General features: G+C 42.8%; 1 protein-coding gene across 2 annotated transcripts; it reads left to right on the forward strand.

The window, feature by feature from the left end:
- The first annotated feature begins 275 nt into the window (after positions 1-275).
- On the forward strand, positions 276-56,743 carry LOC126458212 (probable cytochrome P450 6a13). Of its 2 annotated transcripts, XM_050095106.1 has the most exons (6): positions 276-1,006; positions 10,638-10,962; positions 34,014-34,254; positions 44,527-44,748; positions 50,679-50,918; positions 53,212-56,743. In XM_050095106.1, exons 1-6 carry the CDS (start codon positions 696-698, stop codon positions 53,394-53,396), a joined length of 1,524 nt encoding a protein of 507 aa, XP_049951063.1. In that variant the 5' UTR covers positions 276-695; the 3' UTR covers positions 53,397-56,743. The 2 variants fall into 2 exon arrangements, with proteins under 2 accessions (XP_049951063.1, XP_049951065.1); XM_050095108.1 differs by lacking the exon at positions 50,679-50,918.
- Positions 56,744-72,089: the final 15,346 nt, after the last annotated feature.

Genomic DNA, 72,089 nt, shown 5'->3' on the forward strand with positions numbered 1-72,089 from the left:
CTGTCTCTATGCCACGAACGCCACGTGCCATTAATCCAAACGGCACAGTTTGTTCGGTTTTAGCGCTTACAGAAAAGCTGTTACGAAACGAGAGCTTGTAGGACCTGGGTCTGTTCGCCAGCAACTGCGGGAGTCTTCAGTGTTTGCACAGCAGATTGCCTCGCGATTATATTACGTCATTGCGTAGGTCAAGTTCAAAATACTTAGTCGCCGTGACTTGCGCGGTCCCTTATCTGCCCTCCGACACCGCTGCGCATCCGAGGCCGTCCTGGCGTCTTCAGAGGCAGACAGCAGCCATCGCAAGCTTCGCTCCTCAAAGACCGAGTCGTGATAGACATTCCGCGGCAATCAGGCAGCGCTTGCCCAAGTAGGAGTGAAAGGGCGCGGGGTTCGTGTCGGATGACGTATCGCCGTTCAGGATCTGAGCAGCGCTCAAACAACAGTGCGAGATTCCTGTAAACCTACCTTATGCGTGATCGATGCCATCTAATAACGCGTGGTAAGCTACGAACATTAACTGTTTCCTACGTAAGTTACGCTACAGCGTGTGCCGAATAGTAAATGCGAAAACCTTCGATCTGTAGCTGAGAAGTAGAAACGTTTTTCCTCACAACGAAACTGTTCCCTGCAGAGTTGCTATTTAGGCACATCACTGCATCCAGTTGGTGTCTGACGAATGCAGAGACTGCCCCGGAATGTGGCTCTGGTACAGTCTGGTGCTGCTCGTAGTGGCAGCTGCCTTGTTCCTTCTGTACCTGTACTCCGTCAACCAGCATTGGAGTAAACTGGGGATCCCGCACCCCAAGCCGGAACTCTTCTTCGGAAACACACGCCGCTTTTTTCTACTCAAGGAATGCCTGCCAGAGGCACTGGACAGGGTCTACCACCAGCTGGAGGGGCTGCCATTTGGAGGGTTCTACCTCATGATGACGCCGTGTCTTGTCGTGAGGGACCTCGGCCTCATCAACAGAATATTTGTTGGGGACTTTGGACATTTCCATGACAGGTAAGAGCATACCATTGACAAGCACTTGCACTGGAGAAATTGATTTTTTAACCGTTTTGCTCTGGCAGATGTGCTGAAAATGCTGTCCTAAAACACGATAATTTTTCGAACCAGTTGTTGCAGTACGAAATATAGGTACGTAAGTGAATCCACTCTTTCTCAAGTTATGAGAGAGCGGAAGCTTATCTACATATTGCACAGCACCAAACCACAGTTCTTAGAGTCGAAGCAGATGAAAGGGATAGGCTGGTCCCGGCGGAGATTCGAATCCTCCCTCGGGTATGGGTGTGTGTGTTTGTCCTTAGAATAATTTAGTTTAAGTAGTGTGTAAGCTTAGGGACTGATGACCTTAGCAGTTAAGTCCTATAAGATTTCAAACACATTTGAACATTTTTGGAAGGGATATGGTGAACGAGGAATGAGTGACACATCATTGTAGCCTAGTGTCCATTTTATTCATTCTGTTCGTAGAGCAGCAGGCAAGGAAAACTAAGAACAAATGTTTATACTCACGATGTAGGAGATGACAAACAGCTAGAGCGGACTGGACTGTTGGTATCAATAGAAATAGTATCTTGAAAAGAGGATATTGTACGGAAACCACCAAAAGTAAAACTATGAAAATGAAATCTAGTATTGTAAAGTGGTTGATGCTAGGGCAAGATTATAAAATGAGGCAGTACAAATAGGAGGTCAGATTTACTATAAGGGCAAGTAAGTAATTAACAATGCATGAAGTAAGCAATAAACGAAAACATTTAATATCAACAAAAAATTTTCTCTACGAGTGTAATAATTTAACATCAAATACAAATTTAAGTACTAGGAAGTTTCTTTTGAAAATATTTGTCTGATGTGTATCGTTGCATGGAAGCGAAATGTAGACGATGAGCTCTGTCTAAAAGTGGAGAATAGAATTTTTTCAAAAATAATAACGCAGACGAAGCTTCAAGATTAGATCTCTACACTTTGGAAGTACTGAAGACCTTTGACGACCGTTCCGTGCAACTAGCATCGCAGCCACGTCGAAGGAATCACAAGGTGCTAGCGTCAATGTTTAGTGTGTGGAACAGGAATATTGTGACAAGTACTTAAAAAGAAAATCAGGTGCAGAAGTGCTGGCACGAAATCCCACGGACTTACACGAAGGCGAATGGGCATGTGTAGAACAAAGGAGACGGGAAGCTGCTATGAAGCAGCTCTCCACGCCATTATATAATTGGAAGTCTAGTCACCTCTGCACAATTACCGCTTTTATATATTGTAAGTAAGGTGCCTGTTACTCGTCTTTTCAACTGAAATTTTCACCTGTCATTTTTCATCCATTTGTTTTAGACGTCATCATTGGCTTATATGTCCCCATTGTTATTTGCATGTCCATTCGATTTTGTGTACGTGCGTTGGTATCCGTGCAGGCACTTCTGTACCTGATTTTCTTTTTAAATACTTGTCACAACATATCTGTTGAGTGCACTAAACATTGACGCTAGCACCTTTCGATTCCTTCCACTTGGCTGTGATGCTAGTTGCACCGACAGATCGTCAGATGTCATCGGTACTTACACAGTCTACATATGCAACCTTCAAGGTTCTTCTGTGTTATTATTGTTCAAAAAATTCTGTTCTCCAATTTTCGACAGAGCCCATCATCTACGTTTTACTTCCATGCAATGATATTTTCAGAAAAAAAACTTTCTAGCACGTACATATTTGTATTCGATGTTAAACCGTTACTCTTTTAGAGAAAATTTTTCTTGTTACTTAATGTTTTCATATATTTTTTACTGCATGTGTTGTTAATTACTTACTTGCCCTTATAGCAAATTTCACCTCCTAACTGAAGTGTCTCATTTTGAAATCTTGTTGCCCTAGCATCAATCACGTTACAATTTTAAATTCCATTTTCCTAATTTTACTTTTGGTGGTGTTCTTATGATATCCTCTTTTCAAGACACTTTTCCTATTCCGTTCAACTGTCCATCAAAGCCCTTTGCCATCTCTGACATCGTAAGTTTGAACATTTGTTCTTTGTTTTCCTTGCCTGCTGCTCTACGAACAGAATGAATAAAATGGAAGCTATGCTACAATGATATCTCTCTCATTCCTCGTTCACCATATTCCTTTCCTCTGCTTCGACTCTGAGAACCGTGATTTGGTACTGTGTAATACGTAGATAAGCTTTCGCTCTCTCATAACTTCAGAAAGAATGGATTCGCTTACATATTTATATTTCGTGGATAGTGTGCTATGAATTGCATCGTCAAAGCACAACTCCCGCAACGACACTCACACTGTAGCGTCTTCAAATTAAACGAGAGACTTGTTCTTGGACTTTGTAATACGCCACAGGCATGCATAATCTAATCGCATACTAGCTAATATAGTAGTTTCAGCTTTGCAGAAATGATCACAGGAGCGTATTCTTCTTCAAACAGCAAACATTTGTCGTGTCATTCACATCTCTGTAAACTGTTTATTTCACAACCTCTACTATACAAGTTATCTTGAGGAGTTTCATCATACTGCAGATGAATAATTGCTCTAGTCGCCAGTACCTTTTGTGGAACACTTCATATTCAATCTGAGTCACTCGTGTAAAAGTGAACACTGATATCCAATGTTTGCTACCTGTAGCACGTGTTGTTCTGGAAATCAGAAATTAAATTCTTGTGGACTCCGGTTGCTAATTGCTGTGCCGGCCGAAGTGGCCGTGCGGTTAAAGGCGCTGCAGTCTGGAACCGCAAGACCGCTACGGTCGCAGGTTCGAATCCTGCCTCGGGCATGGATGTTTGTGATGTCCTTAGGTTAGTTAGGTTTAACTAGTTCTAAGTTCTAGGGGACTAATGACCTCAGCAGTTGAGTCCCATAGTGCTCAGAGCCATTTTTTTGCTAATTGCTGTGCTGTTGGAAGACACTGTTCAAATTGAAATTCAATTTTAGATATGACGTAGCTTTTATTTCAAGAAATGTATCACAAGTTTGCTGTATTGAATATCATACATTCCGTCCTGCCGGTTTTCTTTCTAACCCATCGTCCAGGAAATCAGTAGAACAATACAATTTTCACATGTCATACAACATGCTATAAGTGCACATTATACTATAGTTTAAGTCAGAACACATACGAAACGATCGCCGAGTGGGTCCTATGGCATACTCAATTGGTCAGTAAAATTTTGATGTTTTACATATGTCAAATTGAAATAACGCACTAATTTTACATCTCATACCGGAATTTACCTGCAAAAAATTTCGCATGTGCTCCAGTTGTACAACACGGGACGATAACGCACACACGTTACAGCATATTTGTCCGTGCTACGTCACTTAATAAACAGCTTTTTCGTCTCTCACTGGATTTTAGATGTTTTACATATACAGGTAGCATAATTCTGAACCTCCGTATCTCGGAAATGGATAAATATATCAAGAAATTTTCGATGTTGTTTGATTTCTGGCTCATAGGATTATATAGTAAAAATTATAGCCATTTATTGTGCTTAGGAATCTTGGAATCCGCCGCTCGGTTTTGACACGAAAACATGGTAAAGAAGTGCTATTTTCCAAGTTTTCTCTGGAACTGTCATTGAACTAATGATGCCTCCATAAACCCCCTAATAACACTGTAGACCAAATCAAATGCAAAGAGAATCAACCGATCTGCTCCATTTGCCCAAGTGGGAGGAAATTTGTAATGTTTATACTTTTTCCCAAGTACTGAGTATAGTGACAGTAAGACGATCCTTCTGTTGGGTATACAAATAGTCCCCAGCCCAAGGGTAATCATAAACAAATAGCAGTACCTTTCTATCACCAACAGAACAAATGGTATGAGCATCAGAAAAATCCCATTTTTACACGCAGCGTTTTGAAAGATATATGTTAGCATGCTGTCGCAGGCGTATCGATTCTGAGCAGGCTACCTACCGGTGTGCAGAAAGGTACTTTTAGTAACTCTACAGCCCCAGCTTTTGGCACTTCAGCTGCGATTGTTGCGTAGCAGGAATGACAGCTGGCAAGCCACTGTGTGAGGACGATCGTTTCTGATTTTCTCGTCATCGTCATTTCGCGAGATATGCGCTCTAAAACCTGCTATGTTGCCTTGGGATCCACGCTGTCGCGATTTTGACACTAATCTTCCACATAATTCTCGACGCCTCTAATTTCATCAGCTGTGTAGCTATCTTCAAAAAAATGGTTCAAAGGGCTATGAGCACTATGGGACTCAACTGCTGTGGTCATCAGTCCCCTAGAACTTAGAACTACTTAAACCTAACTAACCTAAGGACATCACACACACCCATGCCCGAGGCAGGATTCGAACCTGCGACCGTAGCAGCACCGCGGCTCCGGACTGGAGCGCCTAGAACCACACGGCCACCGCGGCCGGCAGCTATCTTCAGTGCAATTATATCCAAGTCATGGTGACTCTTCGTAAATAAAATCGCACGCGGTACCACTTCACATTACACATAACAACAAACTGTTAAACTGTCTGTAATGTCAAATGGTACCATGTGTGATTTTATTTACGATGAGTCGTCATGACTTCGATATAACTGAAGATAGCTACACAGTAGCCGAAATCGATCTACAGTAAACAGATTAGAAGCTTACGGCCGATGCTGTCTCTCCTCCCATCTTGTATCTGAAAACTCAGAGTTTTTTTTTTTTTTTTTGTATCTTCACTCGTGCCCATTAACACGACTGTCCATGATATTTAACAACTTGCCTGTAGCGAATAAAATGTAAGCGAGAAAGCACAATTTTGTTCTCCTACTTTTGCTACCAACATTTCTGAATTACTCAAAAAGAAATGAGAATAGTTATTAATTTTGATATTTTTCGTCAATCTTACAAGGTTTTAACACTCAAATTAACCTTGGATTTCGGCGACGTGTCCACTGCAATAAACTAGTCAAAACTTTTGATTAATATTGACACGCCACTAGAACCAAAATAAAATAACAAACAGTAACAAGTTAAACGTCATTTCTTCTTAGTTATAAGGGCGTTTCATTTATACTCCTATTTCGTCGCAGTACTGTACAGGCATTTATACTACTTATAATGTCCATTTGATTATCAATAAGACTTTCGAAAATAACTTGGATGGAAGGAAATGATAAGCTTTTAAGTAATACTATCAAACATTCCTATAAATCGTGTCAATATACAGTTCTGAACTATTTAATATAAACTTTTCCTAACATAGCTGGTCGTGTCTTGACAGACCTAACTAGAAGGAAAGACATTATTGCCTTTTGAACTAAAGTATAGACATATAAGCAGCGAGTAATTAACACATTACGGTATCCTTACGTTTCATATTGGACATGTAGCTGCTGCTCGCCATATAGGATTCCTTGATCACAATACTTGGTGGGCTTGTCGCTCGTGCAATTACTGCATAGGCTCAGCCTAGGAAAGAAATCTTGTATCCGCGGTAGTTGCATAGTTAAGACGACTTACTAATGTAGATACACAAAACCGGCTGCCGCAGTCACCGCTGTACAATATTTTAAGGCCCAGAATTATCTACTCGTGTACACTGGCTGGTGACAGCACTGCGCCGTCGTTATCTACAACTGACTGCCACTCAATGCTAGTCTCTTTAAGCAGGGCCCTAAACTCAGAAACGTAGAGGACAGCCCCGACTTTTGAGGCCGAAGACAACGGTCATAATTTTGTCAGTAAATCCTTCCCTCCGGACTATATCAGTTATTTATAAACAAGAATAAAGAAAATAATATAATGTACAACATAGTTTTGAATTAAGTAGTTATTTGTCATCAGTCTTCCGACTGGCATCATGTGGCCCGCCACGAATTCCTTTCCTTTGTCAAATTCTTCATCCCAGAGTAGAGCTTGCATCCTACGTCCTTAATTATTTGCTGTATGTATTCCAATCTCCGTCTTCTTCAACAGTTCTTACCCTCTACAACTCCCTCTAGTACCATGGAAGTTATTCCCAGGTGTCTTAACAGATATCGTATCATCCTCTCCCTTCTTCTTGTCAGTGTTTCCCACACATTCCTTTGCTCTCAGTTTCTGCGCTGAACCTCTTCATTCCTTACCTTATCAACCCACGTAATTAAATTCGTCTGCAGCACCACATCTCAAGTGCTTCAATTCTCTTGTGTTCCGATTATCCCACGGTCCAAGTTTCACTACCGTGCAATGCTGTACTCCAGACGTACATTCCCAGCAATTTCCTCCTTAAGTGAAGGCCTATGTTTGATACATGTTGATTTCTCTAGGCCAAGAATGACCATTTTGTCAGCATTAGTCTGCTTTCGATGTCTTCCTTGCTCCGCCCGTCACTGGGTATTTTGCTGCCTAGGTAGCAGAATTCCTTAATTTCCTCTACTTAGTTGCCATCAATCCTTATGTTCAATTTCTCACTGTCCTCAGTTCTGCTGCTACTGATTACTTACCTGTTTATTTGATTTATTCTCGATCCTTATTACAAACTCATTACACTGTTTATTTCACACAGCAGATTTTGTAATTCTTCGCTTTCACTGAGTATAGCCATGTCATCAATGAATCTTATCATTGAAGTACTTTCATGTTGAATTTTAATTCCATTCTTGATCCTTTCTTTTATTTCCAACGTTGCTTCTTCCTTGTATAGATTGAACAGTAGGGGCTAAAGACTACATGTCTATCTTACACCCTTTTTAATCCGAGCACTTTCTATTGGGTCTTCTACTCTTGTTATTCCTCTTGGCTCTTGTCCATGTCGTACACTAACTTTCTCTCCCTATAGTATACCGCTGTTTTCCTCAGAATTTCGAATATCTTGGACCTTTTTGTCACTGTCGGACGGTTTTTCCAGATAGACAAATCCTTCGTTTTCCTTTCATCTTGTTTCCATTATCAGCAGCAACGAATCCTTCGTTTTCCTTTCATCTTGTTTCCATTATCAGCAGCAACGTGAGAATTGCTTCTCTGGTGTCTTCAACTTTCTTAAAGCAAAACTGATCGTCACCTAACACATCCTCAACTTCCTTTTCCATTCTTCTGTATATTATTCTTGTAAGCAACTTAGATGCACGAGCTATTACATTGATTGTGCGATAATTCTGGCACTTGGTAGTTCTTGCAGTCTTAGTGATTTTGTGGACAATATTTTTCCGAAAGTGAGATGGTATTTGGTCAGACTCAGTAAATTTTACACACCAAATTGTATAATCGTTTTTTTTTTGCAACTTTCTCCAATGATTATAGAAACTCTGATGCAATGTTATCTATCCCTTCTGCCTTATTTAAACTTAAGTCTTCCATAGCTCTTTTAAATTCTGATTCTAATACTGAATGCCCTTTCTCTTCTATATCGGCTCATGTTTCTTCTTCTATCACACCAGGCAAGTCTTCCAAATAATAGAGGGATTTAAGGTACTTATTCCACGTAAATTTATTTCGTTCCTAAGTGACTTGTTTATCTGTATTACCTAAATTTTCCTGGACATTTTTGTACTTCCTTCTTTCACTGATCAGCTGAAGTATGTCTTCTGTTGCCAATGGTTTCTTCACAGTTACCTTCTTTGTACTTATGGTTTTCTTTCCAACAGCTATGATTGCCCTTTTTAGAGATTTCTATTCCTCTTCAACTCAAGTGCCTTGTGAGCTATTCCTCATCGCAGTATCAGTTTCACTTTGGCAAGCTATGGACCGCATACAAATTAAGACTTATGGTGTTTCTTTTTCTTCCGTTCTTCCAAGTACTTCTTCATTTTCTCGCCAACTGCTCGTCTCTGCTCATCTGTCCACACTCTCTTGGGTCGATGTTTTTGCTCATCTTCTTCATAGTTTGCGTTTTCTATAAGTAGCCTAAAGTGATTCTTGTCACGTACTATTTCTTCTGTATCTATTCATCGTCAGCTTGCGACGTCGACATTTATACCTGAAATGTCGTTGTCGGTGTAGGTTTGCTATCAGTTCTGATAGGAACAAGCCTATCACCGAACTGTTCAAAATAAAATACCCTCCATCCTGCCTTAATATTGATATCAAATCCTACTCCCGTTACACAATTTTCTGTTGCTGTTGCCAATGACCTATACTCACCTGACCATAAATCCTGGTCTTCTTTCCAATTCACTACGCTGAGCCTGGCTATATCTACATTGAGCCTTTGTATTTCTTCATCAGATTTTCTAGTTTCCGTACCACGTTCAGACTTCTCACATTTTATGTCCCACTCATAGAACATTATCCTTTCGTTGGTTATTCAATTTCTTTCTCATGGTGACCTCCCCCTTGGCAGCCCCGTCCCGGAGATGCGAATGGGGGACCATAACGGAATCTTTAGTCAATGGAGAGATCATCATTACGCTTTTTCAGTTGCAGGCCATTTGTCCTGTGGAATCACGTTATGTGAATTTAATACAGTGGTTTACGTTGCCTTCTGCTGGCTGATGCCGTTAGTCATTGCTGATTATTCAGCTCTTAGGGGTAGTTTCCCACTCCAGGGACAGGAGAGTGCCCAGAACGTCTTTCCGCTCTTCCGCCCTGTCCTACAAGGACGTTGACAGAACGAGAGTAGCTTTTTATGCCGGAAAGCTTCGGATCCGAAAGCTGATGATTTTTATTCAAAACTGAAGTGGTACCTTTTTTCGAACCCGGCAGCAATGACAGGGTTGCTCCGTGATGAGATTGTCAGCACCCATGTGAGGTGGGATTGGCAGACGAGATTGACCGAAAAACGAAGGAAAGCATCGAGTTTGAACAAGCAGTAACAAGTTTTATAATTACTTACCCAGTCCTACAAAATGTTGAAAAACTAGAATGCTACCGGATTAGATGAGTGTAGACCGAAGGATTAATAGGGACTGAACACACGAGAAGTGATCTCGTTATTACGAGCTACGTTTCTCTGCAAATCCGTCCATCGCCTAGTCGTCTGAGAAGTCTGAATTATTCTTAACGATCCAAAAGCCTTCACTGGCACTTGTTGACTCAGAGTGACTCATGAGAGTATACTCAGCGCTACCAACATGATCACTAGCAATTCACTACACTCACTTGCCCAACAGACATTTCCTATTTGGTAATGCAACTGAAATCAGGGGCACAGAAGGAATAAGTAGAGTACAATACGTGATCCGGCACTGACGCTGTGACTGGTAGCCTAGATGTTAGACCATTTAAACACATATCCCACCACCCTGGCCAAGCGGCTCTGAGATGTCTGAGACAGCTATTTAACTCCATACTTTAATGGCAAATATAGATTAATAACGCATTTCTTTGTAGTTATGATTTCTTAAGTACTGCTTTCATTTCATGTAATGTGTTCGACACACTGTTAGTTTCAACACTGTTCCAGCAGGCCGCAGCTATTAACACGACTGAGACAAGAGGCACTAAATTATATGACAGACAGAGTAAGTCTCACCAGAAGGAACCAGTACAGTGTAACATTTAATTTGCTTTACTTCAGGTGCTACAGGATCACACATTACATGTTACCGTTACTGAAAAAGTATTTTACAGTGGAAGTAGTTGTATGACGCTGTGTGGTAGGAAGCTCTATAAAGCTAAGCCAACTGGAAGTCTGCTTCTGTTGTTGTGATGAGACCACCTATAGTTCTTTTAGTCGCATGTGTCACCTCTTGTCTGGCAGGATGAACTTCCCACATTTCGAGAGGGACCCCATGACGCACCATCTTTTCACGATGGGCGGCTCCCTGTGGAAGGAGATGCGTCTGCGCATGTCGCAAGTGTTCTCCGTGGGCCACACGCGCCGCGTCTTCTTCCTGATGCAGGAGTGCTGCTCGCGCCTCCAGAAGTCCGTGGATGTGGCCGTCCGGCGACAGCCTGGCTGCGAGGTGGAGCTCAAGCAGCTGCTGTCCACGTTCACCACTGACGTCATCGGCGTGTGCGCCTTCGGCATCGAGTGCGGTGCCATTGATGACGTCAACTCGCAATTTCGTCGTATCAGTAGCATGGTGAGTGCCACACTCTTTCTACAGTGGCTTCTAGGCAGACATGCGAGGCACCGAGCGAAGTGATGCAGTTGCTAGCACTCGCATACAAGAGGACGAGGGCCGGGCTTCGCGTCCAGTCAACCGCATTGACGTTTTCCGTGATTTCCTTAAATCCAGGCAAATACTGGGATGGTTCCCTTGAAAGGTCTCCGCCGATTTCCTTGACCATTCTTGAAACAGTCTGTGCCTGTGCTCCGTCTCTAATTGTTAGGTTTGGATATTATTTTGGTCTCTCTATAATTTCTGTCCCTTACGCAAAAACTGATGTGCGAAGCTCACACAGAGCAGAACCATGCAGATAAGTAATCTTTGACTATTGCTACAACATCTTTGTGTTGCTAGAGCGCCTCTGCCTGACAGCTCTAATATTGAGATGCGTAGCTCACACAGAGGCAAATCATGCAGCTGAGTAATCTTTGACTGTTGATACAATATCTTTTCTCATATTAGGTGCATTGTGCTGCCATCTACAGCCAGGTACCCCATATCAGCTACCTCAGTAGCCATTTCACATCGTGATAGAACAGAATAGGGCGCTCCGCAGAACTCACGGACTTCGAACGTGGTCAGGTGATTCAGTATCACTTGTGTCATACGGTCTGTACGCGAGATTTCCACACTCCTAGACATCCCTAGGTCCACGGTTTCCGATGAGATGGAAACGTGAAGGGACACATACAACACAGAAGCGTACATGGCGATATCCTCATTTGACTGACAGAGGCCGCCGACAGTTGAAGAGGGTCGTAATGTGTAATAGGCAGACATCTACCCAGACCATCACAAAGAAATTCAAAACCTTATCAGGAACCACTGCAAGCACTATGACAGTTAGACGGGAGGTGAGGAAACTTGGATTTCATAGTCGAGCGGCTGCTCATAAGCCACACAGCACGCCGGTAAATGCCAAACGACGCCCCACTTGGTGTAAGGAGCGTAAACGTTGGACGATTGAACACTGGGAAAACGGTGTGTGGAGTGACGAATCACGGTACACAATGTGACAATCCGATTGCAGGGTGTGGGTATATCGAATACCCGGAGAGCGTCCTCTACCGGCGTGTGTAGTGCCATAAGGGAAATTCGGAGAAGGTGGTGTTATGGTGTGGCCGTGTTTTTAGCTTTTCTTGGAGAGGGCTTGCTGCTCTTGTTGTTTTGCGTGGCACTATCACAGCACAGGCCAACATTGATGTTTTATGCAGCTTCTTGCTTCCCACTGTTGAAGAGCAATTTGGGTAACGAGATAGCATCTTTCAATACGGGCGAGCACGTGATCATAATGCACGGCCTGTGGCGGAGTGATTACCCGACAGTAACATCCCTGTCAAAGACTGGACTGCACAGAGTCCTGATCTGAATCCTACTGAACACCTTTGGGATGTTCTGGAAAGCCGACTTCGTGCCAGGCCTCACTGACAAACATCGAAACTTCCATTCAGTGCAGCACCCCGTGAAGAATGGGCTTCCTTTTTTTTTTTTTTTTTTTTTTTTTTTTTTTTTTTTTTTTTTTAAATCCGGGGTGATATGTTACAATACAGCATCACCGGTCTATTGCGGTCTAACTGTGTTGGTGAGGCAGTAAATTTCCTTTTTTTTTTAATCCGGGGTGATATGTTACAAAACAGCATCACCGGTCTATTGCGGTCTAACTGTGTTGGTGAGGCAGTAAATTTCCACAGGGCAGTGACTGCGTCACTGCAATTCACTTTGGAGACTTTGGAGGTGTGGCGGTGGGACTTGTAGTCCCGTACCACCCTCTGACGGTGATAGTACTACATGAGCCAGGCAGAAAAATTTTGCCTAACATGGGCGGGTGAAGGTGTGGCGGTGGGACTTGTAGTCCCGTGGGGGGTGCTTTCAAATTCCCAAGAAACTTTGTAGCAACTGATTGAACGTACGCCTGCGAGAGTGGAAGCTATCATCAAGGCTAAGGGTGGGCCAACACCGTACTGAATTCCAGCATTACCGATGGAGGGCGCCACGAACTTGTAAGTCATATACAGCCAGGTGTCCGGATACTTTTGATCACACAGTGTAAATACGAGGGTCACTCCAAAAGAAATGCACACTATTTTTTTTAAAATTCATCATTTATTCCACATGTTTGAAAGTTTTAGAGTGTGTATATACATTCTTTAGGATCAATATTTTCATATCTCCACATAATTTCCATCCCTCGCAACTGCCTTACGCCATCTTGGAACCAGCGCCTGTATACCCGCACGGTAAAATTCAGGACCAACCTGTTGGAGCCACTGTTTGGCAGCGTGCACAAGGGAGTCATCATCCTCAAACCTTGTTCCACGAAGAGAGTCTTTCTGTTTCCCAAAGAGATGATAGTCAGATGGAGCCAGGTCAGGACTGTAAGGCGGGTGTTTCAGTGTTGTCCATCCGAGTTTTGTGATCGCTGCCATGGTTTTTTGGCTGACATGTGGCCGTGCATTGTCGTGCAATTGCAAAACATCCTGCTTTTGCCGATGTGGTCGAACACGACTCAGTCGAGCTTGAAGTTTATTCAGTGTTGTCACATATGCATAAGAATTTATGGTGGTTCCACGTGGTATGATGTCCACAAGCAAGAGTCCTTCGGAATCGAAAAACACCGTAGCCATAACTTTTCCAGCATCAGGTGTCGTTTTAATTTTTTTTTCTTGGGTGACTTTGCTTGATGCCACTCCATTGATTGCCTCTTCGTCTCTGGTGAAAAATGTTGGAGCCATGTTTCATCACCTATCACAATTCATCCAAGAACTTCATCTCCACCATTCTCGTAATGTTCCAAAAGTTCGCTGCGTACCTTTTTTCTTGTTTCTTTGTGAGCCACTATCAACATCCTGGGAACCCACCTGGCACAAATATTCTTTTAACGCCAACACTTTCAGTATGCTGCAAACACTCCCTTTCCCTGTCCCAGTGTAGCGTGACAATTCCTTCACTGTGATAGTAGTCACCAATTCGTTAACTCTCTGCACATTGTCTGGAGTGAGTGCAGTTCGAGGCCTGCCACTGCGAGGACAATCCTCAATATTGTCGTGCCCGCTTTCATTATGTAACATGCTTGCCCACCGACTAACTGTACTGCGATCGACAGCAGCATCCCCGTACACGTTTTTCAACCTCTTGTGGATGTTTCCCACTATCTCGTTTTCTCAGCACAGGAATTCTATGACAGCACTTTGCCTCTGACGGACGTCGAGTGTAGCAGCCATCTTGAATACCTGCTGTGACGGTGCCACTCACGGGAACTGGTTGAACTAAGTTTGAAAACAAGCGTGAAGTATGTATGCACTGTAAAACTTTCACACATGCAGAATGAAAACTGTATTTTTACAAAAACAGTGTGCATTTCTTTTGGAGTGACCTTCGTACTATTACGAAACTTCAAGTGATTTTTAAAGTGTTACTCTTGAATGTGAAGTTTCATTTGAAGTTTTCTCGCAAGTCATTTCTTACTAGTTAAAATTTCCAGCCTTCAGCCGGTTTCTGTCCGCCTCGATAGCTGAGTGGTCAGTGCGACAGCATGCCGTGCAAATGGTCTCGGGTTCGATTTCCGGCTGGGTAGGAGATTTTTCTGCGGTCAGGGACTGGGTGTTGCGTTAATTTCATCATCATCTCATCCCCAACGACGTCCAAGTCGCCGAACTTACATCCACTAAAAAGACTTGCACTAGGCGACCGCTCTACTCCACGGGAGGCCCCGGCCACACGACGTTTCAGTTGGTTTATTACGTTTACTCGGAATCAGAGCACAGCATACAGCAGCAGAGCAACATTAAAGAAAACTATACCATGAAGTGGAAAGTATGTACGTACGTAATGAACTGAATGAAGGGTGGGAATTTTAGATGGAAAGAAACAACTTCTGACAAAATTCAAATGAAATTCTGCATTCAAAATTAATGCTTTTAAAATCAGATAAATGTTCACAATAGTATTTATATAACACGACTTTAAGCAAGGGGAATCTTATCTTTCCATCAGAGCAATCCATATAACAATCCTGCTATGTGAACTTCGTTACTACATTCTCGACAACACGCAACAATGCTACATGCTTGTGTGCTTACCTCGATCTCTCAACATTCCTGAAAAACTAACAAGTATTCTCCTTGGCTTCTCTCTCCATAATTGCATAAAAAATAGTCATACTCTAATTCTAGCTATCTCCTACCACAATTATAAAGAAAATTTCCTGAGCATTGTTCAAAGTACATCTGCTACTCAACACTGCTCAGTTTAGGCAAAGATAGTGTATGAATAGTCAAAGATTACTCAGCTACATGACTTTGCTCCATGTTAGCTGTGGCTATCGATATTTATGTGAAAACCCCAATTTCCTTGAATGATCAAAATAATATGAATATCTCACACAACGACCTCGATTTCGACAGGTCATTCAATCTTAATCTTCCTACCTATCTTTCATAAGAGATGTGTTCATAATATATCGAACTTCCGTCTTTCCTCCGTCAACCAGCAAAGCGCGAGAAACTTTCTTCGATGGAGATATGGTAGGGATGTTCATGAGCAGCCGTGAAATTTTTTCGGCTAGCAGAATGTATCAGTCGCTGGAGATCAGCCTATGTGTCGGATTCCAGTAAACTGTGAAATAAAGAAAAAACCGAGCAGTGACACGGAATCAGATTTGGCAAAAAGCTTCGGCTGTAAAAGTGTAAACAATTTGCAAGATTCATCAGGCTTTCTTGAACGATGCCATGAACAACTGAGGTACGAAGGAGTGGTGCAACAGCTTCAGAAATGGCCGCACATCAGTGGATGTTTAAGCGAATCAGCGAAAGCTTGAAAGGTCGAAACGACAGCTTCACTGAACAAATGCGACATTAGCCACCAAAGGTCGCACTGTTGGCGAATGAGACAGGAGTATACGTTGATTGGTATATTAGGTTTTCATTTAGGCAGAAGAAGAGTATCTGCCAAATTCGCACCGAAGCAGCTGTCAGTGCAGCAGAAGCACGCTGTCTGAAAACCGCACAGGACTTGTTGAACGATGATCGACGGTCGCACTCTGGCGTCAACACCACCAGTCGCTGGACATAACGTGTTATTTCAGATACACTGCAGTGCATTTCATAATCTCCCGATAGTATCTGTTTAACACAGTTATTAAAAAATATCGAGTGTCGTACTTTTCGTTTATTTAGTGTCTTCTGGTACCTAAAATTTACGTTCAGCGGACATCTGTGTTGCGGCTACATTCTCGTGTTTCCTTACGGGTGCCTGGCATCTACAAATTACCTGCACAACCCACCGAAAGATAAATTATCAGCAATTATCAATGTATTGAAGTTTAAGTGTGTGTTAGTACTTTTTAGCTTACTGTTAAAGTAGCGTCATGTGTGACAAGATTGGATGTCACCGTGGCTTATTGGTATGCGAGAGACATGTCAGGACTGTTGGTTGATGTTTCACTGGGATGATTGTATCGAGGAAGCCATTGACGTAGCAGATGGGGGCTTCCATGGAGTTGTAGATCACATAGTCGTATGACGAGAAGCATGGAAAAGGGAAGAAGCATTTGTGCCCATCACGTAGGAGTAGAAATGGCGTATTTTGAATTTAGCTGGTGGCAGGGGATAGAACTATTTTCTAGTTGGGAAGTTGTGAAAAGTAATAAGCAAATGGAGAAAACGTTAGAATTTCACATTCCTGTCAGCAATCACTTAGACTTGTTAGTTGAAATGAGAGAGCAGCCTCTAACAGTCTTTGAACAAAGTAGAATGCTTTAAGGCTACATTAATAGAAAAGTCAAGTGGAAAGAACAGAGTCCATACGCGTGATACTAGTCGTGGGAGGCATGTCTACCAAATTCTACAGGAAAAGCTAGATGTGGGATGCTACGACACAAGCATAATGACATCTAGTGGCAAGCCTAGCCAGGTGAACAAGAACGTAGAGCCTTTGCGTAGAGATTTTGATGAAAAGGATCAGGTACTTATAGGAAGTGGAGCTGAAAACAGTGTGCCTACCAACTTATAGTATAAAATAAAAGCAGCAACAGTGCACGCACGTGTGGATTTTGTAAATGTTTTACAGCACCATGACCAACCCTGCGTTACGATTACTGTTAGCCATGTAAACAAGGAACTCAGTGAATTGCTTTTGAGTGAATCAAACTCCCACATCTGTGCTGAGTCTATTGCTGCAGATGAAAGACAGGGATACGTAAATCATGACCTGTACTTAGACAGGAGGGAAGGAAAGGTTAACTTTGCATCTTGCAGAGAATGTAAGGGAGACTACAAGAACACAAGACAAAAGGCTGTGATTACTGGAGTCAGAGGCTCACATTTTGTCGGTTAGAATCAGGTTACAGACAGACCGTCTTCAAAGAAATTAGAACAGTGCAAGACCATAATACAGGTATCAACACCGTGTCACGTGTGTTGATACATGGGTATATGGGCAAGTCCCAAAAACCAAGATGCGGCTGTGACAGGAGAAACACCCGACATTCTCGATGGCAGAAAATTCACTGCAAGTCCGCAGCAATGTCAAGGCCACGTCGATATATACTGAAAAGCCAAAGAAACTGGTACCCCTGCCCAATGTCGTGTAGGGTCTCCGTGAGCACTCAGAAGTGCCGCAACACGACGTGGTATGGAGTCGACTAATGTCCGAAGTAGTGCTGGAGGGAACTGACACAATGAATCCTGCAAAGGCTGTCCATAAACCCGTAAGAGTTCGAGGGGATGGAGGTCTCTTCTGAACAGCACGTTGCAAGGTTTTCACATATACTCAATAATGTTCATGTCTGTGGAGTATGGTGGGCAGCGGGAGTGTTTAAAATCAGAAGAATGTTCCTGGAGCCACCCTGTAGCAATTCTGGACGTGTAGTGTGTCAAATTTTCCTGTTGTAATTGCCCAAGTCCGTCGGAATGCAGAAATGACATGAATGGGTGCAGATGATCAGACAGGATGCTCACGTACGTGTCACCTGTTATTCGTATCTACACGTATCAGGCGTCACGTATCACACCAAGTGCACACGCCCTACACCATTACTGAGCCTCCACCAGCCTTGGACAGTCCCCTGTTGACATGCAGGGTCCTTGGATTCATGAGGTTGTCTCCATACCCGTGCACGTCCATCTGGTGGATACAATATGAAACGAGACTCGTCCGATTACGCAACATGTTTCCAGTCATCTACAGTCCAGTGTCGGTGTTGACGGGCCCAGGCGAAGGGTAAACCTTTGTGTTGGGAAATCATCGAGGGCACACAAGTGGACCTTCAGCTCCGAAATCTCATAGTGAAGAAGTTTCGTTGAATGTTTCGCCCACTGACTCTTGTTGATGGCCCTCCATTGAAATCTGCAGCAATTTGCGGAAGGGTTTCACTTCTGTCACTTCGAACGATTCTCTTCAATTGTCGTTTGTCCTGTTCCTGCAGGATCTTTTTCCGGGCGCAACTATGTCGAAAATCTGGTGTTTCACTGGATTGCTGATATTCACGGTACACTCGTGAAATGATCGTACGGGAAAGTAACCTCTTCATCGCTACTTCGGAGATGCTATGTCGCATCGCTCTTGCGCCGACTATAACACAAAGTTCAGACTCACTTAAATCTTGCTAACCTGCCATTGCAGCATAAGTAACCATTCTAATAACTGCACCAGACACTTCTTGTCTTATATAAGCGTTGCCGACGGCCTCGCCGTGTTCTGCCTGTTTACGTATCTCTATGTTTGAACACGCATGCCTATAACAATTTCTTTGGCTTCCGTGTATTTCGTCGACGCTGATGGTGTACTGCATCACGAGTATGCACCTGCAGGCCAAAAAAATCACACTGGAATATTACTAGCAGGTTCTTTGTCAACGTCATAATGTTGTTGTACCGGAAATGAACGAATCTGTAGCCAGGAAAAACTTGGAAGCTTCGTCATGATGACACTCCCAACCATTCTGCGCATCTGATTCAGACTTTCAACGCCAAACAAAACATTTCTAAGGTTAGTCAAGCTCTATAATCTACCACGATCGCTTCGTATTACGAATGTGTTTCCAACAGTGGTGGAGCGGCAGGAGAAGTGTGTGCATTACGAAGGAGACTACTGCGAAGAGGACAAGGGATTCTATCTTCAAATCAAGTATCGTGGCAACCGAAGATTAGATAATTTATTACTCCGTAGTACGTGGCAGAGACTACTTCACACGTATATTACCGATTGAATGTCCCATTGCATTCGTGTACAGTGACGAAAATACTACTGCCTTTTCCCTCTGCACGTGTCCTAGATCTCTTTTATTTCTCCCCTTGGTAGATACACGTATGTGGCAGGAGAATTGTAGCGCTGTTTTTCCTCTGGTTCTTTAAAGCTCGAGGGAACTACATCGGATTCCTTAGAAAGACTCATATTTATGCTCCGCATGCATCTCTGCAATGATGGAAATAAAGGAAATGTTCTAGGTGAAAGGGTACCATTGCTACGATTCGCTGGTGACATTGCTATCCTGAGTGAAAGTGAAGAAGAATTACAAGATCTGCTAAATGGAATGGACACTCTAACGAGTACAGGATATGCATTGAGAATAAATCGAAGAAGGACGGATGTAATGAGAAGCAGCAGAAATCAGAACAGCGAGGAAGTTAACATCTGGACTGAAGGTCAAGAAGTAGATGAATTTTAGGGATTCTGCTTCCTAGGCAGCACTATAACCAATGACGGGCGAAGTAAGGAGAACATCAAAAACAGGCTGGCACTGGCGAAAAGGGCATTCCTGGCTAAGAGAAGTCTACCAGTATCAAACATAGGTCTTAATTTGAGGAAGAAATTTGTGAGAATATACTTTGGGAGTACAGCATTGTATGGTAGTGAAACATGGACTGTGGTGGACCGAAAAGGTAAGGAATGAGGAGGCTCTGCGCAGAATCGGAGAGAAAAGGAATACGTGGAAAACACTGATAAGAAGAAGGGGCAGGATGACAGGACATCTGTTAAGACATCAGGGACTGCTTTCAGTGGTAATGGAGGGAGCTGTAGAGGGAAAAAACTGTAGAGGAAGACAGAGCTTGGAATAAATCCAGCAGCTAATGGAGGACGTAGGTTGTAACTGCAACTCTGAGATAAAGATGGCGCAGGAGAGATATTTGTGGCGGGCCGCATCAAATCAGTCAGATACGTTTTGGTCTCATTTTAAAGTCAGATATTTCAAGTTTTTTACATTGTTGTTGGTTTTACCTTGTTCCTGAAATGTTAAGGTGTGTCTTCCATTGGTTATGCGGCAAACATCCCGTCTGAAGTCGATTTCTTGCACAAATCGCTGCAGCACATCAGGCGTGAGTTGCTGAATTGCGAGGCACGTTCAACCTGGATAATCCGGTAAGTGTAGAACAAAGCCTATATCCTTCATGAATCCCCAAAAGAAAACGTAAAGATGTGTTAGAGGAAGTGGACATGTGTGCGACGCAACTGGCGCACCTCAGCCCGTCTGCTTACCAGGAAAGGAGATATTTAGGATATCCCAGACGTCAAAGAGGCACTGTGGTAATGCACCACCTTCCATTAACTCTACGTTTTGCTCTCATTCATCAACGTCAGTATCGCGGATCAAATTGTTTTCCAGCCTATCTATGTGCTACTTCACTGATAGTTTTCTCATCTAAAAAGGAAAGTCCATAAACTTTGTTGCTCCTCAGTGCACAAAACACAATCCATTCTGAGCTATCACGTTCATGTTTCTGGGATTTCCTTGGATTTACAATGCCCCAAATATAACAGCTCTGTTTATCAACTAAAAGTCGACTCTTCATTAAAGATAATCTTTCCTATGAAATCTTCATCTTCATCCAATCGATGTAACATTTAAACACAAAAGTCATTACAAGTCTGCAATTATCATTTACTTTTTGCACCATTGTGAACTTGTGTCATTTGAAGTGCAACCATTCTCTTAACACACTCCAAACAGTCATGTGTTGGACGCCTGGTTCTCGAAAAGCTTCCCGGGTCGATTTTATAGGACTGTTCCCAAAGCTTTGCCTCACTTGCTCTACGACCTCATGATACGCATGGGGATGGCCTAATGATTTGTTATATCTTACCGAACATCCAGTTTCAGTATAACACTTGGCCACTCGTAAATCGTAGGATTACTGAAATGATCTTTACCACTGTCTCTACAAAAATTTCGTTACATAGTTGTTGGAACCAAAGCACATAGCGAGCACACTAGGAACTGGTGAAGTCTGCCATTTTTGCAGCAGCTGCTGCTAGCGCTCGCAGTGGAGCGATTCGAAAGTCGTGTACTACGTAAGTCAAAACTGTTTTCCTTCAAAATGACACAAGACTAAGTCAGTAAGTCGTGCAAATAAGTTTGTCAGAATTTTCTAAATTGTAAAGTGACAGTGGTATGATGCTGCTTTCCTGACAACGTAATATTTCGCGGCGACATTTTTGAATAATTGCTTCACGGATTGCTTGTCGCGTCAGACTTGAATTCTATGAAAGGCCTCCGACGACTTCCTGCGTTACCATCGTCTAAACAGTGCTCCTGTTTGTTTGGTACTCCATTTAGTTGGTCGAATTAAATCATGAGACACGAATTCACTGAACTTCCATACGCTGCCACAAATTATGTCGGTATATATGATGGAAGAACATTGGTAGCAATTTCGATTTCGTTAAATGGTGGGTTACTAAGCTATTTTATGTGGTCAATTTCAGCATCAAGCGCCTGTCTCCATGCACCACTTAGCTGTGACATATTCTGATTTCAACAGCTTCTTTGATGACAGAATTCCAGTAGAAAGAGGTATGGAATAATATTTCCGTACCATCAAACGTAAGCCTATGTTTGTTAATGAGGCTGTGATCGACAGAACCAGATTTGTGGAAATTGCGGATTTAATGTAGCAACTATCGTTCTGAAACCGTTCGTATTGAATATAGTACCATTTATATTGATCAGTCAATACGAGTTCAGAAATTTGCACAGAGCAACGTCTCCACATTAAATACCGCGATTTCAGCAAACCTCCTGTAGCCGAATCATGCCTCATGACGGAACGGATGATGTATTATCCCATTCCTCTTCCTACTAGAGTTGTCTGATAAAAGAAACCATTGGGTTACGGACGTTCGGTTCCTTCGTGACGTCTCCACCTCGAAAGACGAACGAGCAAATATATAACTGAAAGTTAAACGCAAATCTGCCTTCCTTTCTTTGTCACGTTGAGAAGCATCCTCAGCTGCTGGAACAATGCTTCTTCTATAGCTTTCCCATTTTCCATTAGTTCCTATTGTATAAATACGTGATCAGTTTATATGTGAAATCCTATATTCTCTGAACGCGAGAGAATCTAATAAATCGCAACGTTCCCGCGGATAAAATTGCTAAGATTCTTCTGACAACTGCTACGAACTGGTTAGAAAAGGATAGAAAATTGCACATCGATTCCTTTTATTGCTCCCACTATCTGCTTCATCTATTCCACTATAAGATTTACTCTAGAACGAGCTAAAAATCTATAGTAATTTCACAGAAACTGATTAAAGAAGTATATTTTGCATTTAATTCTGGCCAAACACCGTTACCCCAACATACAAAACAAATGAGACTTTTCGCTCGTAACCACTGTTCCAGTCTTTCCTTTTCATTATTTGAAGGACAAATAAAAATAATTTCGTTACATTGCCGACAGCGAGGAAAATTATTACGGATTTAAGCGACTTCGCTACATCTCCAGTGTAGCAGAAGTACTTTACTACGCCAGGGGCACTATTTATCCTCTTGCACAAAACAGATACATGCTGTTGATTGGTTGTATTAATATCTAGTATGTGATGTCATTTAAAGATATACTGCACATTCCCGGAACTCTTCCAACAAATTTCTGCCTTATGTTCGTCCCTCCACCTTTTATTTCACGTGCCCTTGATATTACGGATAAACATTTTTATTTTATGATGTGATTGAGATGTTCTCAAATAGCCTCGTAATGGGATACTGTCCAGTTCTTTTTCTGTGTTATAGGTAATATTTGGTGCTGATTCACTTACGTTTGTCTTTACTGAGAGAATTTTCATCATTTTCCATCTTATCCAGCATGTAACACATATCAAATCGTACCATATTTGGCGTACGCTTCCGAAAGGTAGTATTCGTCAGAAGGAAATAAAGTTTGTACTTTTGAGTGTGACCTTTCCGTAGTTATCCATCGTATAATGAGAATGGTAAATATCTTCTTTAACTTAAAGAAGAAAGTTAATCGAGGAGATAACGCCACAGTTACACATAATACAGAGAGTTGTGGAATTAGCCGTATTATATTGCTACTTACTTTCCTAACAGGCAGAAAGTTATGATTCAGTAACACCACAAGGACTATGTGATCTTTAGCTTGTATACAAAAATGGTTCAAATGGCTCTGAGCACTATGGGACTCAACTGCTGAGGTCATTAGTCCCCTAGAACTTAGAACTAGTTAAACCTAACTAACCTAAGGACGTCACAAACATCCATGCCCGAGGCAGGATTCGAACCTGCGACCATAGCGGTCTTGCGGTTCCAGACTGCAGCGCCTTTAACCGCACGGCCACTTCGGCCGGCTAGCTTGTATACAGTACTAACTATATTTCATATATAACTGCATAAGCATCAACAACTTTTCTACCTTTAAAAATAATTAGGATCAAATTCATTAGTTTGATTTTGACGTGAACTGCAGTAATAAAGTCAGTAGTTTCAGTTCCACGTTATTAAATACCAGAAAGGAGTTCCGTTTTACGTGGTACGAGTTAACCAGGAAAATCTAAATTTAACAATGAGCGTCTGAAAGGAATTGAAACAGTAGCTCTACGCCTGAACCTGAGTCAGTCGTAAAGTTGAGAAAGAGAAAGGATTGACAGTGCTGATGAGTAAGATGACGGAAGATGAAAGTTAAATGTTAGAGTTGTGTAAATCGTTGCTTGTCCAAATTACGCCACGAGGGACACGATGTTGAGTGAGATTAGAGAATCTAGTGTTCTAACTGCCATAGTAGAGACGGCTGGAGTACGGGATATACTTGCGCTGTGCGTCACCACTGCAGTTTTAGTCTGAAGCTTAAGCTGCAGTTACTCAGCCATCGATTGAAAATAAATTTACACAGCTGAGTGGAGAAGTAGTAAGATAAAACAACAAATTTAAGAATCTGCACCTAAGCAAGAGGAAGAACACGACAAATAATCCACCGATACGTGACTCTATAGTTTCACGAAGTTCCGATAGGTGGCAGCGCTGTACGTGGCCTTCCAAATGGCATCTCTAATGGAGGTAAATTCCAAGCATGGAGCTGTCGCTGGGTTTCTTTTGGCGGAGAAGCAGACCATCGCAGTTATTCAAAGGCGCTTGTAGAATATCTGCGGAGACCTGGCAGTGAACAAAACCACGGTGACCGTTGGACGAGACAGCTATCATCATCGCAGCAAGGTGTCGCAAACCTGTCGGATCTCCGGCGTGCCAGCCTGCGGCACACAGCTTTGACTCCTGCAAACTTGGACGGTGCGGACACTCTCATTCGACGGATCACAATCAAACACCTCGGTGCTCAGCTGCACGTGTCTCACAAGTCTGCACACCCGAGAGGGGATCAGAAAATTTGACTGGACTGTTCTTCCTCACCCATCCTACAGCCCTGGTGTGGCACCTGCCGATCGCCACACGTTTGGTCCAGTGAAGGATGCTCTCCGCGGGAAGCAGCACGTGGATGATGGGGAAGTTATTGATGCAGCAAGACATTGGCTCTGACGTCCACCATTAGAGTGGTACCGTGTGAGCCTGCAGTCCTTCTCAGTAAGATGGCGCAGGACCGTCTCATTGAAAGGACATTTAATTATAAGATCTGTAAGATAAAAAAATGGCTCTGAGCACTATGGGACTCAACTGCTGAGGTCATTAGTCCCCTAGAACTTGGAACTAGTCAAACCTAACTAACCTAAGGACATCACAAACATCCATGACCGGGGCAGGATTCGAACCTGCGACCGTAGCGGTCTTGCGGTTCCAGACTGCAGCGCCTTTAACCTATGGTACAAGACTTTCCCATTACGTCCACGCCGGGGTGCTATTAAAATGTCGGAGAGCCCAGGCAGTAGTGACAATGTAAGGGAAAATAATCAGAAGATAATTAATTGAATTTTGTGTTGGGGAGGGCACTTAACTTGGGTAGTTCGTTCGGCACTATTGACCAGCGTGCTGTAATGGTAAGCATTTCTGCCTAGCAAGCAAGAAGACCCTGATTCGAGTCCCGGCCACAGCCCAAATTTTAATTCATGATTCTGCTTCGATCATTAGCTTAGAACCAACTTGCTTTACCCAAAAAAAAAAATTGTTGCATCAGTTATTGAACGCCACTAGTACAATGGATAAGTCTTTTATTAGGAATTTCTATGATACGAACAACGCAATAAAATACCAGATTGCTGAATAATTCACAGCTTTTATAGCGCAGATCTGGACTTCAGTGCTGGGAAAGGAAATTCCGAGACAGACTGATCTGACAAATAGATATTGTTTTATACGATTCAAGGGTAAGCTAGTATCATGTGTAAAGGGGGAGACTTTCTCTCAAAACAGGGTATAGCATTATATTTTTACATAAGAGTGAGGCAACACAAAGTGGTCAGGAGTACTTTCTTGCAACACGTAATAGAATAGATGTCGTCAATGTGATTAGTGCGTCAGAAGTAGTGTCATGGAAAGAGCTGATCAGTGTTTAGTTACACTGCTGTACATTAAGATTTCAGCGTCATAACGGCGGCGTGCAACAAAGGTTGTGTGACACGAAGTGAATTAACTGGTTGAATATGCAGAAGGTAAGCATTTAATCACAATAGCATTTAGTAGGTAGCAGCAAGTAGAAGTAAGAAAGAAATGATTACACAATGGATTTCTTTCTCATTCAATAAACCGCTTCACCGTCTGCAACGAGATCTGCCGGAGTTCGGCAGAGTGGTCTCTCGAGGCAACACTTCATCGTGTCACGATATTTCTGTTCGTGTCGGTCGCGGTCCCACGCCAGGCAAGCGAAAATGGACTCAATGCGTTCAGGAGGAACATTCTTGACGCCAGTCACGTGATGTACCTTGAGTGATCTTTGTGTGTCCATGCTTGTACAAGATGGCGATTGGGACTTCGGTTGGTCAATTTGAAGTAAACTGGAGTACGCCTTCAGCCGTAAATTTTGAACCTTTCATCGAGCTACCTATTTGCATGTTACATTACTTCGTCATCTGGCCCATGCATAAACAGCAATACAGTAGGTGACAAAAGCCCAGGGATACCTCCTAATATCGTGTAGGACTTCCTTTCGCTCGGCATAGAGCAGTATCATGACTTGGTATGGACTCAACAAGTCGTTTTAAGTCCCCTTCAGAAATACTGAGCCGTTCATAATTGCGAAAGGGCACAATTTTACGCACGGACTGACCTCTCGATTATATCCCATAAATGTCGATTGGATTCATTTCGGGTGACTGGGGTGCTAAATCATTCTCTATAATTGTCCACAATGTTCTTGAAGCAGATCGCAAACAACTATGGCCCAGTAACGTGCCGGATTCTCATCCATAAAACTCCAGTCGTTGTTTGGGAACATGAATTCGATGAATGGTTACAAATCCTCTGCATGTAGTCAAACATAACCACTGCCAGTCAATAATCGGTTCAGTTGGACCAAAGAAGCCAGTCCATTCCATGGAAATACATTTCACACCATTAGGGTGCCACTGTCGTAACGGATCCGTTCGTCGTACGTCCCACATTGATTTCAGTGGGTATTTCACGCAGTGTCGCTTGTCTGTTAGCACTGACTGTCCTACGCAAATGCCGCTGCTCTCAGTCGTTAAATGCAGGCGGTCAGCCACTGCGTTGTCCGCGGTAAGAGTTAATGCTTGAAATTTGGTATTCTCGACACGCTCTTCACGCCGTGGAGCTCGGAATATTGAATTCCCTAACGATTTCCGAATCAGAATACGCCGTATGTCTAGCTCGAACTACAGTTCCGCGTTCAGAGTTTGATAATCCCCGTCGTGCGGCCTTAACCACGTCGGGAAACCTCTTCAAATGAATCAAATGAGTTCAAATGACAGCTCCGTTAACGCACTGGCCTTTTTAACTTTGTGTACGCTGTACTACCGCCATCTGTGTACAGCTGTCCCACGACATTTGTCACCTCAATGTGCAAACAAGCCTAACAATCAACGCTAAGGAATAGTTTGGGACAGTAAATGTTGCCAATGGGTCATGTAAGTCTTATAAGAATCAATTAATATTATGAGGAAGTTAACATGAAACAATAGCCAAATTCAATTTAAGCAAAGTGTCTACCAATGTCGATGCGATAATTAGTAATATTAAAGTTGAATCCATATAAAATACTTAATAGTAATAGGAAACAGGTATACACTGTACCCGCAATATAAATAGTATACCATAACAAGAATCAGTACATATCATCTAGAAGTTAACAGACAAAATATGTGTCTCCTACACAATAATAAAATAATCTGTAACAGTCTGCTGTAGGTAACTGTAACGAACTTTCACTATGTAAAAATACTTAAGAAACATGGAAAAGACGAATAGGCAAAATCACGAATAAAATAATACCTAAGTAAAAAGTATATTCATTAAGTGAATAAACCACATGTGGGCGGGTAGGTACTAGATCAAGATGACATTGCTTGTGCATGAAATGAGTATCTGTGCGTAGGGAATAACACTATTACACAACATAAAATTGGGGGAAGAAGGTTACTGATGTATGCGAGTTGAATGGAAGAGTAGACTAAGAAGACAGCAAAATGATCATTTAATCTAAAGATTAAAAACAACAAATTTGAAAACTGCATCGAAAACTAGATAACCGTGAAGTAGAATAACTATTTACATCTAGTCTCTACACTGCGAACGACTGTGAAGTGCTTGGCAGAGGATACGTCCCACTTTCTCTCGTTCCATTTACGTATAGAGCGTGAGTAAAATGATTGTTAAATGCCTTTATATTCACTGTAATTAATCTAATCTTATCTTAATGATCCTTATGGGAGGGATATGTATGGGGTTTCAGTACAAGTATCTACGAGTATTACACAGATGGTCCTATGTAGAAAATCATACAACCTCTACTGTATTGACTGTTGCGAAAATAATTGTAGATACCAACAGAAAGACAAAAAAGATAGTTCAAATGGCTCTGAGGACTATGGGACTTAACTTCTGAGGTCATCAGTCCCCTAGAACGTAGAACTAAATAAACCTAACTAACTTAACGACATCACACACATCCATGCCCGAGGCAGGATTCGAACCTGCGACCGTAGCAAAATAGTTCAAATGGCTCTGAGCACTATGGGACTTAACATCTGTGGTCATCAGTCCCCTAGAACTTAGAACTACTTAAACCTAACTAACCTAAGGACATCACACACATCCATGCCCGAGGCAGGATTCGAACCTGCGACCTTAGCAGTCGCGCGGTTCCGGACTGCGCGCCTAGAACCGCTAGACCACCGCGGCCGGCTGCGACCGTAGCGCTCGCGCGGTTCCAGACTGTAGCGCCTAGAACCGTCGGCCATTCCGACCGGCGGAAAGACAAAAAGTAATATATAAAATTATAAAACAATAAATATTTGTAAGACTATAATATGTATTATTTCAAATGTTGATAGTTAAAAATGGATTCGTGACTTAGTACGATTAACAATTTTAAATATGTTAATGTTAATAATAAAAATGTACTGTTGAGTGTAACCATAATTTATACATCTATCTATAGAGAAGTAATATATCACACGTGAAACGTGAACACAGTCGTAAGCTACCACAATTCTGTAAAAATCAAACTGTATGGATAACATTATGTAACAATGCAACATATGCAACAGTCTATATGATGAGACGCTGCCAGGAAAGAACTGAACAAAAAAATCTATGTTCTTTTGGATCGACACTTAAAGGGAAATCTGCACAACACCCACAATACAGTGTGATTAAAACATACAAAATATTGATAGTGCAAAACTCAAAAGTCATGTAAAATTGAAAGGCAAATGAAAAATATACGAGTAGTACTGTAGTATCACGGTAGAAATCAGCCATAAATGTACCAGTGAGCAGGTTCATATTAAATGAATAGTGATTATGCAAGGACAAAGAAAGCATGTAATTTCAGTCAAATAGCTGTACATACATAGAAAGATCTTAAATTCATCAAAAACATTAAAGTGAATGGAGATACGTTTCTACATGGTGATACAACCAAACAGCTGATGAAATAAAAGAAGTGTGAGTTAGTTCAATAAGAATATTACAAAAATAAATTAACTAACAGTCTGTGTGCAAGAAGGCAACAACACGTATCTGAGGACACAGCAACGTAAGATATGATATAGCATATGAAGTAGCGATCGATAAAAACTACCGGGACATGTGTATAAAATATCTACATAGAACAGCAAATAATAAGGAACTCTTGTAGATAAAATACATGATATAGTGGAATGAATAAACTAGTGATAAAATAAGAACATGAATTTTATGACACAATGTAGAACACCTCACATATATCACGTATCGAGCCATGGATTATGCCCAGAAGATAGAGAAGTACACTGTGATAAAAATCATGGGATAGTGATATGCACTTATACAGGTGCGTACACAAGTTATAAAAGGCTAGTACATTAGAGAAGCTGTCATTTGTACCGAGGTGGTTCATGTGAAACGGTTTCCCGGAGTGATTATTGTCGCACAACGGGAGTTTTCGCACTTGCAAAGCGAAATGGTAGTTGGACCTAGACGAATAGGACATTCCACTTCGGAAATCCTTAGAGGATCGAATATTCTGACATCCACAGTGTCAAGAGTGTAGCGAAAATACCAAATTTCAGGTACTAACTCTCACCACAAACGCTGAAAGTCTTCACTTAACGACCGAGCGCAGCGGCATGTACGCAGAATTGTCAGTTCTATCAGACAAGCAACAGTACTTGAAATAACCACAGAAATCAGAGTGGGGTGTAGAACGAACCTGTTCGTTTGGTTAGCGAGCCGAAATTTGGAGTTAATGCGCTGTTGCAGCAGACGGCATATGCGAGTGACTCTGCTAACAGCACATCATTTGCAGCGCCTCTCCTGGACTCGTGACCATATCAATCGATTGACTCCAGATTTCAGACGGTAAGGGCAGACGGTAGGGTTCGAATGTGGCGCACAACCACGAGCCATGGATCTAAGTAGCCAACAAGGCACTGTGCAAGGTGGTGGTGTTTCCATAATGGTTTGGGCTGAGTTTACACGCACTGGACTGTTTACTCTGGTCCTACTGCACCCATCACTGACTGGTAATCGTTATGTTACACTACTTGGAGACCATCTGAAATCTTTCAAGGACTTTACGTTCCCAAATTTTTATAGATAACAGTGCGCCATGTCACAGGGCCACAACTGTTCGCAATAGGTTTGAAAAACATTCTGGTCCATTTGAGCGAATGATTTGGCTACCATCGAACATTTAAGGAACACAATCGAAAGGTCACTTCGTGCAAAAAATTCTGCATCGGCAACACTTCCGCAATAATGGACGGCTATAGAGGCAGCATGATTGAATATTTCTGCAGGAGACTTCCAGTGATACGTTGAGCTCATGCCACGTCGATTGCTGCGCCACGCCGGCCAAAAGGAGGTCCGACACGATGTTAGAGGGTATTGTATGACTTTTATCATCTCAGTGTATGACGATGTAATGTAACACCTAAACCGGTGACTTAATAAAGAGTTAAAAATTTACTGGTGGGGATGTAGTGCTTTTTACCTTGGTTGAGGAAGTGTGCTTGTTTACAGCGTGACATCCACACGTGGAGTGCGATGACATCTTGAGTTCTGCCGAGTCCCAGCCTGGCGACCATTGTTGTGCCTTCTCTTGACGGGCAGCAGAGAGAGGTTTGGTGACAGTGGTACGCCCAACAACAGAACTGGACGCAGTAGTGGCACCCTCCGTCTTTTCAGGCGGACCACGATTATGCGTACAGTATCACAAAGGACATACCAGAGTGTGAAAGCACCGAAGAGAACAAATTTTGGCATATTATATTCTTCATCGTTATACGATGCTAACACCTGTCATGATGGTACGATATTTGCCACTGTGTACGCAACGCGGTCACGTCTGGTTTGTGTAGGAGGTAAACTGGCGCGTATATGATACATTTCTGACTTCTTACTGTCTGTGGATCTGACCTGTATTCGAGTTTTCGTGAGGTTATCTTTCAACAAGATAACGGAAGTCCTCAAGTTGCCCTTGCTTATTATCCACTCCTACTTCGACACAGGGGTTACCTTTATCCTGGCCACCACCTTCTTCACATCTAGGACTCACGGAAATGTAATGGCCACACACAAGAACGTCGGCAATAGCCTGCCGCCGGCCGGTGTGGCCGAGCGGTTCTAGGCGCTTCAGTCTGGAACCGCGCGACCGCTACGGTCGCAGGTTCGAATCCTGCCTCGGGCATGAATGTGTGCGATGTCCTTAGGTTAGTTAGGTTTAAGTAGTTCTAAGTGCTAGTAGGACCTGATGAACTCAGATGTTAAGTTCCATAGTGGTCAGAGCCATTTCAACCATTTTTATAGCACGCCGCTAAGAATGGCGGACTGTTCACAGGGTTGAAGTAGCATGGAATGTTGTCCGTCACGCAGCTCAGTTCGACTGGATGCTTAGCCAGGTCAAGTCCATTTCTTCTGCTAGAGACGGCAGCTTTGTGAGCTAAATTTCATGCCATCTTTTTCCGCAGATCACTTACAAATATATTCTTTCTACTATATTCTATAAGCATGACATATAAATTTTCGTCGTTTGCTATCCTTCCTGCTTCCTGGTGTCGCAGTTGTAACGACAAACAATGCGTTATGCTATACAGGACATTTAATTATACACATTTACCGTGTGACAGCGTTCTATTTGTAAGAACACAGGAGTGCATACTGCCTGTATTTCGGGCACCATTTTTAACGTTTCTGCCACTCCGCCGATGTCATCAGTCAGCTTTCCTGTGTAATAATTACCCTCTTGTTTTCATGATTTCTTGAAAGTGTACACTTATTGTGCCTACCTGTAGTTCCTTGCTTATCGTTACGATGATATTTGGTATCACCTTCAGACCGCTAAATGTCACTAACAAAATTTATTCAGCGATGGTCAAACTAGAAAAAAATCACTACGTTTCCCATGAAACCTGAAGACTAGAGTTTGAGTGTGATTTTCTCTGCTTTCGGGCAGAGTTTAAAGTTGGCGATTGCCTTGCTTATGTGAATAGACATGACTCTAAAAGGGATAAAAGAATTAGCCTACAGTATCCGCTAATGTGGCATCACATGATATCATGTGTACCTGCGCATACCTTCGCTATGCTGGTGCATGATGCACTCAATTTATGGTGTTTATTCGATGTTCTGAATGAGAATACCTAAATTCATAAACTCTGTTCGTGTTCTCGTGTCCTTGGTGCTTCCAACTTCGTACTTATCATGTAATTCTGCTGATATATATTTGCCAGCTTGGAACAGGAAGAGAACAAAATGTAAAATGATCTGTTCATTCCACATCGTCTGAATTATATTAACTTTTACTGTGGGACACCATGTTGTAATCTCTGGGAAATTCATTTCTGATACTTCTTTTTTATTTTTTACAAGCTGTGGTTTAGTATTACAACGTTTCTGTTTGTTTACATTCGTATTTCCGTATTGGCAAATACAACCAATTACACGCAGTTTTGCAGATACGAAAAGCGATGTAAGAATTAGTTATTTTAAAACAAAATGTGAGTATGTTTAAATACTTTTTTCATATATTCCTTGACCAATCGTGCACATTAATGTTCATTTATAAAAAAATGCAGAATGAAACCGTTGTAGTATTATATTTCCGGAGGTCCGTAAATTTCATTTTCGTTTTCTCCGCCTGTTCATCAGATAACTCTATTAACTTTTTAGAATTTATAACAAAACAAGATATACGGCAACTTCCGAGTTAGTCGAAATTGACGATTCTGCCTTCTTTCCAGTAATTTTTATTCCGATTTTCAGCTGCAAAACATCTTATTCCGGTTTCTCCAAGAAATACGCTATACACAGCTGCATTTGCGAAATCTTCTATCTTTCCAAATTTGTCCACAACATAATAAGAACTTATTATATCTCTGGGAGATAATATTGTGCAATCCAAATTAATTATCCTATAAATTCCATTTTTACATGAGTTACTAAAAATGTCACGTATTTCAGATATTTTCCGAAGTTCGTTACTGTTCACGATATCTATTTATTAACTAGATAGAAAATTGTTATCATGTTTCGAAAAACGTACGCCGCTTTCCATAAATACATTCGCATTGTAGAAAAAGCCAAACATTTATTGTCTTATACATATGACATATTTCAGAGTTTCAGGAGTTAATTTCATAACTAGTTAACACAAGCTTGTTATTAATTTTATCCTAACGTTTAAGTACGTATGAAATGATGCCGTTTTGTTTCAAGTGTTCACTATTGAAAACAGGATATCAGTGCAATTATTATTTTGAACTATTACCGTTTCTGTAACATACTAGAAGCCGTTAAGTTGTGGTTGAGCTTATACTGTATTGGCAGAGACTAATGCTAGCACAGTATGTAATTCAGATTCATAACTACATGAGTGATCCTAACGTAAAAGAAGGAAAGGGCGACATTATAATGCCTCCAAACTCCAATTTCGTTTTCTCTGCCAATAAATCAGATGTCTATCCGCAATTCAATTGCGGCCCTTAAATATTCATTTAACATTATTTCATTGTGGTATAAATATAATAATCTGTTTGGTACTTTTCTACTTCCTGTTAAAATTCTTCAGTTTCTTTCCAATTCCTTGGGTGAACAGGAAGAGTAGACGTAGAGCCGGAAAATATCGATTTCTGTTAATGTGCGATGATAATGATAACTGCGATAAAGATACTTTTATTTCTTACAGGTTTTTGACACATCGACTACAGCTGCATTTCGGCAAGTCGTCGCACAAACATTACCAACTGTTGCACTGCTCCCCGGAATGAGTTTCTTTTCCAATCACGTAAAGGAATTTTTCGACAGAATTGCAACAGAAACCTACCAGTACAGAGAAAAACATAATGTTCTTCGCGATGATGTGGTTCACCTGTTGATGACGCTGAGACAGGAAGGGAAGCTAACTACAGAGGAAGGAGAATGTATAGGTGAGTAGTTGACCTCTGTCTGCGTCTCTCACTTGGTGGCTAGGACACCAGCGAAAGTTATCTATTATCTTTATTAAATGAACCATTATCATAACTGCCTTGTGCCCGTTAGTAAAGATTTCACTTCAAGTGGGGAAATGTGTAACTCATCAGGGTCAAGCAACTGTATTGCATAGTTTCATTTTTCGCTTGATTCCAAAAGCACACAGCCGTGAAAATAAAATCTGCTTCCACACTTTGTTGCTCCATTCTGTGCATTTTGAGAGACTTTAACCCATTTTGGCTTACTGTCCACAAGGTGATTCAGACTTTTCTGCTCAAGCCGTCTCCACTCTTAGAATGTGGCACTCTTGATGTCATCCAATGTGTGTTTACGTTTTCTGGATGACGGACTACTGTTTTCAAATCCCAAGCATGCTGAAGTGGCCTGATGCCAGAAAGATACTGCATGCCATTACATCATTCCGTTCGTTTAATTCCTGCTTCCTAAAGAACAGTGTGCGAAGTGGGATCGGTTTCCAAGTGCTCTATCGTCGTGAAACACGAACGCATCGTAGGCAAGCTGACTGTGAGACTGCGTAACTGGTTGGAGCTTCCTGTCCAAACTGGTTGGAGCTTCCTGTCCACGTGATACGTGATCCTGATTACCTTCTACAGTGATGGTGAAGTTCGGATGTCCTTGTGCGATACTGGTCCAAAACGGATACATCCACCCCCTTCTGAATACATTTGACTGCGTCCTTGAGACGTGCCAATGGGCACTCTTCATACTCCTCTACGAGGGTCACCAGTCATCAGACAGTTCCTGCACGACGCCACTGGTCCATATTCCATTCCATCTACGTGGCCAACCACGCCGTTGGGAAAATCCACTGTCGTTCACAATGGGCTCTAACGGCCATTTTGATCGAGTGAGTAGTTTCCAGACTGTCCTGACACAGTCTCAACAGAGTCCCGAAAGGTTGAGGACAATTCTGTTGCAAAGATACTTTGTGGCTAATCTTTTTTGTCACATGATAGCTGTTGAATGCTCAACTTTCCGTGACGACAACGCTGCTGGTTGTAAAGCACCAATGCTCCAACGATCTAGGATGCAAATGACAATTATACTTGTGTTGACCGACCGAAAGAACGTGCACAAGTATTCATCTTGAGGCTGAAGATCTAGTGTCCGTGTTTGCTTGCCAATAAATTCGTTTTTGCATGGAATCCTCCTTCAGCAAGTAATTTTTTTCTTTTTTTACCCAGACATGATTCGTTGAAGTTTCGGCATCATAAGGGGTTTCCTTTTATTTTATTTTTATCAAAGAACAGGAAAATTTTTCTTTACTATATGTACATACACAAAATTGAGTTTTTAAGAATGTGCCCACGAATTCTAAAATAGGAAATACTATTTACGTATGCTTTGTTACCACAGTCCGCGGTTTTTGTAGTTTTCTATGTTTTGCGTTACAGTTCTGTTGCCTTGTCATCTACAAACATTGTTTCATTCTGTGTGTAAGAGTACGTGTCTCTGCGTATTTGTGTGTGTGTGTGTTTGTGTGTGTGTGATTTAATTTGTGTATAACGTTTGTGTGCATCCAGTCTTCATTTTTGTAGTTGTCTTTACTGAGTGGGGTACACAAGCCCCATTGTACAGTTCACGACTAGAAACAAAGTGCATATCAGCTAGACATGATCCTACAACCAAGTACGCAATTCGACAGTCAACGTTTCTACATGTTTCAAGACCTAGTCGTAGTCCAGCATGTGAACTACACTGCTCAACAAAAACTTGGAATAATATCTTAAAATATAATCTGCGACACAAGAGGTCTCATTGACGCACTTCGTACATTATTCAAACTAGAGCCCATATGGTGGATAATGTTTACTAATGACATGCTTTGTGGCCGTTTTCCAATCATGTAAACACACCACAGCCGCAACGGCACACAAAGAGATATCCAGTGTCAACAATAGCTTCATTCAGTTTTTGTTCAGCACTGCAGCGACATGCCACCCACAGGCATCCAGCACTTCGATTGAGTCAGGATACTGGCCTTACTTTCAGTAGGTCATACACAGAGTAGTGTGTCCAAGGTGTGGAGAAAGTACAGAGAGACGAGAAATGTAAACGATACCCTTCCAGTGGTCGTCCTCGTAAGACAACACCAGTTCAGGGTTGTTTCCTCCAACTGTAGGCTCACGGGCGTCCAACATCACCTGCCACATATATTGGAAATGACAACAGGAACCCGTATTTCAGATCACACAGTGCGTAGAAGTCAGCATCAGCGTCTTCTTTGTTCTAGAAGGCCTATGAGAAGTTTTGCAACGATCAAACGGAACCGGGCACCAGACATGTCAGGGTTTGGAGAAGTGCTAGACGACACCAGTAACGCCGATACTTTCAGGAAGTCCATCCGTTTGCAGGTGGAAGTGTAATGTTTCGGCGGCAATGATGGGACTGCGGATCCCTCTGATTCCCACCTAGCGGCAATTTGACTGGTCCCCAATTACCTCCAAGAGGTGCTACAAACGACTTAAGGCCCTACAGCCCAGAAGTCGGTGATCACTTCATCCTAGTCCATGACAATGCAAGACGGCACTGTACTCTAGCAGTGTCCCGCTATCTTCAGAGATGCAACACCAACAGAATGCGTTTGCCAGCACATTCCCCAGATATGAATGCAACTGAGCGTACGTAAGACCTGCTGACGGTGGCCATTGCGCAGCGTCCGAATCCACCTGACAATCTTCATGACTACACTGTGGTGTAGGACCTAGTACCCCAAGATACACTTGATGGTCTCATGCAGAGCATACCTCGTAGAGTGGAAGAACTCTTCCTTGTTTGGAGAGGTCATACTCACTATTAAATGACCGATAATCATCATCATGAGACAAAGATTTTCACCGTCTCAAGATTTACACTTAGGAGAGAGCCCGCATTTTTTTGCAATGATTTTTCGTAACTAACGGAAATAGTTTTTATTATAAGAAGCAATTATATTTGCTTTGTTAATAAAGCACTGTACAAACCTCAGTGGGTGTAGTATAAGAAGTCATTGTAGTAAACTCTGTGATTTTCCAAACTTTCATTGTGCTGTGTACATAAATAATGCATGTACACCCTTACCTTTATTACGGAAACGGCTACAAGAAACAGCACTGTAAAGTACCGAGGAAAAGATTTTGGAGAAAAATAGAACTTGATCTATGGAATTCATGAAGGCGGTGCAGGACTTTGTGTAGTACTTATTTTTATGATGACGTGGCAGTAGACCCATGAAGATCTTAATGAGAAACAACATACCAATGTTACAATTACTAGCTCAAAACCAGGTACTGTCTTCGGGATTAATATTTGGGGAAATGCTGATCAGTGACGCAGTGTTGACGGCATGGTCAGGGAGTGTTGACTGAGGCAGATCGTGCTTCTTGCAGGCTGCCCATTAGACTGAGGAGCAAAACGCAATATGTCTGGGAATTCATCCCATCAGATCGTAACGCCTATGCTGGTCTCTTCCTGCAAAGCCACAAGAACTGAGATGGGACTTTGTAACACAATTTCACTCCGGATTACGACAGACTATAGTGAGGCAGCTGTCTGCATAATATTAGAACGAACCAGCAAAGGCCTGACACGAAATATCTATCCTGTGGCCCGCAAGGGACTCCTCTCGTGGTCAAAGGACCTCAAAGCAGCACTTGCATCCTACATCGTCAGTTATTTACTTGGTATATTCCAGTCTGTGTCCTTTCTTACAGTTTCTACCCTCTACAGCTCTCTCTAGAGCCATGGGTATCACCCTGTCCCTTCTTCTTATCAATGATTTTCTCATCTTCTCCTCGTGGATTTAGCGCAATATCTACCCATTTCTTGTTATTAGTCAACCTGATTTTTTACACCCAACGATGTGCTCCTAATTTGCTTTCTTTTGAAATTTTTCTGCAATTTAATACCCATGTTCGATACCCATGGGCATGAACTTCCTTTTTGCCTGCTCTATACTGATTTTTCTGCCCCCCATGTGTTATCTTGCTTCCAAGATAGCAGACTTCTCCCTCCTCGATTACCTCGTGCTTCCCAATCCTATTGAGTTCACTGCTAAGCTTTTCTGCTACTCCTTATTATATTCGTCTTTATTCTGGTTAGTATCAGGTCATTTAACACGTCCCCAATTCTTCTTCCCTTTCATTGTGGATGTCATCAGCGATTTCACTGGCTGATCCTACGTTATAAACAAGTAAATAACCACCAGATGTGCTGGCCCGACGAGAGGGATTGTTGGGAGACTATGAACAGCCTGGACTGCTACAAAGAGCCCAGTAGCTTTCCTTAAATTCCCAATTTCAAATAAGTTCTTGTGAGAGTAGTGCTCCTGGAAGAAGAGATATCACGGAAAATTAGTGCGAAGCCTGGAAAGTACGAAAGTGATTCTGTAGGAACTAAATCACTGAGAGCGAGTCGTGGATAGCTCAGTCGCCTCGGGCATGGATGTGTTTGATGTCCTTAGGTTAGTTAGGTTTAAGTAGTTCTAAGTTCTAGGGGACTGATGACCACAGCAGTTGGGTCCCATAGTGCTCAGAGCCATTTGAACCATTTTGATAGCTCAGTCGCTAAGAGAATTTCCCAAGAAATCAAGGTTCTGTGTTCGATTACTGGTGCGGCATACTGTTTTCCCCTACCAGATAGTCTCGTAACCGAAGCACGCAGTCACAGGCGAAGAAAGCCGTCCTCAGTAAAACAGCTCGACTGATGTTAGATTTTGACACTGAAGTGACGATGAATTTTCTCAAAGCGTGCTTCTTGAATACAACATCGTGTGTAAGGACAAAGTGGACCTTAAGAATTCCGGATATTAAGAAACTACACACGATTTAAAAGTAATGCTACTGAGGAGTGTTAAAAATGTAGTCTACAGATAAACTAAGAAACAAAGACGGAAAACTTACCAGAACGAGAGAGAGGTTTGTGTATCGTCTGCCGTGGAGCCCAGGAAAGACACCACAGTAGGTGGAATCGAAGAATGGAACATGCAGAACAAATTGTGCGGGGAGTATAGTGTCGTAGCTATGTAGACATGAAAAGATAAACAGAAGATAGGAAAGGATGGCGGGTAGCAACAAATCAGTCGAAATGCTGATGGCTTAAAAAACCAGTTACTAAATGGTCACAAATATTTTTCAGTTTTTCCCGTAAAGAAATGACCCTTAATCAGTTACGAGAAGAAATGTAAAGTCTATCGTGAACACGGAACATGAAGAAATTTATGACGTCATAGCATGCAGTTTAACCGTTAAAACTATTCACCGGGTATTAAACATATACGATACCGTTGGTTTTGCTCAACGCCCTACGAAATCCGAATGAAATCGAGCAGACCCCATATTCAAATACTGTACTAAACATAAACTGGTGCGTTTTGTATTATACACTGCTGGCCATTAAAATTGTTACATCCCGAAGATGACGTGCTACAGACGCGAAATTTAACAGACAGCAAGAAGATGCTGTGATATGCAAATGATTAGCTTTTCAGACCATTCACACAAGGTTGGCGCCAGTGGCGACACCTACAACGTGCTGATATGAGGAAAGTTTCCAACCGATTTCTCATACACAAGAAGCAATTGACCGGCGTTGCCTGGTGAAACGTTGTGATGCCTCGCGTAAGGACGAGAAATGCGTACCATCACGTTCCCGACTTTGATAAAGGTCGGATTGTAGCCTATCGCGATTGCTGTTTATTGTACAGCGACATTGCTGCTCGCGTTGGCAGAGATCAAAAGACTGTTACCAGAATATGGAACCGGTGGGTTCAGAAGGGTAATACGGAACGCAGTGCTGGATCGCAACGGCCTCGTATCACTAGCAGTCGAGATGACAGGCATCATATCCCCATGGCTGTAACGGATCGTGCAGCCACGTCTCGATCCCTGAGTCAACAGATGGGGAAGTTTGCAAGACAACAACCATCTGCACGAACAGTTCGACGGCGTTTGCAGCAGCATGGACTATCAGCTCGGAGACCATGGCTGCGGTTACCCTCGACGCTGCATCACAGACAGGAGCGCCTGCGATGGTATACTCAACGACGAACCTGGGTCCACGAATGGCAAAACGTCATTTTTTCGGATGAATCCAGGTTCTGTTACAGCATAATGATGGTCGCATCTGTGTTTGGCGACATCGCGGTGAACGCACATTAGAAGCGTGCATTCGTCATCGCCATACTGGCGTATCACCCGGCATGATGGTATGGGGTGCCATTGGTTACACGCCTCGGTCACCTCTTGTTCGCATTGACGGCAGTTTGAACAGTGGACGTTACATTTCAGATGTGTTACGACCCGTGGCTCTACCCTTCATTCGATCCCTGCGAAACATTTCAGCAGGATAATGCCCGATCGCATGTTGCAGGTCCTGTACGGGCCTTTCTGGATACAGAAAATGTTTGACTGCTGCCCTGGCCAGCACATTCTCCAGATCTCTCATCAACTGAAAACGTCTGGTCAATGGCGGCCGAGCAGCTGGCTCGGCACAATACTCCAGTCACTACTCTTGATGAACTGTGGTATCGTGTGGGAGCTGAATGGGCAGCTGTACCTGTACACGCCAACCAAGCTCTGTTTGACTCAATGCCCACGCGTATCAATGCCGTTATTACGGCCAAAGGTGGTTGTTTTGGGTACTGGTTTCTCAGGATCTATGCACCCAAATTGCGTGAAAGTGTAATCATATGTCAGTTCTTGTGTGGTATATATGTCCAATGAATACCCGTTTATCATCTGCATTTCTTCTTGATGTAGCAATTTTAATGGCCAGTAGCGTAACTTACAGAGTATGAAACTTTGCTGTTTATAGGCACCGACTCATTAAACGTGTATAAAAGACGCGTATTTTTGATAGCACTGTGTAGATGTGTCTACTTTGATACAATATCTCATAATGAAATTACTGAAAGTGGTACGTCGCTGGTTAAAATTGCTATTATACCTGAAGTTACACGACTGACGCTCAGAATATAAGCTTCTCCAGACTCGGCTAAATAGCTACGCTCTCCATATATCATTTCAAAGTTATTTTCGTAAAAACGATACAAAAACGAGGCTGTTTAAATTATACGTGTACTTGATTAATTTTAACATCAAGGAATATATGTTTTTCAGTCCTGCTCATGCCGATATACTTAAGACTTTATTTTTATTTATAGATGCTATCAGATTTTAAATAAACATCCTTTTGTAAAGTAGAAGAAGTTTTCCTGAAGAAATGATTTTAATTTGGATTTAAAACCTGCTCTGCTACTTTGCTTTGTTACTGGGCAAATGATTAAATAAATGTTTTACGTATATTGAACTCTTTTCTGAGGCTCTGAAAGTTTAAATAATGGGCAACAAAAGTTATTTTTTTCCTTTAGCATTGCAGATATTGATAAAACTATTCTTCTCCAATTCTGATAAAATTATGATAACTACTTTTACTAGCGAAAATGTGTATATATTCTAAGATGCAGTTAAAACACACAGCCCCTTGAAGAGATACCCATTATTATTCACTTGCAGTTAATACTCACTTTTTAAATGGTGACTTACCTCTGAAAATTATTCCATAAATCAGATTTGAATATAACTACGGAAAATGTGTTAGGAGATTTACTCACTTGTTTCCAAGTTTTATAAAATGCATAACACTGTGCTGTCTGTGATTATGTTATTCATTCTGCGACCAGTTTCGGTTCTAGACCATCATCAGTGGCAGCTGTACAACAGACAAAAATGGACAATGTGACAATACCAAACGAAATAATAAAAAATAGGAAAAACTGTTAAAGCGGTCGAAATATTCACAAAACTTATCACAAACGTATCACATGTCATATATGCTTTGACATAAGTTACCACTGAAACCCATAATTCCCAATAAAAAATTGTAACAACATTAAAAAATGATGGAACATTGACAAAAGGACAACATGTGATGTACAGCAACACAAGTCAAAGAACTTAAAAGGCAACGATGAAATCTTGACCAAACCAAAAGAAGTTATGATTAAACACTTTTGTTGTAATCAGATTACAACACTGAACTTCTACATTTGATTGACCTTACATAAAAAATCAATAAAACAACATACAAAGTAATAGAATAACAGGACTGATGAATGTCAGAATATACAATATTTTACAATCCAGTCAAAAATGTAAGCATAAAATACAAGCTACACGGCAGTCCATGAAACTAAATTCAGTCGAGCCATATCTGACTAAAGTATACATTAAAAAAATTAATACAAAGCAAATACAATTTTTATGGGCCTATAAAAACATAAAGGAATGCAAAATATGTAGATGTAACACATCTAAAATTTTTATACGTTTGCTACAATTTAGCCATTTTTTTAAATGAAGAAATATGGTATACATCTAAACTGCTACACATTGGTTAGAGGAATATGTCATCCAGTGTCTACAGAATCATAAAATTTAATTGTAATTACATTTATCTTACAGATAAAAGTTAATAAGAGATGTGGTAAGAATCTACACTTTAACACAGCGGTTCAAAAGTATTTCACGAAGACTAGCAATTATACGATGAGAAAAAGTGACTGAACTTGTCCGATGTTGAGCAGCTCAGTAATATGATCATTCCAGCTCAAATATTCACCAATATTTACACACACAATTTTTGAGCACTTTATTCCATTTACTGACTCCCATTACTGTGCTACATCATTTCTTGGTATGACACTATTTGTTGTATGGAACTGAAGCTGAGAGGCAAACACTTCATGGATAAATATCATTCCTGCAGTTGTTTTCACTCAAACAGTACAGGTATGTATTGTAACTAGTATCATCCGCAAATAGTACCAGTTCTGCTTAAGGAATGTTAAGTGGAAGGCCGTACAAGTCCATAGCAGCTGCAAAATTGAGCCCTTTAGGAAACTGTTGTCACTAAAATTTTGAATCTTTCCAATATTGTCTGAATATCAGCACAAAATTTTCATCCTTTTTGTTATGTATGACTCAGAGCAGTTGTTTGTAAGGCCAGCGGATCCATAAAACGTAAGTTGTAGTAAATGATTAAAATGATCTAAATAATCAAAAGCTTTGAAAAGATTACAAAAAAAAACAACTATTGCTGTTGTATTATTTGAGGCCCGAAAAATCTCTGATCAAGTTTGAGATGAATGTTGTTGATAATTAGGTCAGCTATTAAGAAATAGAAAATTCGATGACAGATGTGTTATATGGCGACGAAGTGCGTTTGTTAGCATACTGTTCTCTGTATTTAGAGATCTGGTAAATGTGAAGTTCGAACCCCTCAAACGTGTTTGTAGCTCTGTAAGTTGCTATACTGGTTATCTGTAATGGAATATTTTTTATATTTTCTTTCTGTGGTAATCACGTTTGCATCGATTGACACTTCCACAATAGTATCCGGGATTTTTTTGTGAATCGCTAATAAATATAACGGAGCTACTTCAAGTATTTCCATTTTCTAAATCTAAATTTGTGTGTTTGGTATAGCAGGTGCAACCAGTTGCCAATGCCCACAATCGATGTTGGCGCAACTGTCCTATTTGATTCTTTTGAACACACAGTAAGGATGTAAGAACCAGTGACTACATTCATGTCCATATCCATAACTATATCTATGTCAACATCTATGACAATGTAGACATGCATATCTGGAAGAGAATCTACTTACACTACCAAATAATCGTCTATATGGATACCAATCACAGCTTATATATGTGTCTAAGAACATCCACACGTCTTCACCCATTTGCAAATCGGCATACAAACCCAGATCCACATTCCTGTGCATATCTACATCCACATTCAGATATGTATCTTAGGATTTGTTAATATCGCCATCCTAACCACCCAAGGTTGCATACATGTCCTACATCCACATACACATTAATGTTCACGTGAAAGTATAGATGCACATCTCTACCTGCATTCCCGTCAATATTACAGAGTACGATCCCACTTTCATGTCCATGACTACATCCATATCTATGTCCACATCCATTTATACATCCACATCAGGATGTATGGCTTTCCTCACCCACAGTTTGCATCTAAGTGCAAGTCCATCTCGACCTTCTGCGTCTACATTCAGACCCTCGTCTGTATCTGCATCTACATTCATGTTTGTGTTCACGTCCATATAGATTTTCATGTCTTGAGTGAGTATGGGCTTACATGCAGCTGTCCAGAGCGTTGTTCAGTGGACATGTACTTGGAGCTCGTACTGTGTTTCAGAGATCAGCGACAAGCTGATGGCGGCGCACTTGCTTATGACCTTCGCGCTCGGCTTCGAGATGACTTCGACCACCATGAGCTTCTGCCTGCACGAGTTGGCAATGAACCCGGACGTGCAGACCAAGGCGCGAGTCGAGGTGGATGCAGTACTCAGCCGATATGGTGGAGAAATGACGTACGAAGCCCTGCAGGAGATGCGTTATCTGGACATGGTGGTGGCAGGTAGGGGCTCAGCACATATGGTGTTTTTCCATAGGTAGTATATTAACTCTAACGTTATTGCCACCCACAGGACAACAACGATCCCACTCCGAAGAATTCACTTTCTTTCTCGTGTCTATAAATCATGAAATACTTATAGTTTTTCGAGTAATGCACAGCTAATGTAGCAGCTCATTCACAAGCTTCCCTTACTCAATTGAGGCTACACTATACTGGAGCAGCAGAGTTTGCGTGTCTTGGACCCGATCAAATTCACAAATGATTTGCAAGGGATATCGTCCTAATCCTCGAGGCTCTCAAGGGTCACCACAGTAGCCTGTGGCCGATTGAGGATTCTCCGGAATCCTATGCCACTATCTTCTCGGTATTATCGTGCAATGATGCTTCTTCATCTACACATACACGAATATTTTGCAAGCCGCTGTACACTGAATTGAAGAGAGTACATCGTACCGGTATTACGAACTTCATGCCCTCTTCCATTCGCGCATTTCGCGAGGAAAGAGCGACTGTCTTTACACATCCGTCGCCACCTAATCTCTGGTACCATTTTCTCGTGAGTCATACGTGAGCTACAAGTTCGTGGTAGCGTAATGGTCACAAAGTCATCTTCCTATATGGATTCACTATATTTAAACAATAGGTTAACTGGGAACCACATTCATCCAATTTGAGTTCCCCGAGCATATCAGATATAATTTCGTATCAGCTAAACCGAACTGTTACGATCCTAGTAACGCTTCTCTGAAGTCGTTCGGTGTGTGTAGTTCGTCGAAATCTAAATACCCGGGACATTAATAGAACCGGTAACAGTAGCATCTTCTGTTGGATTACTTTTACAAAAATAAATGTGGTGTTCTATTCGCCTTCCCTAGTAATGCTTCCAAAAATATTACTTAAGTTCTTACAGGATGTGACATGGTCAAAATGTTCGCCACTAATCTTGTAATCAGATACGTTCTGATCTTTCTGCAAGTACTTACGACGATCTTTTCCTGCGCACAAGTGCATCAATAGTAAACAATCTTATACTAGTCTTGGCCATTACGTAATACTGTGGTTGTGTCCTTCAACTGAAATACTCACCTAACCCTTTACTTTACTCCAACCCTCTTCCCTGAGCTTCTTCATCACGAGACAACTACTGCAACCTACATTCATCTAAACCTGCTTACTGTATTCTTCACTTGCTTTCATCTACAATTTTATCCCCTGCCTTTCTCCCCCCTCCTCCCCCACACACATGCACACAATTTTTACCACACTGACGACTCCATCGTGCCTCAGCCTGTGTCCTATCACCCGACTCCCTTTTTCTGTCAAAATGTTCAATAAATTCCTTTTTCCCCAGTTCACTGCAGTACCTCCTCACTATATACTGCCCCCCCCCCCCCAACACACCGCAATATAATATTCAGGATTCTTCTGTAGCACCACATTCGAAAGTCCTCTGTTTAGTTCTTGTATGAACTTTTTATCGTCGACGTTTCACTTCCGTTTTGGGCTACATTCCAGGCAAATATCATCCAAAACACACTTAAATTTTTCTACTACTGAATAGAGGGAAGTCTTTGCTTGACGTTGCTACCCTAAATCTCGAAATATTTACATCAAATTTTTATACGTTGCTCTAATAAACTTTCGAACGGGCATAGGTTATGTATTTCTGTAGTCGACACGGTACGGGTTTTCTGTTACATCCGACGGCGAAAAAAAATAATGCTGTACTGTTAAAATGTGTTGCTTAGTTTTTTCTAGTTTTGAATAATGAGGGAAAATGTATATACATGATTTATGTACACAGCAATGTGTGATTCTGTTTTATTCCTCTCAGTCGGTTTTAACAGATAACTGCAAAGCTGCGTTTATGGCTTACTGGCTTCTGATTAGAATACTAGTATGGAATCTGAATCGTCCGAAACTTTGTATTCCTATCCGCTCCCACATTAAAGGCAAGCGAAATAATTAGTTTGCAGCTACTATCCTGACAGATGCAGCACTTCTAAACGTCTCTCTCACACCCAGTATAACAATAATCCCAATCGATTAACCCATTCATTTTTAGAGACTTCACTGCCCAATTAATGATTCCTTTGCAACACCAATTAACAAGCTTCAAAGTCAAAGAGAAGAGGAGGTGGACAGAGAAGAGATAGGAAATGCACATAGAGAGGGGGAAAGGAAGAAATGGTCAGAGACGGAGGAGAGCAGGAGATGGACAGAGAAATGACAAGGAGGAGAATGGCAAAGATAGGAGGGAGTAGGTGATAGGCAGAAAAAGGGGAGGAGGAGGAGGAGATGGATAAATAGAGCGGGAAGAGGAGTGAACAAACAGAGGGGGATGAGGAGACGGACAGAAAGGTACATACAAGTCACATAATAATTTAGCTACTAAGAAGCATTGCCAGGTGCTCTAGCTTTATATGTTTACAAATTCTTCTTTGTCAGAATTGCTTTTCCTGCTGTACCAGTCCAAATTTTACATCTTATCTCATTCCACCAGCATCAGTTATTTTGCTGCCAAAATAGTAAATCTCATCTACTACTTTTAGTGTCTCATTTCCAATCTAATTCCTTTAGCACCACCTGATCAATTCTACTGTATTCCATTGTTACAATTGTTGATGTTTCTTATATATTAACTTTTTTCAAGCCACTCTCAATTCTATTCAACTGTTTATTTAAGTCCTTTGCTGTCTCCGACTTAAACACAACGTCGTCGCAAAGTTAACATTTTTATTTGTTCTCCCTGAAATTTAATCCCTTGCGTGCTCTATGTAAGGAATAAATAACACTGGGGATAGGCTACAAATCTTTCTCACTCCCATCACAACCACTGCTTCACTTTCATACCCTCCAGTACTGCTAACAGCCATCTGGTTTTTGGGGGAATTTTATGTAACCTTTGGCTCCCTATATCTTACCGTTTTTAATTTCAAAATTTCAAAGAGTGTATTCCAGTCAATATTGTCAAAGGCTCCCTCTGAGTCGACTAGTGCTATAATAAGTTTGCCTTTTCTCAAGTGCCTTTCCTTAATAGCCTTTTCTTAATCTATCTTCTATCAAGTCAAGATCGGTAAGAAAGTATTATATTGGCTGACTGGTTTCGATAGAGCTATGCTGTCATCATTGGGTCTTAGGCTTTAAAATTTCTACAACATTGCGTTCATCAGTGCTGCCAGTCGCTTCCAGACCTGTGACTGGATTGAGTACTTCCTAGCAAATAGAATATAATAAATATTTTACGATATGAAAATTACTTTTTCCATAACACATTAGATAGTTAGAAATTTTGATAATTCTTTTAATTACGTATTTATTCAGTGTCGTTTATGAAATTATATTATTTTATTAAAGAAATATAAAAAAAGTTTACTTTTAAACTACAACAATTAGTACACTTAAAGAAAATAAGCATAAATAAAATAAAAACACCTTCCAATTTCTACATTAAGTAACGAAAAATAGTGGGGTGCCTATTAAGTGGTTACTTTAACAGGGTAAATAACCCAAATAAAATCACCCCATTAAATACAGTATAAGATTAATTAATTAAATCCATTAATCTAACAACTTTACTATAGTCATAATCTGCTCATTCGGAGGTGTATTGTTACGTTAAAGGCTTAACACAGAAAGGCAAGTGGTACTGTTAGAAATTATTTAATTAAGAACTTCCAAACCTATATGAAACATTTCGTCGCAGACACTCCTGACAAAGTGGTGGAAGGAAAAAAAATACGTATATCGCTTTCTATATCTTCACTGTTCATGCAGTAAAATATCAGCATCAAGTATTAGATTTTAGTTTATTGGTTATTTCGTACTAACTCTATTAGAAACGTACTTTGCAGACAATATCCACATAGACAACTGAATATACCTGCAAATTTTTATCACTGTACAACACATAGTTAATGAACTATGACATCATAAACATTGAGATGCGTGTAAAACTGGCATTTATTTAATATGGAGCGCAAATCGCCGAGAATATATCCAGTGTTTAAAAATGAAACATTTAGAGAATTCCAACAGACTTTAAGCATAATTTGATGCCTTTTCTAAAGTATGTAAAATATTGGGCACATGAACTCATTGGTAAAGCAATCGGACGTTTTCAAACTGTTGTACTCTGGAAGTCAAAGAAACTGGTACACCTGCATAATATCGTGTAGGGCGCCAGCGAGCAAGCAGAAGTGCTACAACACGACGTGGCACATACTAGACTAATATATGAAGTAGTGCTAGAGGGAACTGACACAATGAATTCAGCAGAGCTGTCCGTAAATTCGTAAGAGTACGAGGGGTCAGAGATCCCTTCTGAACACACGTTGTAAGGCATTCCAGATATTCGCAATAATATTCATGTTTGGGGAGTTTGGTGGCTAGCGAAAAACTCAGGAGAGTGTTCCTGGAGCAACTCTGTTGCAATTGCAGACGTACAGTGTGTCGAATTGTTCTGCTGGATTTGCCCAAGTCCGTCGGAATACACAATGTACATGAATGGACGCGGTTGATCAGACAGCAAAAAAAATGGTTCAAATGGCTCTGAGCACTATGGGACTTAACTGCTGTGGTCATCAGTCCCCTAGAACTTAGAACTACTTAAACCTAACTAACCTAAGGACATCACACACATCCATGCCCGAGGCAGGATTCGAGGAGGAGGAGGAGATTAGTGTTTAACGTCCCGTCGACAACGATGTCATTAGAGACGGAGCGCAAGCTCGGGTGAGGGAAGGATGGGGAAGGAAATCGGCCGTGCCCTTTCAAAGGAACCATCCCGGCATTTGCCTGAAGCGATTTTAGGGAAATCACGCAAAACCTAAATCAGGATGGCCGGAGACGGGATTGAACCGTCGTCCTCCCGAATGCGAGTCCAGTGTGCTAACCACTGCGCCACCTCGCTCGGTGCAGGATTCGAACCTGCGACCGTAGCGCTCACGCGGTTCCAGACTGTAGCGCCTAGAACCGCACGGCCACTCTGGCCGGCTCAGACAGCATGTTTACGTACGTGTCACCTGTCAGAGCCGTATCTAGACGTATCGGGGTTCCCATATCACTCACGCACCACACCAATACAGAGCCTCTATCATGCTGACATGCAGGATCCATGGATTCATTAGATTGTCTCCATACCCGCACACGTGCATCTGCTCGATAGAACTTGAAACAAGACTTTTCTGATCAAACAACATATTTCCAGTCATAAAAAGTTCCATGTCTGTGTTGACGGGCCCAGGCGAGGCGTACAGCTTCGTGTCGTGCAGTCATCAAGAGTACACGAGTGGGCCTTGAATGGTTCGCGCGCTGACACTAGTTGATGGCTCAGCACTGAAATCTGCAGCAATTTACGGAACTGTTGCACTTCTTTCACGTTGAACGATGCTCTTCAGTCATCATTGGTCCCGTTGTTGCAGGATCTTTTTTCAGCCGCAGCGATGTCGGAGATTTGATGTTTTACCGGATCACTGATATTCATAGTACACTCGTGACATTGCCGTATGGGAAAGACCCCACTTCATCGCTACCTCGGAGATGCTGTGTCCCATCGCTCGTGCGCCAGTAACCGATCTACCAACGGCGCCAGACATTTGTTTTATTGCCGACTGCAGCGCCGTGTTAAGCCTGTTCACATATCTGTGTATTTGAATATGCATGCCTACACCAGTTTCTTTGGTGCTTCAGTGAATAAGAGATTTCGATTCTTTAAAGAACGGAGGTTATGGGCTGTATGATAAATGTTCTACATTCGGCACGTTGGGTGGGAACCTAAGGTATCTAGGAAGTTGGCAGTGAGCGCTCATTTACAGAGAGGTGCCGAGGAACATGGACAGTGTGATGTTTCGAAACCTGTTATCCTGTTGGGGAGAGGCCAACGCGTTCTAGTACTCTGTGCAAACGCCTCCATGAATTTCTGTTGGCAGAAACTCTGCGCCTGTACCCACCGATGGCTTACCTGATGCGGCAGTGTACTGAGCCGTATCAGGTGCCGGGCAGCGATCTGCGCCTGCGGGTAGGGGACGTTGTGTACGTGCCGCTGCTGTCGCTGCACCGCGACCCGCGCCTCTTCCCTGAGCCGCTGCGCTTCAACCCGGAGCGCTTCAGCGGCGGCCACGCCCACCCAGCCTACCTGCCGTTTGGCGACGGGCCGCGAATCTGTCTCGGTGAGTATGCGCAACTAACGTGAGCCACACCCAGAGTCCCACCAATTCCGACGATAGTTCTCGAGCAAGTCGGAGGCCATTCGTAAACGGATTCGATATAGCTGTCCTAAATTACTCCATCGTGACAACTCATTGAAAATCAGTTAATTACTTAAATTTAGGTTTCTACTTTGGTCTAGGCATAATATTATGAAATACAGTGATTGGACAGAAATATGAAACTGCCTCAACAATTGTGTGTTTGAACATAAACGCAGATACTATCCAAGCTTGCAAGTTGCGCTGTTGAAATGAGTCATTATCAACATCTACGCAATATCGTCAAGACGTTTCAAGTGTCAGCTGTTGTCAGAACTGTATTCTGTAGGATATCAAATTAAACACGTTCAGTCGTCGAGTTTCCAAACTTGTTTTACTTGGCTACCAGTTTCGGCGATTTACTACGCCATCTTCAAGACCCTCACATACGTGAAGGAAGATTCCACCTCGATTCTGATTAAAACAGGTCCAGCAGTACAGGTATAAGTAGATTTCTGCTTGCCATAGCGATTATTCCCACCATCTACTATTACCAGTATTACTGGCCTCTGTTTTTATCAGAATCTTGGTGGAATCTTCCAGCACGTAAGTCACAGTCTTGAAGATGGCGTAGTAAAGCGCCGAAACTGATAGCCAAATAAAAGCTGCTCAAAGGGCGCCTGAAAGGTGTTTGGTTTGACAACCTATATCGAACAGCCGAGTCCCGCAACCATCTCTGAGAAGATGGATAATCAGAGTGTTCTGTGTAGTTTTTGGTGCATTACACTGGAGCTAAATGAATTCGTACGTGGGCAAATTTTTGGGGTTCATATGTTGGATGCTTCCATAACCATCTGATCTATGTTTCAAGAGGCACAGTATTGAAGATTTATACCGTATACAGGGGAAGCAGAAAACCATCATACGAAATGATTCAAGTGTGCTTTGAATGATCGTGACAGACGCTCAGTGAAGAGGATTTTGACGAAGAATAAGGAGCTGACGGTTGCAAAAGTATTTGCAGAACTCAACATCCCACTCCCAGACTCTTTCAGCAGCAAAACAATACGAAGTCATCTCCATAAAAGATTCGACTGTGGAACAATGGATGGAAGTCATTTGGTCGGATGAGTCTTGTTTCATACAGTTCCCTACTTCTGGCTAATTTACGTCCCGAGAGTGACACACGCTGGGTGTTCGGTGTTGATTTGGGCAACTATATTGTATTATCCCATGCGTCCATGGGTGTTCTGCAAAGTCGCATTACCGCCATTCCAAATTTTCTCCCCAAAACGCGATGCTGTCCTTCTAGAAGAAAGGACTGTGTTCAAACAGCACACATCGTCCAAAACTGGTTTGGCGAGAAAGAGGATAAATTGTAACGTCGCCCTTGGCCACTGTAATTATCAAATCTCAATATTAATTATCCCTAGTGGATACCCTCATATGACGGGAGTTCGGAACTCGTAATGCACCCAGGATCGTTGCCAAATACGACCAGTTTGGTCGTCCTGGTGATGCTGTATGTGGATGAATAATGTTGTATGGGCGTAATGACGTTCAGATCTTTGAACGCTGGTTACCGTTATTGTCACGCAGTACTGCTTCCCCATGTGCATCTTTTCAGGTGGGTACTCGGCTCTGATTTTATTTTGGTGGTTGACAAAGCGCAATGGCATCAAACAGTGCAGGAAAGAACTGTTGGAACGAAAATATATTCAGCAAATGGACTGGCCTTACCTTTCCCCTGGTGTCAGTATCATTCAGCATGAGAGAGATGCGGTGGGAAGACGTACTGCAGTACGATCACGTGCACCAACGACACCCAGCAGTTGTCAACTGCGCTGGTGTAGGAATGGAACGTCGTATCACAACTCCCTCCCGAATTTGTGGCCAACAAGCAAGCACGTTGCCAAGCATGCACTGCCATCCCCGACAGTCACACACCTAATTACTGTCTTTTGTAATGTCCATGGGATCACAATGAGTCGCGATGACGTCAGTGCAGCTACTATCTTTGACTGAAGGTGTAATTTCTGTTCATCTCATCGCAGATGTCTTTCAGTTAGCCTCTGTATGTTCTATGTGCAATACACGTTTCATCGAGCTATGTCACTTCGCAGCGAGACACCATGAGCAAGTTACTTTCGTCCCTAATTTTTGTACATCAATGTAAGACTCTTCAGACATATTGCGAATGTCAACACATATATACTGAAGACACGTGCTTGTTTATCGCAGACCGCCTTAACCAGTGTTTGGTGTTGTCCTGCAGGTCAGAAGTTCGGCCTGGTGGAGGTGAAGGCCTGTCTGGTGGCGCTGCTGTCACGCTTCGAGTTCCGCCGCTGCTCGCGCTCTCTGGACAGCCCTGTGCCGCTGGAGCCTCGCAAGATCATCCTGGCCGCTGCCAGCGGCCTCTACGTGCGGGTCACCCCCAGGGCTTGGCTGCCTGTCAGCTAGCCACCTGAAGACGCGCTCTGCGCCGAAACGTCGAAGCGGAAGCTCTGACGGGCAAGGTGTACTCTTAAGGCAGCAGCCTGAAGTCATCCCAGGGATGGGCAGTGGACTGTACGTGCGGATTGCTCTCTTACCTAGTCACCAGATGATGAGCGGCGTTGTAAGAACGTCACAACTGGGAACTCTACCACTGTCGCACTAGGAGTAAGACACCCACCACGTTAGCGCCGCACATCTAATCATTTGAGGATGCTCAGGGTATCATGCAACGTTACACTACGAACTCCAGTTCTGTTCTGCAGTCTCCAGACAGCACATTTCCACTGCAGGTGTGCAGATAGGTAATACTTACCAGTCACTTCCAGGGCCGGACTGCGTGTCATCTAATCTGGAGACGTGCTACATTACATAAACGTCACTCTGGAAGCTGCAACAGAATCCTTCTTCTCCAAGCTCAGTGATAACTTGAGTCGTTTACCGTCATCTTAGCTTTTGACAGCAGGCTGCATGGGAGGCGTCGTTTCGAGGGTCTAGTTACCTCTGCCAGAAACAGAGCATCATCGAAATGTCGCTGCTGGAATTCCTACATGAGACACTTTTCTCGCAGCTCTATGATATCAAGGGTATCTTCCTTTGAGCAGCAACATAAACTTCCAGGTCACTTCCGAAACCTTGCTGCTTCTTGTCTCAAGATGTGCACTATTGCACGAACGTCACAAGGGGTAATGTATCACACTTGCATATTCGACAGTCGCGTACCGAGTCACGTAAGAGAAGAAGACAGTATGTTCGAGTCACTTCCCGCGAATTCGTGCCTCAAATCTAACCACTTGAGGTCAATGAGATGTGTTGAAACATCGCACTTCTAGCTTCTATCCACTCACGCAGTTCCTTTGAATCCGTGCAAAATAATTCAGGTGGAAACAAGTAGGCTGTACATTCAGGTCCTTTCATTTTATCATGAAAATTCACAGCACTGCAGAAAGTTCCTATTGGCAGGTCCAACATTGTCACACGCTTTTTCTTTTGTGGTGTGCACCTGGTGATTGTCATATTCATTTGACGGCAGCCAGCAAACATCCATTTCGTGTCTGCCGGGGGAATGGGTGTTTTTGTTGTCCTCGTCATTTCATCATCATTATCATTATCATTATCATCATCATCATTCGTGATAGTGGCTAAAATGGAATGTGCTAAAACGGGGACTTTCTATGGTCGCCCCACAAATCAAACATCATCATCATCACCCTGTTCGTCGCTACCTTATACACAGTTATCAGAAGATATACGGTGTTGCAGAAATGTCACAGTCTGGACCTCCATCATAGTAGTACATAATACTGAGGACAATCGTCGTAGCGGCCAGCAGGCAGTACATACGAGCCATTACGAACATTTACTCACCTGAAGATGAGAATGTACGATGAAACGTCGCCGTGGGAGATAGAGCGGTCTGCTGGTTACACTGGTCCACTAGATCAGAGTAGTATTGTAACCTTCCCGTACAAAAATAATAAAAATGATAATTTTTTGTTAATACATTAATATCTTAACTCATGAAAACTGATAAATTTTGATGCAAGCTGCTCTACGCCATGGCTCTGCCAAAACAATCTGAATGAACTGAAAAATTCTTACCTCATGATGTTGTCTAAAAATCTGCTCGTAAATGGCACAGCTTAGTGCAAGGCTGGCCTATCTACTGATAATGGACAACATTTGTCTTAGATCTGAACTATTAGAAAAACTGACTTTGCTTATTGACATAGCTGCACAGCTGGTCGTCTGATTACTAAAGAACACATGACTATAATCTGAGTAAATTTTTGAAATATTTAAATTTAAATAAATGACTGGATCGGGACTGGTAAAAACTATATTCTGAAAATCCTTTACATTGTTGACAAACATCTGCAATCCATTATATGAAAAATTGAATATTACAAATCTGGGTCAACTGGTGCTGACGAATCACAGAAAAGATTGAAATAAATTCATATTAACATCTCAGACAAGTGACTTAAGAATGCGCTTGACAATAGATATAATAAAATTTACATTAGAATACATGGCTATGAACTGCGCTGTACCAGCGACAAACTACAGCTGCACTGTAGCCGCGAGCGACTGCAACTGCCGAGATTGCTCTAGGCTGCGGCTCTATTGCAGCAAAGATATTTTCTCTCGCAGGCAGCGCGAGAGCAATACACCGAAATTACATTTCCCCCAGCAGGGTGGTGAATCCCTTACAGTATCATGATAGTAGCGGCAAGTGGGCCGCACATGGTCACTCATAGAGGAATCTGGAGATACTGCACTGCATTGCAGAAACTTCTAAATGGAACCCCCGGGAGAGTCGCGTGCTGTTCCAGAAGCTTCATGCCACCAGAGTCGCTCAAGAAAGGCGCCTCTCTGTGGTGTGCACGTCGTCACTCCTTGGGGAAGTGTACGTCTCACCTAGTCGCCTGAATTCGTGCTGTGTCACAGAAACACATCACACTGTGGGGGGGGGGGGGGGGGTTGCAGCACAGTGGCAAGGGTCATACCAGTAGCGCTGATCCACTGAAGGTTCGACATTTCATCGTGGCGGTGGCCAAAGGCATCAACTAGTCATTTGAAGATGCGTGTCGGTGCAGACACGCCATAGTAAAACCTATAGTAGAGATTTCTAGTCTTCTGGCAGCGCCACGCCACTGATTCTGACAGCAGCTGCAATCAGTGTGAGGCTACGATATTTGCAGTCACCTGAAGACTTGCAGCGAAACAACAACGTTGCAGTGCGAGTTCCAGCAAAATTATGCTCTTCTGGCGGTACCACCCGGCTGGAAGCGCTTCGTGACGTCCCTAGCAATAGCCGGCAGGCACTGGCTTTGTGTAACACCCAGAGCAGTGCAGTTACCAAACCACGCAGCGGAAGATGCTTGGTGTTGCAGAGACGTCGCAATGGAGTTCATCATCTGTTCTCTTTATGGAGACACCTGAGACGCGAATACAGTTCATCGAGTAAGCTATTATATACGTCGCTTAGCTCAGTGATTTGTGTAATTAGGACAGCACTCAAATAACTGAGGAATAAGACATGCCCCATGAACTAAGGCGCTTAATAACCACGAACACATGGAAAAGCGAGAATTAAGAAGATGTACAATTTTTTATGCACTACCTTAGAAAGACTTTGCTTGGAATTAACTGGGGTTTTATTTCTGCCACTTTGTCTTAGTTCTGAGCCCTGTCTATTTAGGGCAGAGTTAATTTTACTGAAGAATGTGATATATTTGTTTTCTACAAAACTGTCAGCAGTGCAGATGTAATAATTAGAAATAAGGAACAAAATAAAAGATTTTCTATGACGAGGCTACAATTATTTTAATTCCCTCGAGCAAACACCTGTGTGCATATACAGAAAGTAAATAGCATACAGAGAGTACAAACGAACAAAATTCCATATCTGCATAATGACAAAGCTTGAGATGCAAATGCAGAACATGCTAATGAGGGAGTCGATTTTCTCTATTACATGCAAACTGTCACTTTATTCCTAGGAGAATTTGAAAATTTGTCAGCCCATGAGTGTCAGGATATGAAGGACACGCTTATTATATGATATTCTTGGGGTGAGTAAAACGCAACCATAAAATAAATACAACAGAACAGATGCAACCAGTGCTACTCCAAACATGATGGTGGATCCATAATGAGATTTTCACTCTTCAGCGGAGTGTGCGCTTATATGAAACTTCCTGGAAGATTATAACTGTGTGCCGGACCGAGACTCGAGCTCGAGACCTTTGCCTTTGACGGGCAAGTGCTCTACCATCTGAGCTACCCAAGCACGACTCACGACCCGTCCCCACAGCTTCAATTCTACCAGTACCTCGTCTCCTACTTTCCAAACTTCACAGAAGCTATTCTGCGAACCTAGCAGAAGTAGCACTCCTGGTACGCAGAAGAGCTTCTGTGAAGTTTGGAAAGTAGGAGACGAGGTACTGGCAGAATTGAAGCTGTGGGGACGGGTCGTGAGTCGTGCTTGGGTAGCTCAGATGGTAGAGCACATGCCCGCAGAAGGCTAAGGTCACGAGTATCGACTCTCGGTCCGGCACACAGTTTTAATGTGCCAGGAAGTTTCATGATGTTGGATGTTCCAACACCTCCTCCTTGTAATCCTTCAGTTTTCACTCTGCTTAGTTCCTCTTTATCGTAGATGCTTTTCCTGGTAAATGGATGACATTGTGTGTGTGTGTGTGTGTGTGTGTGTGTGTGTGTGTGTGTTGTGTGTGTGTGCGTGTGTGTGTGTGTGTGTGTGTATTTCAGACCGCTTCCTCCGTACAACTGTTCCAGACGAATTTAACAGTATTCGCCATTAGTAGTTTCCCTCTTTGTAAAATAGTGATTGAAGACAATACCTTTGCGTCACAAACAACTATATCTGAAGTGACATTCCACGATTTCTCTGCCAAATTGATGTTTTCCGATTTTTGGCTTTATGTTCAAATTAATGGTGTTATTGTATTTCGACTATGTTTCAACAGCACCCCTAGTTGTCTTCACCTGATATCGAGAGGGCTTTTCTCTGCTAGCTTCAGGATTCAGCTAACACTGCCGCAGGCGGAACTACTAGGAGGGAACTATTAAAAGTCCTCAGTTAAGCAGGGTGAGGGCGTCAACGCCATTCAAGTATTGCATTCTGGATGTTGGTAAATGTGAAAATATATCGTAAGTTGTGTTTATAAACAGACTTTATGCGTATAAGAAATTCAGAACACTCAATGTTATTGTTGCTCTGAGATAGAGAAGATGGCACAGGAGAGGAATTTGTGGCAGCTGCATGACACCAGTCAGAGCTACAAAGAAAAGTGAATAATTAAAATATATCAGTGCGTGGTGTCTGTTTTATCGGTCTTGTCAGAAGGAACAGACACCATTCGTTCTTTCGGATGAGGAACCCATAGCTGTGGTACATTGTACGTAAATTGAAGGTAGAAGGAGCAGAAAGGAAAGGAAAGGAAAGGAAAGGAAAGGGAAGGGACTGTTGATGTCAGTGGTATCGGGACCTGAGGTGGAATCAGCGGCGACGAGTGAAAATTTGTGCCGGACAGAGGTTTGAACTCTGGATTTCCTGCTGACTATGCAGTTGCGTTAACCATTGCGGAACCCAGACACAGAGTTTATGGCAAGTGCGCAGACTACCTCGGCACACTTCTCGGCCGTCCCACACTCCCATCTAGCGCCACCTAACCGCAGTCAATGTCCATTATCTCCCATGATCGCTACTCAGAGATTGCCGCAAGCGGTCGGACGTAATTGTGAAGAATGTGGATTCGTTACCCTCCTTTGGTCCCCAACTACTGTAACTGGTCCTGTAAATCCTGAATACTGCTGCTGGAACGGAGTCGACGTCAAAACTGGTGCCAACCACGCTCTATCATCGGCAGATCATGCGCCACAGGACTTCGCTAACATGGCTTAGAAATTTCACAGGAGCAAGTGGCATGTATCAAGGAGCATTGTCCTATGGAAAGTGACACTACCGCATGATACGTAACACACGGGCATGCATGATGTCCCTGGCGGACCATTGTGCCGTCGTACCTCCATCAGTCACTACCAGCCGTTACATGAGTACTTATCCGATGGCTCAACACACCGTGAGTAACATTGCTGTGGCTCTGCGAACCACTGAAAAAATGGTACTTCTTCCCAAGTCATACTGGCCAATAACGGTCGTCTGTTGCAGTGAAAAACTGCTGTTCAACAACACAGAACACAGTGCGACTCCAGTCATCAGCATTTCATACACCCCGGTCACGCACCTCTTCAGATTCTGTCGCATACATTGTCGTGCTAACAGCAGCTTATTATTATTATAATTTTTTATTTGAATCATCAGTCTTCAAACTCGTTTGATGCTGCCCGCCAATCATCTCCAGTGCAAACCTTGTAATCTAACAGTAGCAATTCCAACCCATGTCCTGAATTATTTGCTTGATGTATTCGAATCTGTCTTCCTCTACAGTTTTTACCTTCAGAAACTCCTTCTAGAACCATGTAAGTTATTCCCTCATGTCTTCACAGATGTCCTATCACCCTGCCCTCCTTCTTGTCAGTGGCCGGCCAGTGTGGCCGTGCGGTTCTAGAAGCTTTAGTCTGGAACCGCGTGACCGCTACGGTCGCAGGTTCGAATCCTGCCTCGGGCATGGAAGTGTGTGATGTCCTTAGGTTAGTTAGGTTTAATTAGTTCTAAGTTCTAGGCGACTGATGACCTCAGAAATTAAGTCGCATAGTGCTCAGAGCCATTTGAACCATTTTTTTTCTTGTCAGTGTTTCCCATATATCTCTTTCCTTGCTGATTCTTCCTTTCCTCTACATCCCTTACCATATTAATCTAGCAAATTTTTAACAGTCATCCGCAGCACCACGTCTCAAATGCTTCAATTCTCTTCTGTTTAGGTTTTCCCACACGCCTTGTTTCACTAACATACATTACTGTGCTACAGACGCACATTCTCGGAAATTCCTTCCTCAAATTAGTATCTTTGTTTGATACTGATAGACTTCTCTTCGCCAGGAATGCCCTTTTTGCCAATGCTTTGTGTGTCCTACATGCTCCGTCCATCATGAACGCTGCCAAATCAGGAAAATTTCTTAACTTAGTCTACATGGTGAGCCTTAAATATGATGGAAGTTTCTTGCTGTTCTCATTTATTCTACTTCTCATTACTTTCCTCTTTCTCGATTTGCTCTCAGTCCATATTCTGTACTCATTAGACTGTTTATTCCATTCATTACATCCTGTAACTGATTTTGCTTCCATTGAGCATAGCAGTGTCATCAGCGATTCTTGTCGTTGATACCTTTTTACCCTCAATATATCCCACTCTGAAATATTTCTTTTATTTTCGTCACTGCTTCTTCCATCTGTAAATCGAAAAGAAGAGGCGAAAGACTACATTCCTGCCTCACGCCATTTTTACTCTGAGCACGTCTTTGTCGATATTCTTCCTGTCTTATTGTTCCCTTTTCGTCTTTGAACGTATTGTCTTCCCCCACAACTTAACCCTATTTTTCTCAGATTTTCGAACACCTTGTAACAATTTACACTGTCGAACGCTGTTTCCAAATCGACAAATCCTATCAACGTGTCTTAATTTTTCTCCAGTCTTGCTGCCATTAACGACCGCAACGTCAGAATTGCCCCTGTGATACCTTTACCTTTCCTAAAGCCAAATTGGTCGTCATCTAACAGATTCTCAGTTTTCTTTTCCTTTCTTCAATATATCTTTCTTGTCAGCATAATGGATACATGAACTGTCATGCTGACTGTGCGATAATTCTCGCACTTGTCAGCTCTTGCTTTCTTCGTAATTCTGTAGATGATGTTTTCTAAGACTCTCATGGTATATCCTTAAAGCGTTTATTAACGACATTGTCAACAGTTTTGCACTTACATCAGCCACGTAGGGAGTACCTGTGGCCTAGGGATAGCGTCTTTGATTCATAATCAAAACATCTTCGGTCCCGGGTTCCGATTCCGCCACTGCTTAAATTTTGGTTGATAATCACCATTGGTGGCCGAAGACTTCGGCCATAAGAAGTCACCCTCGTTATACCAACGCCTTGAGCGGACAGAAGTTCAGGGCACTCTCTTGTCCTAGGGGTGGTGTGGTGTTTTTTTTATATTTTTATATTTTGATTAAACTATTATTCTCTTGTGAAGATTCAGAAACCTGTTGTGAGTTTTGCACCACTTCTTGGCGGAAAGAGCAAAGACTTTTCAAAAACTTAAGTACTGTTTGTGATAGTTTGTATGTCACCTGAAATCATTTGCAGAAGGCGAAGCGTTCTCAAGATTAAGAACAGAGTTCGCATTGCCACTTAATTTATTTGTATCATGATCAAGTTCCATCACGACTGGATATGATACATAGCAACTACGAACAGAGAAACCTAAGGGACCAGACAGAGCCGGAAATTTTCGTTGCTATACTACACCACACATCAAAAGAAATTGGATTTAAATTACGCCGACCGGAGTGGCCGTGCGGTTCTAGGCGCTTCAGTTTGGAACCGCGTGACCGCTACGGTCGCAGGTTCGAATCCTGCCTCGGGCATGGATGTGTGTGATGTCCTTAGATTAATTAGGTTTAAGTAGTTCTAAGTTCTAGGGGACTGATGACCTCAGATGTTGAGTCCCATAGTGCTCAGAGCCATTTTGAACCATTTAAATTACAAACAAGGTAAATGGCAATGCGCCTTCTGCCTTAACTACGACGTTTGCCGACATGCAGTCAGTCCCTGGTAGCTGTATGAAAACTATAAAAACACCGTTATTTCTGTTGCCATTAATAGGAGATGGATAGCACAGAATTACTTTAAGTAACAAGCAGGCACTACAGCATTTGAGAGCACAATAACCAATTTATTTACCTTAGTCAGTATTGCTAACAATAGGCTCCGTACAATTCAATTTTATATCCTGCTGGCTGTTTCTTTAAATAACGTCCTTTAACATTTTCGACATTTCATCTAAGCTGCACACACAAATTCTTACACAGCACTCGACAATAGTAATAATTTATAATAACTAGTTAGTTATAGCGGACCACGCCATAGACGCATGCGCCGTCTATAAAAAATATATGAGGACTGTGGCAACAGAAGAGGATTACAGTTCTTCAGCTGTCAAAAAATAAGAAACACAAAATATCGCTATCGATACAATTTATGAACAATTCTTTGAATTATCAGGTGGTCCGTGCTCAGCGACGATCTAAGAAATTTTTACTCAAATTGTATGGCTTTTATGAGCCTGCATTGTTAGATTATCGAATGCAAGTTTATTTAAGCTATCGAAACAGATACTAATATTATAGTGGGAAACTGCCCCTAAAGGTGGAATAATCATCAATGAACAACGGCATGAGGATGCAGAAGGCAATGGAATCCACTGAATTTAAGACACATAACGTGTATCTGTTGTGTCTAGACAAGACAGCCTAGACACAATGAGAGGAAGCCGAAAGGCACGCGCAAAGCTAAAGCTGGATGGCGTGAGGTCTGAAACAGGATACGTAATGAATGCTATAAAGAAAAGTACGTAGCTTCTGGAATACTTAACTTTAATCCGTCCTTTTGGTACATCTGGAGATTGTGGCGATACAAGTGAGACTCTTTAGATACAAGCAATGTTACTAATGGCGCCTTGCTAGGTCGTAGCCATTGACTTAGCTGAAGGCTATTCTAACTATCGGCTCGGCAAAGGAGCGAGGCTTCGTCAGTATAGTCGCTAGCTACGTCGTCCGTACAACTGGGGCGAGTGCTAGTCAGTCTCTCGAGACCTGCCTTGTGGTGGCGCTCGGTCTGCGATCACACAGTGGCGACACGCGGGTCCGACATGTACTAATGGACCGCAGCCGATTTAAAGCTACCACCTAGCAAGTGTGGTGTCTGGCGGTGACACCACATTCCTCCCCCGCAAATTGGCGAACGGTCGTGTTATAAGGCTTCCGCCCACCGTGGGGAGGACCCCATGTTGACGTATGCGATGAGGTGGGGAGCCTAACAACAGGCGAGGCTGTGCCACCCGCACCAGGCCATTCGGTCCGAGGGGAGCTAGGAAACGCCTGAAAACCTAGTCCAGGGTGCACGTCAACATGCGGTGTATGCGCCCATAAAGAGACAGGAGGGGCCGAAGGGTCGACCTCCATTGCGTCGGGGTATCCGACGCGCGATGACGTCATGTGGTCCGGAGCGGGCAAGAGTTCCATGGCGGAGGACAGCTGGTCACGGGAAGCGATCGGCGGCGCGTGACCCAGGGAGGCGCTTGGCGGCTTGGCGGCGTCGAATGCGGGCGGCGCCGGCGGGAGAACAGGCGGCGGCGGCGGTGGCGGCTGCGGCGGCGCGTGGCCATGGGGAAAAATGGAAGGCATCGTCGGTAACACATGGGGATGAGGCGAGCCAGTAGATGGGACCCCAGGGCGCTGACCGGACGGCACCGTCGCTGAAAGCAGACGGGGAGCGGCAGAACCCGTGCGACGACAGAGGCGCAGCTGATTGAGATGCCGACGCACCTCACCAGAGGCCCCCAAAACCAAATACATCGCGCGGCCGAGGCAGCGAAGAATGCGCCCTGCGAGCCAACGCCGTGAACCTCGATAGTTGCGATAGAATACAACGTCGCCTGGAGCAAAAGCAGAAGGCTGCCGCTGCACAGGAATCTGATGCGGCGGGTGCAGCAAAGACATCAAGGTTCGATTAGGACGACCGTGGAGCAACTCTGCCAGCGAGCAACCATCTCGGGGCTGAGAGCGATACGATGACAAAAAGAGCAACAACGCGTCCTCCCGAGAATGCGACTCTCTCAACTTCAACATCTGTGACTTGAAAGTCCGGACCAATCGTTCAGCGGCACCGTTTGACTGAGGCGAAAACGGCGCGGATGTCAGATGTGAATACCATTGGCCTGGAAGAATGACTGAAATTCTGCGGACATGAATTGTGGGCCATTGTCGGAAACAATAGTCTGCGGAAGACCTTCAATGCAAAAGATTGCAGACAACGCTTGGATGGTGGCAGTTGACGTCGTGGAAGACATCCGGACAACAAAAGGAAAATTACTGAAGGCATCTACCAGAACCAGCCATCTAGCATTCCAGAATGGACCAGCAAAATCGATGTGCAAGCGTTGCCAAGGGGAAGTGGCTTGTGGCCATGCAAAGACTTTCCACGGCGGTGCGTATTGTTGTTCGGCACACGCCATGCAAGAAGAACACATATTCGTAATCGCAGCATCGATTCCGAACCAAGTGCAGTGCTGACGAGCAAGTTGTTTCGTTCGCACTATACCCCAATGTCCTTGGTGAAGAAGCCGTAAAACAGAGGACTGTAACGAACGTGGGACCACGACTCGGGACTTATCATTATCAGAACGCAACAACAAAACACCACGTCGAACAAAAAGTCGCTCCTTGTGAGCAAAAAATCGGCGAACCAACGGATCCTCAATCCGAGACTTTGACAAAGGCCATTGCATAGCAACAAAACGCAAAACGGTAGCAAGGACCGGGTCAGCAGCGGTGGCTGTAGCTACACGACGAAAATCAATCGGAAACGATTCGACCACTTCATCGGTTTCCAAATCAATGAACATGCAAGCAAGTTCGGAAGAATCGAATGCTCTATCCTCAGCAACAGGCAAACGGGACAACGCATCGGCGTTTCCGTGCTTAGCAGTGGACCGATACAAGATATCGCAGCGGTACTACGAGAGGAAAATAGACCAGCGAATGAATTTCTGCGCTGTACACGGAGGTACAGGCCTGTTCGGATGAAAAAGCGACGTCAAAGGTTTGTGGTCTGTGATGATGGTAAAGTGACGACCATACTAGAAATCATGGAACTTAGTAACACCAAACACGAGAGCCAAAGCTTCTTTCTCTATCTGTGAATAATTTCTTTGCGCAGACGAGAGCAATTTGGACGCAAAGGCAATAGGGCGATCATGCGATCCATCTCCGTGCGCAAGCACAGCACCGATCCCGAAATCCGATGCATCTACCATCAACAAAAGGGGTTTCTGGGGATCGAATGGCGTAAGGCAAGTATTTGAAAGCAACGCCGATTTCAACTGGCGAAAGGCGCGTTCGCATTCCGTCGTCCAGACGAACGGAACACCTTTACGGCGTAAGCGATGAAGCGGAGCTGAAATGGAAGAGGCATTGCGCAGAAAGCGATGATAATAGTTAATTTTTCCCAAAAAACTCTGTAGCTGCTTCAAATTCTGCAGCGAAGGCAAGTCTTGTATGGCACGGAGGTTCTCTGGACTGGGATGTATGCCTTGTGCATTTATGACATGTTCCAGATATGGTAAGTCACGAGCAAAAAACACACATTTGTCCTTCCGCAAGCGAAGACCATTTTGTCGCAAAACCTGAAATAATGTTCTTAGATTTGCTAAATGTTCGTCGGCTGTCCTTCCGGAGATCACAATATCGTCCAGATAGTTCGCTGCAGTAGGGACCGACGCACAAACAGTTTGTAAATATTGCTGAAACAATGCAGGGGCGGACGCACACCCAAATGGCAGTCTTTTGAATCGGTACAAACCAAGATGCGTGTTAACCACCAAGATGCGCTGGGATTCTTCGTCCACCGGTATTTGCAAGTATACATCTGCGAGGTCCAACTTCGAAAAGTATTTACCCGGGCACAGTTTATCAAAAAGATCTTCCGGGCGGGGTAAAGGAAAAGTTGCAGTCACTAGTTGTGGATTCACAGTGGCCTTGAAGTCCACACAAAGTCTCAATTTTCCGGAAGGTTTCGGCAAAATTACTAAGGGTGAGGCCCAGAGAGAAGCCTGCACACGTTCAATTACACCTTGTGATTCTAAATCATGTAATGTTCTTGCGACCTCATCACACAATGCGTGAGGAACATCGCGCGCTCTGAAAAATTTCGGTTGCGTGTTGACTTTCAGTTCCAAATGTGCTTCATAGTTTTTAGCGCAACCTAAGCCCGGTGCAAAAATGTCTGCAAATTCTTCACACAGACGAGAAACACTATCTGAAGGCACAGTCTGATTCACTGATAGGACCTGATTTACTATAGACATGTTAAACAACTGAAATAAATCTAAACCAAACAAGTTCACTGCAGAAGAAGAACGAGGAACGTAAAATGACACAAGTTTTGTTTGTCCCTTATATGTTGCAAGAAGGCTGCACTGTCCTAACACAGGGATATTCTGACCTGAATAACTATGTAACTGAACATTTGCGGCACGCAATGAAGGTTTGCCCAGTTGGCTGTACGTGTCGTGATTGATCAATGAAACTGCAGCTCCTGTATCGAGCTGGAATGATATCACTTTGCCTTCAAAGTCCTAGTCTACAAAACGTTTATTGTCCTGCTGACGACAAGAGCGACTGTCTCGTGCAATTTGAACTGATACAGGTACAGAAGCACTTGCGACCTGACAGGATTTCCGTCGACGGCGACGCACACGTTTTGTGGGACGAACACTGTCACTGTTAGAGAAAATGGCACTGGACGGAGAGGAATTAACTACATGAATGTCCATGGGCGAAGGTTCACTAGCCTGAGTGTCCTTGGTTCGATTCCGGCGCGAAGCAAAGGGCACGGAATGATGAAGAGTGTCTGATCTGAGCTTTTTCTGGCAAACACTTTGAACATGTCCTTTCTTATTACAGAAAAAGCAAATAGCTTGGCGCGACGGGCAATGTTCACTCGAATGTCTAGTAGCACACCGCGGGCATGATTTCACTGTATTTGTATGCTGGCGCGGCACACCTGGTTTAGAGCGTGGCGGCAGCTGCGCTGACGTGCGCGAGGGCAGTCTACCGGGCCGTGCAGCGCGCCCGGCGGGCCGGTTAATGTTACACACGGCTGGCGAAGTTGCAAATGATTCCTTAGCAAAGTCTAGCGTGTCTTGTCTATCCCATCCTCGTCGCCAAAAAATGTTGTGTCTAGACAAGACAGCCTAGACACAATGAGAGGAAGCCGAAAGGCACGCGCAAAGCTAAAGCTGGATGGCGTGAGGTCTGAAACAGGATACGTAATGAATGCTATAAAGAAAAGTACGTAGCTTCTGGAATACTTAACTTTAATCTATCCTTTTGGTACATCTGGAGATTGTGGCGATACAAGTGAGACTCTTTAGATACATGCAATGTTACTAATGGCGCCTTGCTAGGTCGTAGCCATTGACTTAGCTGAAGGCTATTCTAACTATCGGCTCGGCAAAGGAGCGAGGCTTCGTCAGTATAGTCGCTAGCTACGTCGTCCGTACAACTGGGGCGAGTGCTAGTCAGTCTCTCGAGACCTGCCTTGTGGTGGCGCTCGGTCTGCGATCACACAGTGGCGACACGCGGGTCCGACATGTACTAATGGACCGCGGCCAATTTAAAGCTACCACCTAGCAAGTGTGGTGTCTGGCGGTGACACCACAATATCCACAGGACATGTTGCCTGTAATTGAAGAAGTGTCATGATGATCTCTCCATTGGCAAAAGATTCCGGAATAGTCGCCCATTCGGATCTCCGGGAGGGGGCTGCTAAGGGGGAGGCTACAATGAGAAAAAGATTCATTAATCAATGGAAGGATAACGTACTATGTGTCGGGGCGTGGATTGCCAGATGCTTGAACATGGCAGGGAAAGTAGGAAATCTGAAAACGGAAATGCAAAGGCTCAATCTTGAATATGTGGAAAACACTGATCAGGAGAAGGGACAGGATGGCAGGACATCTGTTAAGACATGTGGAAATGACTTCCATTGTACTAGTGGGAGCTGTAGAGAGCAAAATCAGTACAGAAAGACAGAGACTGGAATACATCCAGCAAATAATTGAGGACGTAGGTTGAAAGTGCTACAGTGAGATGAAGAGGTTAGCACAGGGGAGGAATTCGTGGCGGTGGCAACAAACGAGTTTGAAGACTGATGACACAAAAAGAAAAATAAACAAAAGTAGTTTCGAACCTCACAGTTTCATTTTCAAGCATGTGCTACTGAGGCTACAAAAAGGGATACATAGCTATCAGTGAACTGTGAATATAAAAGTGGTATTACAACAAAAAGTTCAAATGGGAGAGATACTGTAAGGTTTGTAACTTGTAGCCTAGTATAAATATTGAAACTGTTCACAGAACGTTAACAAACGCTCTGAGAAATTTAATAAAGTCGCTGGTTCCCTGTGGACAAGGTGTTGAAACTGATGCAGTAATTGACTATCTCCAGTCTCATACATTCTAGGCCCTAACGCGAATATTTGGTTTGTTCTGCTTACCCTAATGATTTTAGAAATTCCAAGAACTGGAAAGAAGAAGGGTTTCACAGTAAATGTAAAGGAAAAAATCAGAAATCTGTTAAAGTTTTAGACAAATTACGGCAACCACTCGCCTATTGTTTTATTATTCAAGTTTTATTTTCAATCACTGGTTTCAAATCGTCTAGCGATTCATCATCAGATGGTACACATTCGTTGCATGCTTGCAGCATTGTAGGGTCGTGGATCTGTTGCAAAATGTATAAACGGTAAATGTACGCGTTTGTTTATAACATCGATTTAGTCGGCATTTCTTACAGTTAGCAGTATCTATTGGTTTGCTCTTGGTTCACACATTGCTAGGCTCAATGCCGTTTCTTCCAAATCCACCAGAAACAAACGCAAAATAATTTTATTTAAAAAAGCGGATAAAGTGGCACTAGAAGCCTTCCTAAGAGACAATCTCCATTTATTCCGAACTGACTATGCAAATGTAGACAAGATGTGGCTCAAATTCAAAGATACAGTAGCAACAGCAATTGAGAGATTCATACCTCATAAATTGGTAAGAGATGGAACTGATCCCTCGTGGTAAACAAAACAGGTCAGAACTCTGTTGCATAGGCAACGGAAAAAGCATGCGAAATTCAGAAAAACGCGAAATCCCGAAGATTGGCTGAAATTTACAGACGCGCGAAATTTGGCACGGACTTCAATGCGAGATGCCTTTAATAGGTTCCACAACGAAACATTGTCTCGAAATTTGGTAGAAAATCCGAAGAAATTCTGGTCGTATGTAAAGTACACAAGCGGCAAGTCGCAGTCAATAGCTTCGCTGCGCAGTGCCAATGGTGCTGTTACCGACGACTGCGCCGCTAAAGCGGAGTTATTGAACGCAGTTTTCCGAAATTCCTTCACCAGGGAAGACGAATGGAATATTCCAGAATTTGAAACACGAACAGCTGCTAGCATGAGATTCTTAGAAGTAGATACGTTACGGGTTGCGAAGCAACTCAAATCGCTTGATACGGGCAAGTCTTCAGGTCCAGATTGTAAACCGATTAGGTTCCTTTCAGATTACGCTGATACAATAGCTCCCTCCTTAGCAGTCATATACAACCGCTCGCTCACCGATGGATCTGTACCTACAGATTGGAAAATTGCGCAGGTCGCACCAGTGTTTAAGAAGGGTAGTAGGAGTAATCCATCTAACTACAGACCTACATCATTGACGTCGGTTTGCAGTAGGGTTTTGGAGCATGTACTGTATTCAAACATTATGAATCACCTCGAAGGGAACGATCTATTGATACGTAATCAGCATGGTATCAGAAAACAGCGTTCTTGTGCAACGCAGCTAACACTTTATTCGCACGAAGTAATGGCCGCTATCGACAGGGGATCTCAAGTTGATTCCGTGTTTCTAGATTTCCGGAAAGCTTTTGACACCGTTCCTCACAAGCGACTTCTAATCAAGCTGCGGGCCTATGAGGTATCGTCTCAGTTATGCGACTGGATTCGTGATTTCCTGTCAGGAAGGTCGCAGTTCGTAGTAATAGACGGCAAATCATCGAGTAAAACTGAAGTGATATCAGGTGTTCCCCAGGGAACCTCTGCTGTTCCTGATCTATATAAACGACCTGGGTGACAATCTGAGCAGTTCTCTTAGGTTGTTCGGAGATGATGCTGTAATTTACCGTCTAGTAAGGTCATCCGAAGACCAGTATCAGTTGCAAAGCGATTTAGAAAAGATTGCTGTATGGTGTGGCAGGTGGCAGTTGACGATAAATAACGAAAAGTGTGAAGTGATCCACATGAGTTCCAAAAGAAATCCGTTGGATTCGATTACTCGATAAATAGTACAATTCTCAAGGCTGTCAATTCAACTAAGTACCTGGGTGTTAAAATTACGAACAACTTCAGTTGGAAAGACCACATACATAATATTGTGGGGAAGGCGAGTCAAAGGATGAGTTTCATCGGCAGGACTCTTAGAAGATTCAACAAGTCCACTAAAGAGAAAGCTTACACTACACTCGTTCGTCATCTGTTAGAATATTGCTGCGCGGTGTGGGATCCTTACCAGGTGGGATTGACGGAGGACATCGAAAGGGTGCAAAAAAGGGCAGCTTGTTTTGTATTATCACGTAATAGGGGAGAGAGTGTGGCAGATATGATACGCGAATTGGGATGGAAGTCATTACAGCAAAGACGTTATTCGTCGCGGCGAGATCTATTTACGAAATTTCAGTCACCAGCTTTCTCTTCCGAATGTGAAAATATTTTGTTGAGCCCACCTACATAGGTAGGAATGATCATCAAAATAAAATAAGAGAAATCAGAGCTCGAACAGAGAGGTTTAGGTGTTCGTTTTCCCCGCGCACTGTTCGGGAGTGGAATGGTAGAGAGATAGTATGATTGTGGTTCGATGAACCCTCTGCAAAGCACTTAAATGTGAATTGCAGAGTAGTCATGTAGATGTAGAAAACAAAACTTACGTTTTCCTCTAACGTTAATTATACACCACTTCACAAATTTAGTCATAGGTAACAACTTCCACAGGCTTTAAAAAACTTAATAAAGGAAAGATCATGATTAAAGTTACAATCTAAAAGTTCACGTTGGAGCAGAGAGTTTCTTTGTTCAGCACTTGTTTACTTGTTTTGCACATTGGCGACAATAAGTATGGATCAATTTATATTATACACTACGTGATCAATAGTATCCGGACACCCCCTAAAACAGTTGTTTTTCGTATTAGGTGCATTGTGCTGCCACGTACTGCCAGGTATTCCATATCACCGACCTCAGTAGTCATTAGACATCGTGAGAGAGCAGGATGGGGCGCTCCGCGGAACTCACGGACTTTGAACGTCGTCAGTTGATTGGGTGTCTCTTGTGTCATACGTCTGCACGCGAGATTACCACACTCCTAAACATCACTAGGTCCACTGTTTTCGATAGTGAAGTGGAAACTTGAAGGGACACGTGCAGCACGAAAGCGTACGGGTCGACCTCGTCTGTTGACTGACAGAGACCACCGACAGTTGAAGAGGGTCGTAATGTCTAATAGGCAGACATCTACCCAGACCATCACACAGGAATTCGAAAACTTCATCAGGATCCACTGTAAGTATTATGACAATTAGGTGGGAGGTGAGAAAACTTGGATTTCATGGTCGAGCGGCTGATCATAAGCCACACATCATGCCGGTAAATGCCAGATGACGCCTTGCTTGTTGTAAGGAGCGTAAATATTGGACGATTGAACAGTGGAAAAACCTTGTGTGGATTGAAGAATCATGGTACACAATGTGGCGATCCGGTGGTAGGTTGTGGGTATGGCGAATGCCCAGTGAAAGTCATCTGCCAGCGTGTGTAAGGCCATCAGTAAAATTCGGAGGCTGTGGTGTTTTGGTATGGTCGTGTTTTTCGTGGAGGGAAATTGTACCCCTTATTGTTTTGTTTCGCACTATCACAGCACAGGCTTACACTGATGTTTTAAGCACCTTCTGGCTTTCCACTGTTGAAGAGCAAGTCGGGAATGACTATTTCATCTTTCAACACTATCAAGTACCCGCGGAGTGGTTACACGACAATAATATCCTTGTAATGGACTGACTACACAGATTCCCGACCTGAATCCTATAGAACACCTTTGGGATGTTTTGGAACGCCGACTTCGTGCTAGGCCTCCCCCCACGACATCGATTCCTTTCCTTAGCATTCCGTGAAGAATGGGCTGCAATTCCCCAAGAAACATTTCAGCACCTGATTGAACGTGTGACTGCGAGAGTGGAAGCTGTCATCAAGGCTAAAGGATAGGCCAACACCATATTGAATACCAAAATTACCGATGAAGGACGCCATCAACTTATAAGTCATTTTCATCTAGGTGTCCGGATACTTTTGAAACA

This window comes from Schistocerca serialis, chromosome 2 (assembly GCF_023864345.2).
Source record: "Schistocerca serialis cubense isolate TAMUIC-IGC-003099 chromosome 2, iqSchSeri2.2, whole genome shotgun sequence".
Classification (NCBI taxonomy): domain Eukaryota; kingdom Metazoa; phylum Arthropoda; class Insecta; order Orthoptera; family Acrididae; genus Schistocerca; species Schistocerca serialis.

Excerpts from the sequence above, each read along its gene's own strand:
- LOC126458212 (XM_050095106.1), top strand. The coding sequence starts at position 696 with ATGTGGCTCTGGTACAGTCTGGTGCTGCTCGTAGTGGCAGCTGCCTTG. Across the intron at positions 1,007-10,637 it reads TTTGGACATTTCCATGACAG|GATGAACTTCCCACATTTCG; the intron begins GTAAGAGCATAC and ends CTTGTCTGGCAG. Across the intron at positions 34,255-44,526 it reads AGAGGAAGGAGAATGTATAG|AGATCAGCGACAAGCTGATG; the intron begins GTGAGTAGTTGA and ends ACTGTGTTTCAG.